The 71,535-nt window shown below is 45.8% G+C and overlaps 1 protein-coding gene and 1 long non-coding RNA gene across 2 annotated transcripts; one reads left to right on the top strand and one right to left on the bottom strand.

Annotated features, from left to right (window-relative positions):
• Nucleotides 1–5,874: 5,874 nt before the first annotated feature.
• ZKSCAN2 (zinc finger with KRAB and SCAN domains 2) lies at nucleotides 5,875–21,319 on the bottom strand. The gene is made up of 7 exons (XM_007084086.3): nucleotides 20,567–21,319; nucleotides 19,243–19,429; nucleotides 16,004–16,095; nucleotides 15,527–15,653; nucleotides 11,985–12,668; nucleotides 9,519–10,010; nucleotides 5,875–6,961 (listed from the first exon to the last, which is right to left on the bottom strand). The coding sequence occupies exons 1-7, from the start codon at nucleotides 20,969–20,971 to the stop codon at nucleotides 6,039–6,041; spliced, it is 2,910 nt and encodes a 969-aa protein (XP_007084148.2). The 5' UTR covers nucleotides 20,972–21,319; the 3' UTR covers nucleotides 5,875–6,038.
• A 7,343-nt stretch (nucleotides 21,320–28,662) lies between these two features.
• Nucleotides 28,663–66,533, top strand: LOC122234642. The gene is made up of 4 exons (XR_006212509.1): nucleotides 28,663–28,932; nucleotides 29,007–29,184; nucleotides 64,363–64,426; nucleotides 66,152–66,533. It is a non-coding gene; the product is annotated as an uncharacterized LOC122234642 (long non-coding RNA).
• Nucleotides 66,534–71,535: the final 5,002 nt, after the last annotated feature.

The raw sequence follows: 71,535 nt of genomic DNA, 5'->3' as shown, positions 1-71,535 counted from the left end.
GATGCCCAGTATAGGCGAAACGGAAGACGTGTCAGCTCGTGGTACGTGGTGTGATGTAATCAAAGGCTCTGACTTTGCAGGTACCAGAGTCATGGTGAGGGGCGGAGGTCTAGAAAGGAGCTTCTAAATGACCTTCGCACATGTCTATTTTTTCACCTACCTTCTTTGGGCCTCTCAAAGGGGGAGAAGTTGGGAACCACTCAGGGCTGCCTGACCCCAAAACCCGGCGCAGCTGAATAATTTGACTGAATCACAGAGCGATCTAACGGCAGAGCTCAATAGAATCCAGGATTTGGGACACACAGTCTAGTTTTCTTTCTTTAAAAAAAATTTTTTTTTAAAATGTTTTATTTATTTTTGAGACAGAGAGAGACAGAGCATGAGCAGGGGAGGGGCAGAGAGAGAGGGAGGAGACACAGAATGTGAAGCAGGCTCCAGGCTCTGAGCTGTCAGCACAGAGCCTGATGCAGGGCTTGAACCCACGAACTGTGAGATCATGACCTGAGCCGAAATCGGATGCTGAACCAAGTGTCCTTTTTTTTTTTTTCTTTTTTTTTAACTTATGTATTTAAATCCAAGTTAGGTAACATATAGTGTAACAACGGTTTCAGGAGCAGAACCCGGTGATTCATCACTTACATGTAACACCCAGCGCTCATCCCAGCAAGTGCCCTCCTTTATGTCCATCCCGCCTCCCCTCCAGCAGCCCTCAGTTTGTTCTACTTAAGAGTCTCTTCTGCAACTCTCCGTCATCAGCCTGTCCAAGAACCCTGGGAGTTGCGGCAGCCCCGAAGAGCAGAATGCCGGTCTCCTACCCTCCTGCCAAGCGTCTGTCTTCGTGCCTGCGGTGCTGCCCGTGTCTCTCTGCCACGTGGTGCTGCTGTTGGGGCTGGTCCTCGGACGTGGCGCGTGCCCAGTCGCGCTTGTCCGGGCCAGGGTAGCTTCTTGGAAGAGGGATCCCTTACTGCCACTTCCACACCTTCCACGTCAAACACGCTAGCATGACCCGCGGGCCCTGTGCTCAGGTATCCAAGCACCTTACGCCTTAAGGCTGTGGGCTTTCGGATCTTGTCCCCCTTCCTCCATTCTCAAGTGCCACCATGTCCAGGTGGGTCTCGGTATCCACCTCTCGTGCAACCCAAAGCCACGGTTTCCCTTCGTGTCCTCGGACTCATTGTGAAGCTTGGGCGGCGTGTGTGTGTGTGTGTGTGTGTGTGTGTGTGTGTGTGACTAGCTGTAGACCTTTTTTTTTTTTTAATTGAAGTATAGTTGACACAGTGTTATATTAGTTTCAAGGGTACGACAGTGATTGGGCAACTCCGTCCTTATGCTGTGCTCACAAGCGTATTCACACTGCCACCTGTCACCATACAACGCTATTACATTGACAACGTTCCCTGGCCCTTCATCCCGTGACGTACTCATTCCATCGTTGGAAGCCCCTTCCTCCCACTCCCCGGCCCCCAGCTATGTTCCTTTTAGTCCTTAAACACAAAAACGTTCATTCACCTCCCTTCAAGTCTAGTTGATTTAACCGTTTCTAGAAATTGCAGATGTGTAGCCCTTACAGAATTGTTTTTCCCCTTAGAGCTCTAAAGTCTCTCGTGTCATTCCCAGACCTGGGTCTGTTCACAGACCTCAATGTCTGTGAGGGAACGGAGGCCAGAGGATGACGCCATCGTCTTCACTTCCTCCCAAAGGGTCGTGCCCATTTACTCAAGGAAAACACGGAAAATTTCCAGGGATGCTTAGACCCTGACTCGGCAGTTGTAACTCGCGAGGACACCGGGCACCAGCAGTCCAGCACAGGGCAGAGGCACACGCGGTCCACCTCACGTTCGGGTGGATGGCTCCCGAACCCTAGGACTCTTCTCGCAGTGCCTGCGACTTTAGTTAGAAACACGTCCTCGCCCAGTGGCAAAGTGTCTACACTGACTCTATGACCGTGGAGTTGAAATTGTTGCCGCAAGAAGGGCAGACGGAGGCCGCTGGAACTCTTCCAGGGACAACGGTAAATCTAAAGCCGCCCTGTGTCTCTGGGGAGATCGTCCATACTTGTTCAGGCCGCCAGGAGAGGCCGTGCGTGGGGGCCTCCAGGGCGAACTCCACCCTGGAACCAGAGCCATTCCTTGGGACTTCTCTGACCGTGACAGCCAACGGCGGTGGCCTCGCAAGCCCCCCGGCCCCTCAGGGCAGGGAGAGCAGGGAGCTGCAGTCACTCCGAAACTCTCTTGACACAGCCACGGGGACCTGCTTTTATCACCCCTGTAAGTTCTCTTTTCCCTTAATAGAACGCCTCCTTCAAATGATGGCAAAAACCAACGGGAGTCATTTATTTTAGACATTTATTTCACAGACAAGTTTTCAAGAAGACAGCTAAGCGAACGCGGATACAGAACAACGAAGAGACGCACGCTGACAGGTGGAACGCCCTCGGCGGCCGAGCGAACAGCTGCACGGGCGGCCGGCACTCCTTGCTCTGGGGACTGCCCCCACTCGTCACAGCCCAGTCCGGCCCGGCCCGGCCGCCAGACCTCCCACACCGCTTCCATCACCGCAGCCACCTGCCACTGGCTACCGAGGCGGGGAGCCGCGGGGGCTGCCTGCTGGTGGACACGAGTGACCTGGCCTTTCTCCGCACCGCGCGGGCTCCCGGCACCCCTCTTCCCAAAGCACACAGCCGTTCCGTGTGGCCTGCACGTCGCACGCCGTGGTGGGCCAGGCTGGGCACCTGGCCTTATGACCTCTTCCTCATCCACACTGTGCCCCGTCATCTCACTAAACATTAGAGCCAGAGCAGTCTTGCAGATGAAGTTCAACGTGTCTCCAGATAAGGAACACGGGCCAGAGAGGCAGAGATGTGTCACACGACACTCAGTGATAGCGACAAGACTAAAACGTGTCCCTTTTGGTTTCTGGTCTAATGCTCAGTCGCCTGGGGCAGGTGGCCCTGAGGGGCTTAAGCGTATGTGTGAAGTTTCCCTCTTCAAAGAAGGTTTATGAATAAATTAGGGCATATGGGTAATAAAATCACCAGTAGGAACTGGAGGTCTTTGTGGGGGTAACAAAGCAAGTGTAGGCAGGGAATACAAGCCAGTTTCCAAAGTGCCTTGGATAAGATGTCAGAGAATAAAATGTCTACTAATTCAAACTACTCTAAAAAAATAGGACTGGGCATAATTTTTAAAGAAACACAGTAGGGTCAAACAAATACGGGTTTTAGGTAGTTGGCTGAGGTGGCCTGTACGTTTTGTTGAGCTTTCCAGCAGCCGGAACAGAGAGAGAAAAGGAAGAAGTTATAAAAATCACAGTGTTTGTAATTTTTTTTTTTTCCTGCTTAGGATCAGAGCTTTCCCTGGTACCGAGACCCAGAAAAAAACCTTTTCCTATGGATCTTCATAAAGGCAATGTAATGTGATATACAAGACACATCACTACTCATTTTGACTTTCATGCTCCAGTTGGAAAAAGACAGAATGCAAGATGTCTTGGCCTAAGATGGTGGGTGGGACCTTCTATTTCCTCAGAACAGAGACAGAGTTCAGGAAGTCAGTTTAACCCATGTCCAAACAGCCCATTTACCATCAGGAATACGGGTAGGGGAACCCCGGTTCCACCTCTGCGTGACCCCAGATGTACGAGACTTCCACAGGACCGGCGTGTTCCGCTCGAGATGGAATGAATGCTGCACCCTTCCCGCCGCCGGGCACGTCTGAGAGGCGCAGGTACAGATGCGATTTGGGGCAATTCGGAAAAACTCTTTTGCAGGTGAAAGTGATTTTCTCACAGCCGAGTCACCGACCTTCGGCAAGTGACACGAAGGTAACCGGCACTAATGACCTTTTGCCGCGACACTTCCTCTGTCCGACTGCAGGTTCCTGGGGCATGGGCACCGTGTCTTCTTCCGCTTTCGCATCCCTCACTGTGCCTGGGAGACGGCCTTACACATAGCAGTACTTAATAAATACGTGTGAATAAATCATCTACTTTCCTGAATCATGCTTCAATATAGTTACCAGTCCTGTGTACACGTCGCTAAGTGGTGATTCCTATCAATGTGCATCTTCTCTAGCACTGGGATTCCAGAGCATCTACGCACTATCAGCACACGCCCACGGGCACGCACGCGTCTTACTGTGCTAGGCACAATACCGACAAGACACTGCACTCACCATTAAAAGTCTTTAACTCGGACCACACGCGGGAAGTCAACCTACTGAGGCGTGAACAATCGTAACATCTCCAACCAATGTAAATCAGAAACATCTGTCGATGCGTACCTGAGTCACCTGCCTTCCGGCAGGCCACACCCTATTCTGGCACCACGAACTCGACGTCTTTCTACACCGCCCACCCTCCTTGGTATTCTGCTGAACAGGCTTGGAAAGATTCAAACGTCCCCGAAGGAAAAACATGATCTCCAGATGTCTCCAAGTAAGAGGACACCTGACACGGGAGAGGAGGTAAGATCAAAAGTATGATCTCTGCACAGCCCTGACTCTGGCTGTCCTTCCACTAAAGTCAGGACTTCCCTTCCCTAAGCCAAAGCCGCCCCAGGCTGCCTGTGTACTAAGAGTATAAATGTCACTGGTCTCGTCCTGGAGGAACCAGCCTAGGATGACCAGGTTCCCTGGTTTCACCTGTAACTTCCAGGAATGAATTAATTACCTCCCTTCCCACCCCCACCTCCCCATTTTGACTTTTCCTTCAATACTCGTTGGGCTAGTGTGAGGGGGTTTTTGAAGAGATTTCTCAGACCTACAGGTAAACGAGGAAAACAACAGTGTTCTGGATTGGAAGTTTCTGCACATCTTTCCACTTTTCACTCAGTAAGCTACAGAGTATATAAATTACTCCGGGCTCTACAGTTAGGTTGACGACCCTAGGAACAGGGACTAGAAGCCTCAGAGACGGAGGGTGTATTTAACAAACAGCCTGGAGGTGGTGCTCTGAATGAGGTGGGGATCTGATCTACAGCAGGCCCAAGGGGTCTGACTGCTGTTAGAGAATGTTTCCGGTTTCTACCTCACTTCCTCCCTAACCTCTTAAAGTTTTAGAAAACGATTATTATGTAATGTCGTACTAAGCCGTGGGGTTGGGAGGCATAGAATGTGCCAACACGCCAGTCACGTTCTAGGTAAGACCCAGAGCAGGTGGAGGGCAGAACGTGTCTGAATGAAGATTCTACTTTCTGTTAATGCCACACACCACAGGCATGCATCCTGTTCAATCTGGAGAGGGCCCGGTAGTTCAGGAGAGTCAGATAAGAGCACCCGGAACAACTAAGAGGTAAGTGTGGGACTTACGAGAAACGGTAAAAGGAACCGGATAATTACGTAGAGGCTGGAGAAACCGCAGCCGGGGGCGGAGGGGTTCAGTCTTCAGGTGCAGAAAAGGTCAGCCTGGTGGGTGGTGGGTTGCCTCTCGTCTCCACGGGGGGTGAGGGGGCAGTAACGTGGTTTCAGTGGCAGAACCTCCACCCTCGCTCTGTGGGTCAACCGGCCACCAAAAGGGCACAATTGCAACAGACTTCTGAAGGGGGCTCAATCTCCTTAACGACTGCCTTCAAAACCAAGATGCATGCGATGTCATCCTGATCAGACTCCTGAAAGTTCTACCCCCAAAAGAAATCTGGGATCAAGTTGCATCCAGGATCCCACGCGGTGGACAACGGGAAACCTTCGGCAGGTTGGGTCCGCTCGAAAACAACTTTCACAGCGCGGAGGGACCTTGAATGTTGCTGGACTCGGCAGTCCCGCAGCAGAGGCCTTGACATGCCGAAGGGGCCGCCGTTCTGAACCCTGACAGATGTCCTCCCCACTTGGCCAAGGGAGACGTTGAGACGCACAGAAGGAGAGGAACGGATAGCTCAAGTCAGAGGCAGAGGTGAGGACGCGGGGCAGGCCCTTGGTTTATTTATATTGTCAAGCTGGCCTCGGGAATCACCCTCCCGAGCTAAGAAAAGATCGCTTCCGAGGATGAGATGGGGTGAAACGACTAAAGGGGCACGTTCACGTTAGGAGGAGGAGACGTCAACGTCAAAACGTTTTCCTGAAGTCATCAGTCTTTCCCTTAGGCGGGCTCTCCAGGGCACAGGCGGGCGGTGGGTGTGGCAGAAGCTTCTCTCTGGAATGAACCTCCCGATGCTTGGCGAGGACAGAGCTCTTACTGAAACGTTTGCCACACTGGGCACAGCCGTAGGGCTTCTCTCCGGTGTGTATCCTCCGGTGCTCGCGAAACCTCGTACAGTTATTGAAGCTTTTTTCACAGTCCGCACATTTGTAGGGGTTCTCGCCAGTGTGCACCCTGCGGTGGGCGCTGAAATGGGAGCTGTTGGTGAAGCTCTTCCCGCACTCCCCGCACTGATAAGGCTTCTCTCCCGTGTGCGTCCTCTGGTGGATGATGAGGCTGGAGCTCTGACTGAAGCACTTTCCACACTCTCCGCACCTGTAGGGTTTCTCCCCCGTGTGGATTCTCTGGTGGGCACCAAAGTTGGAGGAGTCGTTAAAGCTTTTCCCACAGTCAAGACACTTGAACGGCTTTTCTCCCGTGTGGATTCTTTGGTGTCTGATTAGGCTCCTGCTTCTGCCGAAGCACTTCCCGCAGACACCGCACTGGTAAGGGTTTTCCTTCTGGTGGGTGACCCGGCACATCAGACGAGCATTCCTCCCGAAGCCGTCTCCGTATTTGAGAAGCCGGTAGGGTCTCCTCCCCACCAAAGGCCTCGGATGCGCTGCGGCTCTCCCTGAATCTCGAGGCTGAGACATCAGCTTTCCCTGCCTGACCGCTTGAAGGCTTTCCCACTGTCTTCCTGAGATGCATTCCCTTTTCCGGTATTTACCTGGATCAGCGTTCTGGGAAACAACCCTCTTAGACTTTTCTATCAGTGCCCGATGCTGTTCCGTGTCCTTGTAGATTACCTGTGTTGCATCCTCCTTGATACTACGTCCAATTTCAAAATCTGGAAAGGAAGAAAGAAACGAAAGACGAGAAAGATTTCCGAGCGGTCCCATATTAACATAAGCAACACGGCCTACGAGGCTTTGTTAGGATCCCTGTATTGTCCTCGGGCCTCTTAAGCCCTGTTACCCTTCTCTGATTCATTACGCCTTATGTGCACTCTGTTCCACCCATAGCCAGCAACACCTCGTACAAAGGAGGCTTCCAGAAATGTTTTCCAAAGCAAACTGTTATTCCCCGTCCGTGTCCTGAGTCACACGGGACCAGCTCAGCTTTCTCCCCAAGTTCCACTCCCTCCCACCCTGCTTTCAAAATTTCACATCTGCGCTCACACACCCCGTGTGGCACTAGTGTTCAGAGCAGAGTCCAGTGCCCAGGTTCCTCAATGGACCTCCAAGTGCATCAATATCTGATCACGTTTCTTTCTCCTCCCCAAATGGTCTTTGTCACTGCTTTTCTCTGGCTGTCTCGCACACGGGCCACACGGGCTCAAATCTTAATTCTCTCCATCCCCTTCCCCAAAGTGGAATTACCTTCCCTCACGCTTTCACCCACGCCCCATACACACTGTAAGGTGCATCCTGGATGCCAGCTTTCCAGGAAGTCTGCTCGAACAGACAGAGTGAGGTGGTGGAAAGACACAGGCTTTGGAATCACACAGCCCTGGTTCAGATTGCATCCTGGTCACTTATTAACTATGTGGTTCTGTATTAACTTTTTATTATGGAAAATTCAAACATGTAGCAAAGTAGAGACTATGGTATGTAACATGAACCTCCACAAACCACTCACCTGGCTTTGACAATGACCTACTTCTGGTCAATCTAATTTCACCTCTATTCCCACCTGCTTCCTGCTCCCTCTACCCAGGTCATTATTATTATTATTATTTATTTTTTTTTTTTTTTTAAAGAGAGGGAGGGAAAGAGAGGGAGAGCATGTGCATGCATGAGCAGGGAAGAAGGGCAGAGGGAGAGAGAATCCCAAGCAGGCTCTGTGCTGTCAGTGTAGAGCCCAACGCAGGGCTCAGTCCCACAACCCTGGGATCATGACCTGAGCTGAAATCAAGAGCCGGACACTCAGCTGACTGAACCACCCTGGTGCCCCTACCCAGATTATTTTGAATCAAATTCCAGACATCATATTATTCCATCCAGGCTTGTATTACCCCCAAACCCTCGTTCCTCAGCACTTTGCTGTGCTGCCTTGTTTCTACTTGCCAGTTTCAACACGCCTCTCCCTGTACACACCCCTCTCCCTGCACGCACCCCTCTCCTTGCACGCACCCCTCTCCTTTCAAGCACAGAGTTAAAACTGCAGATATCCCTCCCTCCCAAGTTTGGTGGCTGTGGCATGGGTTGGGGAGAGGAGGGCATCCATCAGTTGGTCCATTAAGGGAAAGCCCTAACCATGCCATCATCTTCTTTCATTCTGCAGTTCTTCTGAAGCAACCTCACTGGGTCCAACATCATCCTGGGGTTTGGAGGAAGTCATAGCCTCACGATTGGCTCTGACAGAATCTGACAATTCATGGACAGGTCTGTAGCTCGATTTAAAAAATGAGATTCATGAGGGATGGCACCAAAGGACTCTGTTTCCAGTAATCGAAACCAGGGTCATGTCGCGCTTAATGGTTTCAGCCTTCAAACTACAATTTCCCACGTAAACACTAGCAGAAAACATACGTATGTTCCTTCTCTAGCGTTTGTTTTGAATAAGCATAGAGTGCTGGAAGGAAGATGGTAACAGGTAAGCACAGAAAGAGGAGCTCAGACTGAGGGTGGCTGTGGAACTTAACACAAGACTGATGGGGGAACCTGGTTTGGAGACTTTTACAAAAGTCTAGGCCAGAGACAGAAAAAGGCTGAACCAGAGCAGTGGCTGTGCTGACTAAAGCGGGAACAGAAGTTCCAGAACCGTTCACAAAAAAGTGTTACCTGCTTCGATGTATATGAGGGAGAAAGCATCAGAAACGTCTCTAATGTGTTCAGGCTGGATGTGAGAGGACACAGGAAAGACCCAAGGTGTGGGAAGAAAGACGGTGACTTAGTTTTGAAAATTTTAGGTCTGGGCCGCTGCAGAGGTAGACGCCTGCGAGGGTACCAGCAGTCAGCAGGGAAACACGCAGGTGGGGCTGCGGGGCTGAGAACCAGAACAGAGTCTCTCTCTCGTTTTGTCGCTGCCTAGCCTCTTCCTCACGCACATCACAGAGAACTGAGATGTCTGTGTTTTCAGCCTACTTGCTCTGAGTTTTTGTTCCACATATGTCATGTGTAATTCCAAGTTCTTCTTCCGCACAGGATTTTCAGGAGAGGTGAAACATGGGCCCGTACAGACCAACACTGAGGCTGAGATCCCACAGACTGAATCCCTAGAATGTAAGCTCCTTCCCTGAATAGAAGCGCCATGAGAAAAGAGACTGTGTTTTATTTGCTGCTATATCCCCTGTTCCTCATGTAACACAGGGCACTCAAATGTGGAATGAATACATACTCACAAGCAAAATGCCAGAGCTACCGATTTCTCAGTAAATCCCACTTTCCCCTGATGGTCCTTACCGCTCGGGCTTTGCAGTAGACCCGGGGGCCCCTGGAATTCCGACTCGTGTACGATTTCCTCCTCACTCGTTCTCTCGCTGCCAGAATCTTCTCCCGTTGCCTCCTGTGAGGTCTCCTCAGGTTCCCAGCCTGTGGGTTCCTGGGACTCCATCTCAACCTCCTCTCTCTCCTGCCCTGAGGGTGATGGGACTTCCTCTGGAGTGTCGGCGGAAGGGGCAGCGGCCCGAGAGTTGATCAGCGCGTCCATCTCCTTGTAGAACGCACAGGACTCCAGCACGTGACCGTTTTTCACTTTGCGGTAGCTCTTCTGGAGGCTTTTGAACTTGGTCCGGCACTGCTCCGGCGTCCGGAGGAAGCCGCACTCCCGGAGTTGTTCAGCCACGGCCCCGTACAGCTTGCTCTTCCGATGACAGGCTTGGAGGGCTTCGTAGAATCGAGTCTCCCGCAGGATATCAAGAAAAGTCTTGGTTTCCTCGTAGCCCCAGTGCACACCTGCCAGGGAAGGATAAAGTTCAAAGAGGTAAGAAAAAGAGTCTATAGCCTCTAAATATAAGGAGTAAAAGAAAGCAAATCCCCTTCACTGTGGCAATAGGAACTATGATATGCCTGGGAATAAGATGTGCAAAATAAAGGAGAGGGTCTATATAAAAAAAAAAATCTGTAATTTACTGAAAGACATAAATAAACTATAAAAAAATGGAAAGGGGCGCCTGGGTGGCGCAGTCAGTTAAGCGTCCGACTTCAGCCAGGTCACGATCTCGCGGTCCGTGAGTTCGAGCCCCGCGTCAGGCTCTGGGCTGATGGCTCGGAGCCTGGAGCCTGTTTCCGATTCTGGGTCTCCCTCTCTCTCTGCCCCTCCCCCGTTCATGCTCTGTCTCTCTCTGTCCCCCCCAAAAAAAAAATGTTGAAAAAAAAAATGGAAAGACACTCCGTTTCTGGATAGGAAGACTCAAACTGTACAGACATCAATTCCCAAATGAATCTGTAAGGTCTAAATCCCAATGGGATTTTGAAATTGAAATTGATAAACTGATATCAAAGTTTCCTTGGCAGAGTAAGAACGCAGTCCCCCAAATCTGCCATGGCTATGGCGGTCAACTGAGGATACAGCTATCTTCTCTAAATGATTAAGAATAACAGATCAGGACACGTTTTTAGCCAGCCTTCCTTGAAGACTACAACTGTGTCCAGAGTAGTCTTTGATGTCCCTGAGTCCTCTACTTGGAGAGAGGAAATGATCTGCAAGATAGGCAGACGCTGTGCTGTTACAGCAGAGTAAACCTTTTCAGGACGTGTCTGAATACAGTTTGTTAAACTGTGCTTTCTGTGCGTTTTGTAAGATGAAGTCACTTCTGTCCTCAGTCTCACCAAGTGGCCTCCTCCAGGGCGGGCACTGCTTTCCCGAGTCTGGGCCCGTCCCCGTGTCTATGGATTTCCAGACTGCTGAGCACCTGTACGGGTACGAGGTATCTTCCCGTCTTTTCCTGAGCTGTCTCCCTTGAACAGATGCGGTCATGAGGACACCCACCCCCCCCCCCCGCCCCCGGCGGCTCTCCTTCCTGGATTTATCTTTCCACCCTAAGAATTCACCACCTTTTCGACAGGCGGAGTGGAGAAACTTTCCATGAGGAAAGTGACACCAGGCAATGCCTCCCCGCAGTTAACATTTGCGGAATGCCATCATCGATTTTTTTTATCTATTATCTCATTTCACACTAACAACCCTGGAATCCTCAGTTGCAGTTTACTGATGAGAAAACTGAAGCTCCAAGTTCTTACACGATGTGCTTACTGTCACACAGTCACTAACTGCCACTTTAGTTCTGCATGTTCCCAGTCCCCAGATTTCAACATCAGCCTCCGTTTACATGGTATGTTGTGTATCTTTTTCTATCTTTTAATTTCAAGGCCTCTGGTCTTCACATGTATCTCTTGTAGGCTATATTTAATTGCTTTTTTAGACGACTGGTCATCTTAGTCTTTTACGTTTGTAACGAATGATGTATTTGGATTTACATTTACCATTTTACTGTGTTTTTCATTTGACTCGTCTACTTTGTGTTCTTTTTTCTTTCCTTTCTTGCCTTTTTCTACAATTCCACTTTTCACGTTTTTTTTGTTATACATTCTTATGCTACTTATCCTAGACAGTGCAACACCGTATCTTTGACTTATTATACTGCAATTCTGCTAGCTGCTTTACATAAGGCTCAGATGCTGGATTCCTCACTGTCCTTGGACTCCACCTATCCTCCTTCCACAGGCTCCAAATACGCAAATCCATGCTGCGCTCTAGCCCGAGAACGGACCTTTGCAGCAACAACCCCCCTCCCAGAGTACTTTCAGCGATGGGGGGCAAGAGGCACAGGCCAGCGGTCCCCGGGTTTGGCTGCCTCTGGTCTACTCCTGCTACCACAAACCCGTATCATCCATTTTCACACCCAAAGCAAAGAGCACAGTCCTTACCGCTCAGGTTCTGGAACAAGACAGGGGCGCCACGAATCTCAGACTTCCGGATGAACGCAACACCCCTCTCGTCACCATCGGATGCCTCTGCGGCTTCCTCCTCCTCCAACAAACTGGTCTGTTCTTTAGCATTGACATCAACTCTCTTTAGTCTGGGGAGAGAGATAATCTCCTTTGGCTTATCAGCGGCTGAAGCATGGGCTGCGGGGTTCAACAGGGCGTCCATGTCCTCAAAGAAGGCACAGGGTTCCAGCACGTGGCCGTTTCTCACCTTCCGGTAGCTCTTCTGGAGACTTTTGAACTTGGTCCGGCACTGCTCCGGCGTCCGGAGGAAGCCGCACTCGCGCAGCCACTCGGCCACGGCCCCGTACACCTGGCTGTTCCGGGGACAAGCCTGCAGCGTTTCATAAAAGCGAGACTCCTTGAGAATCGCGAGGAACGTCTTCGTCTCCTCATAGCTCCAGTGCACGCCTGCTATTTTCTCGTCTTCCAAACCCCAGTGCTGCTGCTCGCCCCACATTCGCCCCGCACTGCGCGCGGGGATCTGAGTCGCGTGAACCGGCTTTTCCTTGATGTAGTTGCTTCGGAGAATACTCCTTTTGTTAGAAGAGTGTACACCTAGGGTCCATGGCTCCTTTCTTTGCTCCAACCGGGCAATCTTGTTAGACACGGACACGGTACTTCCTACAGGGAGAGAAATACATTCCATGCTGAACACGGAGGCCATAGCCGCACAGCCTGATCTGCTGCCATAGCGTGATGTCCTGGACACCTGTTCACACCTATCCTTGAAAGGTCTTGTCCAACCCCCTTCTCTTTTAGAAACTTCCTCAACCATGACAGTGTGCAGTACAGTTATTGCTACTACTTACGGTGCAGTATATAGTTATTCTGACCCCTCTCTTCTTTGTCACAATCATCTAGTAACTGACATTATCATTTTATTTCTCACATATGCACCACCTCTTTCTCCAGCTAGTTCTTAAGGGAAAGTCTTTAAGGTTAAGACACATACAGTTTATTACCTTTGATTTCCTCTCAGTGTCTAACGTCGTATTAGTTTCAGTGTCTGCTCCTAACCAGTATTTGTTACTTATAAAACAAAGTGTGTTCGTATCTGCCCACCACATACCCCCACTCCAACCCGCACGTGCACGCATGCGCGCGTGCACGCACACACATACACACACACACACACACACACACACACACACACACACACACACACACTGGGGCTAGGACAGGCGAGAAGGCAAGAATTTGTGGATACATCTGACAAGGTTAATAGGAAGAGACAGGAGGCCAGGGAAGCATACCGACAATCTGTTGCATTACAGCACTATGGAGATCAACGGGTAACGGGTCTTAAACGTGAACCCTGGCTCCATTACCAGGGAAACTTTCTCAATCTCTGAGCTTCAGCTTCCTAGGGAATGATGGCCTCTATTCACAGAAGTGCTGGGAATATTAAGTAAATGATCGCCTGTGAAGTATCCAATGCCCAATAGGTATTGTAATAAAATTCACCTTTCTTCCTCTAGGTAATACACACAGAAACTCCATGGAATTCTCAAGGGAAGGAGCATCACAGCAAATCCTTTCTGAAAGAACCCCGGGGATGGAGTTCTTTATTTTTACTTGATATAGGAAGTGTAGGAATAATGAAAGCTCAAATATCCACAATAAGGACCAGGCAGGCAATGCAACTGAGGGAGAAATGTGGCAGTTCAGCACCAGCTCCTTGATTCAGCTCTGGCGGATTGTTGCTATGTGAGAAGGTGGGCCCGGGGTGCCTGACATTTGATTTTTCAAGATACACAGGAAATCCAGATTTACAAACTAATTTTAAATTAAAACTCTGTGCAAGGCCAGAATGTGTGTATAGGCTAGATTCGGCCTATGAGTCATCCGTTTACAATCTATGATAAAAGATTGGGGCAGCTGTCTCCGGGCCTGGGCCTTTCCACATGTAATCACTACTGACCCTGAACAAAGTGGGGGCTGGGGGAACCAATGCCCCATAGTAAAAAAATTTGTGTATAGCTTCTGACTCCCCCAAAACTTAACTATTAATAGCTTAGTGTTGACTGGAAGCCTTACCGATATCATAAACAGCCTATTAATATGTATTCTGTATGTTATATAGATTACGTACTGTATTCCCATAATGAAGTAAGTCAGAGAAAAGAAAAGGTTATTAAGAAAATCTTAAGGAAGGGAAAATACATTAACTAAGTTAACTGTGAGTACTTTGGATAGATACTGGACGGTATTTATCGAAAAAAAATCCCCATAGAAGTGGACCCATGGAGTTCAAACTATCTTGTTCAAGGATCAGCTGGCTAAATCTGAATTCTCAGAGGATGACCCCCAGCCCGCCAGTGGCACTTTACTCAGGGCTCTCACGGCACCCTCCAAGGCCCGGATGCACGCTCCAAGGTCACACCAAGAAAGGCCTGCGTGAAACCCTGGCAGGACGCTGGGTGCCTGCTGCTACGGGAAGACCGCTTTGCCACCAGGGTGTGGCAACCTATGTTGGTCATTCTCAGAGGACTTAGTTGCCTTCTGATTACAAACAACTGTTGGTGTTATCTTTTTTATTCGGCTTGACATAGTCCACTTTATAGTCTCTATACTTCAGTGTCTACAGGCAGCGTGTCCAACGGAACTTTCTGTGATGACAGCAGTGACCTCTAACTGTGCTTTCCAACACGGCTATCAAATGTCCTAACCACGACTACTGCCCCTGAGGAACTAAAACTGTTAACTTTATTTAATTTTAATTAATTGTACAAATTTAAATAGCCGCTACCCTATTAACACATATCTATAACGTGTCTAGTGTGGATCAGTGCACATTTCGGGCCTGTAATTTTATTAACAAGCAGTCTTCGACTTTCAGCTTACGTATAAATGAACTGTACTTGTCCCCACTACTAATGCAGGTGACATAATCCTTCAGAAGTCTGCTTGTAAAGTGACACTTCAGTGGTTACTTGTGCCTGTAAATTTGTACTATTCAAATAACTCACAGCACACTACCAAGGTATTGAAATTGTATTGTGTTGAATTGTACTGAAATTACTTTTTTCCTTTCATCTGTAAGATTTCCATCCATCCAACAAATATTTGCTGGGCACCCACCCGTGTGTCCCACTATGTGCAAAGTGTTGGGTTGCTACAGTTAAACAAAAACAAATCTTACAAAGACCTTGTGACTTTACGGTACTATTAGTCCAGTGGTATCTGTAAGCTTATATTTAAGTAATACAAATATGACAGTCCTATATAACCCCTTGCCAATGTCTTCACCCCTAAGTTAGAAGAATATGCATATATTCTAAACTGGAAGGGAGGAATGAATGAATGAGTTAAGACAGCATGGACAAGAGAGGACTAGGTCTGGTAAACCAGGCCACAGAAATGATTAGACAGCATGGAGGTCCTTTAAGTGTTGACATTTTAATGATTGTATTATTGGTAGAAATAAAGATATAAAAAAATCCCCAAATCTTTTATGTGCAAAGGGAAAGAATCCTTACCCAGGGAGACCATGTTCCCAGCACTCTCTTTCCTAATATCCCGGTACAGGTCTCTGTGAACGGGAACCTGATGTACGCTCTTTTTGTAGGAAAAGCCTCTCGCCACGCGGACATCTTTCACCGGCCCCTGTAACAACAACAGCAATGACTACCGAGATAACCACGTGGGTCTTTAAAGGGTGAATGGTCATGGAGGAAACACAGAAGGGAGGGCCCTAAGGGAGAATTAAAATCAGGGAACCAAGTGTGTATGATGTGCCAGATGAAGCAGATGTTATAAAGGGTCATAAGACAGATGATCCAGCAAGGAGTCTCATTACTCAGAAGGCTGGGTCCGGTCTTCTCTGCAAAAGGGGTAGGGGGTAGGGGGTTGGGGGGAGTCTCTTAGAGGGGGTGTAGAAGTTTGAGGGCAGTGAAGGCACGGAAGTCCTTGTGACTGGATACTCTAGGAAGGCAGAGAGAAGATCTACAATTTACCTGAGACACAACAGGTAGTGGTGTGGTTGTTCCTTCCTGACCTATGTTGTTCCATTCAGTAGCAGGGACAGGAAGCCAGGGAGAAGGCCGAGCTGTAAGGAGAGAGAGAAACAATTAGGGTTCTGGGCTCCGGCCCTTTAATTCGTGCAGCTTCTCCTTTTAAGAAATGAACGTGTGTGTGTGTGTATACGTACATATATATACGTATATATATACACACACACATATATATATACACACATATACGTATATATATACGTATGTATATACACACACACACACATATATAAAATAAAAAAAAAAAACCCAGTAAATAGAAATTGATCATTTCATCAGTGAGTTCAGAACAAATGCCCGAAACCGGGGTACCCTAAAGCAGGGCTCACAGATGCGAACGCTTTCAGGGAGTTAGCAGGCAAAGCAGATTATGAAAGGGGCCAGGTAAGGAATGGGGGACCTGGAGAGCACGTACACCACTGAAAAGGTGTGGCCAATGCCCAGTCCCAGTTGATGCTTCACTGTGATAGTCAGGACTTCTAATATTTTTCAGGAGAAGCCAGAAATCTGGACTTTTCTATGAAATCTCAAAAACCTTAAACCTGGGAGGCTCAATTGGTTAAGCGTCCAACTTCAGCTCAGGTCATGATCTCATGGTTTGTGAGTCTGAGCCCTGCTTCGGATCCTCTGTCTCCCTCTCCCTCTCTCTCCCTCCCTGGCTTGCACACATGGGTGCATGCGTACTCTCTCTCTCTCTCAAAAGTAAATAAATATTTTTAAAAAATCTTAGGGGAGCCTGGGTGGCTTGGTCGGTTAAGTGTCTGACTTCGGCTCAGGTCATCATCTCACGGTCCGTGAGTTCGAGCCCCGTGTCGGGCTCTGTGCTGACAGCTCAGAGCCTGGAGCCTGTTTCAGATTCTGTGTCTCCCTCTCTCTCTGCCCCTCCCCTATTCATGCTCTGTCTCTCTCTGTCTCAAAAATAAATAAACGTTAAAAAAAATTAAAAAAAAAATCTTAAACCTTAGAACTAAAAGCAAACAAATGCATAAAACCCCCAAACCAAAAACACATTGCAGGTGAAACAAAAGAAGTCTGACTTGGCATGTGAGTTACCAGTTTGCAATCTCTAGTATAAGTCATTCAATGCTTCAATATGCTAAACAAGTTAGCACACATAGATACACAGTCCTGGACAGGCAAACACACAATACACTCCCTCAAAAGTCTGTGGTCTAACTTCTACTCTGCAACTCACTACGTAGGGAAAACTTCTGGAATGGATTTTACTGTGGTCGAGAACTCAAAAGCTTGTTCCACCACTTTCTAAAGAAGCAAACTGAACCACTTCTTTGGAAACACAGTACAGGTATCCCTTGCTTTTCAAAAGTTCATGTCATGCCACTTTACTTTTACAAAAGACACACATCAGTACCTCTTTTTGCTAACCGGAAGAAATCCAAAAAAGGATCTTCACTCTTACCAAAAAAGGGGGAAAAGCAAATATTGTTTGGAGTTTGTTTTGCAGCGAGCTATTAAAAAAATTTTTTTTTAAGTTTACTTATTTATTTAGAGAGAGAGTGAGCAGCGGAGGGGCAGAGAGAGAGGGAGACAGAGACCCCCAAGCAGGCTCTGCACTGTCAACGCAGAGCCTGATGCAGGGCTCAAACTCACGAACCGTGAGATCATGACCTGAGTGGAAATCAAGAGTCTGACTCCTGACTAACTGAGCCACCCAGGCGCCCCTGCAGCGAGCTATTACAGAGGCAGTGTGCACCCGAGCAGGGGGAGTAGCACGACCACAGTGTCACTGTCCCCGTAAGCACCTCGACAGAACGCAGAACACACTTTTCCACTTTGTGAATTATCACCCTGAGCTGTCAAAACCCAGAAACACCATAAATTTACGGTAGCTTATCAGCTACAGTAACTCAGAACATGTAATCCATGTGAACTTTGAAATTCAGAAAATATTAATATTTGCAATGAATTCTACCACAATGTGAATTTCAGGAAAGGTAAGGAGGTTGGGTGCACAGTAGTGAATCTTGCCACTTGGTGAGGGACTGTGTAAGCCAGACAGATGTGAAGTTTAAAGATAATTGCGCTGTTACGGGAGAAAGGAAACTGACATTTACTGAGCACCACTGTGTACTGGTCTGTTTACGTTGCCTCATTTAACCTACACTAACCACCTTATTATTTTCCTTTTACAAATGACAGAATGGAAAGTTTGAGAAGCTTAGTAACCTGACCAAGGCCACACAGATAAAGAATGGCAGAGCTAGGTTTTGAGTCGGGTTGTCTTCCTCTAAGGCCTAATCGCTTCACCTCTATGCATTAATGCGCCCTTCCGTATTACTTGCCCAAGGACAGATGGAGACAGGTGCAGAGACAAGAAGATATAAACCCAAGCCTCCTACTGTAGGTTCAGTGATCTTTCCATTCCTCTCTTTCGGCCTGATACCAGACTACAGGGATGATGAGATTACAGTGGACGGGGAAAGACAGGGTGTTTAGTTTCCTTCTACTTGACTTATTAATGCCCAGGGTGGCTATGAAACCTGTGTTCCCTTGTCTATGAAATCTTACTGTTTACCTCTCTCATATGCCACTTCTGGGATGCCTTACTTGTAATTAAAAAAAAAAATTATGTTTATTTATTTTTGAGAGCAAGAGAGACAGAATGTGAGCAGGGGAGAGGCAGAGAGAGAGGGAGACACAGAATCCGAAGCAGGCTCCAGGCTCCGAGCTGTCAGAGCAGAGCCCAATGCGGGGCTCGAACCCACGGACTGTGAGATCATGACCTGAGCGGAAGTCAGACGCTTGCTTAACCGACTGAGCCACCCAAGTGCCCCTGGAATTTTTAAAAAGTAAATATCTTGTTTCCCTTTCCAAACAGTTTTGAAAGTTGTTTATAGCCAGCCAAGAACATATACACATATACACACAGCAGGACTGAAAAACACAAGCTGATTACAGAAAGGAGATTCTTAAGTTACACTGCAAGACCTCGAGGCCAGTCTGGGAAAGCCAAGTTTTCCCAGAGTCCATCCCCATGATGGCTTTTACTTATGCTGCATGTGTTCCCAACTCTTGAAGCTGATGAAGTCTTGCTCCCCAAATATTTAATTTATTCTCAAATATGTACCGAGGGGATCCTAGTCTGAACCAGTCACAGTATTACGGCTAGAAAATAAATCTGCCATGGTCTCTGCTCTGGGCATGCTCTGAGTCCTTCTCACCATTCTTGGGTAAGGGCCGATGCTCTCTCTTCCAGTTCAGCTGCTCCTCCCGTCCTGAGCGGAGGCTTCCAGCTTCCTCCAGAGACACCAGTCTGGGTTGGGTCTCCACCTGCTCTGGCTGAAAGTCCGTTACCTCCCATGCTGCTCCCAGTGGTACCTGCTTCTCTGAGTGCACAGGACTGCTAACCTGGGAAATAAAACCAATGCCATAATGGAAAGAGGGAGGAAAACAGGGCCCGAAGAGGACCAAATTTCCCCCAGGAAGACATCAAAGAAGGAAAGAAGATGTGAGAAGGAACGAAAATTTCACTCCATTCACAATGGAGCCTCCAAGGGCATTGGGTGAACAGTACTGTCCAGGAGTCTAGGCGAAAGGGAGCAGGAGAGTGCTCTTTATTAGTATACAGAGGGGGGAAATCTAGCAGGAGTAAAATACAGAGCCTCCTTGTTATTAGCATAGATATGGAGTTCTCCCATCTATTAGGTTCACAGAGAAGCGAAAGCTATCAGAACAGAAATAAATTCACTAGTGAACTGAAAACAGAAAATTAATTTCCACATGTAGTGTCTATGCCTGACCAACACAGCAGCCTGATAGGCAGGTCTTTATACAATGCAAATCCCGTGCAAGGTGAAACTGCAAGTCTTGCAAATCTTGCAGGATTTCATGAGGTTAATGAAAAGGCTCTTGAAAATGACTAGAAGACCATGAAATGCCACTGACAAACAAAGATCTGGCAGTTAAGCTAGACAAGAGTGACAAGGATGGTGGCACTGAGGGCACTTTGGAAAACACACATTGAAATATTAAAGGACTAGAGAGAGCCCTGGGATAACTGATGAAGTCCGTCCTTTCTTTTTTCCTTTCATTTCTTTCTTTCTTTCTTTCTTTCTTTCTTTCTTTCTTTCTTTCTTTCTTTCTTTCTTTCTTTCTTTCTTTCTTTCTTTTTTTTTTGGTTGTTGTTGTTGTTGCAAAAATAGCCCTCTTTAGGACCAAACTACAAAAGTCCAACCCTGCAAAGCATAACGTGGTGTTCCCTTATATAATTTTTGGGGGAACGATAATGCCAGAGATCTATACAAACACTTAGATGTATAATGTTTAGCTTCCTTTGCAAAATAATATTTTAACCAAAGTTTTTTTGTTTTTTTTTTTTTTTTTCTGTTTAATATGAAATCCTGGTCCTCTTTCAAATTGATTCGCTTTAGAAGTCTCTCAGTACCATTTATCCCTGCATAGTAAGCCCTATCTGCAGGGCACCCCGGCCCCCCTGCCTTAGCCATCCCCTTCGTTCTAAAAACAATTTGGAAAATCCTCTCTCACCTGCTGTCTTAGTCTTCCAGTCTCTTTCTCCAAATGTATTACCAGGGCCACCGCCTCCTCTCCACTTTCCGGACACTGTTTCTGAGCCCACGCCTGAATCTTCTCGGGCAAAATGGTGAGAAACTGTTCAATCACCAGCAGCTCAAGGATCTGCTCCTTGGAACGCATTTCGGGCTTCAGCCACCGGCAGCAAAGTTCCCAGAGTTTACTGAAAGCTTCATGGGGTCCAGTCACATCCTCGTAACAGAATTGCCTGAAGCATTTGCGAAAGGTCTCAGACTCAGAGCTCTCCGATCCTTCCAGAGTGGGCTCCGATGCCCACTCGGGGTCCTTTTCTACCTTCATTATTAAGCATCCCTCAACCTCCAGGGGTGCGTCCATCTGAGGGTCCAGGGATGCATCCATGCTCTAACCCCGGGGTCAACCTCACGTCTAGCTCAAAGTAGACGCAAATAACCCAATCCTCGGAACGCTCCCTGCTTAATGATTTTGGAAGTGTGGGAGGGTAGGGACGTGAAAAACGGCAGTGTCAGCAGGAACAGGGTACCCCAGGCTCATTAATCAAATCTATCCTAGGCGCTTGAAATGGTGAATGTGTACCCTAAGGTCCCAAACCCGGCCTCTCCTCCAAAGAAGATGGGGTTTTCCGGGGTGCATCTCTTTAGTGCAGTGTCCAAGACCCAGGGCAGGGGATTGGGAGAAAATCTGGGGAACTGAAGCAAGGGTGGGCGGGGGCGGCCGCCCGGGCCGGGAGGGGGCTGGGCTCTGCGGAGGCGAGACCCCGGGTGGGTGGGGCCGGATGTGCAGGCCCCGCCCGGCCCGGGGATCGGGGTTCGAGGCTCAGCCCCGCGGCGCTCCCAGGCCGCTGCGGGAGCCGGTGAGGCCGGCGGCGTTCGACGCCAGCGCCGGGCTCTTCCGGGCCCGAATCGGTCCCGGCCGTCCTCAGGAAACCTCCGCACGCCGAGGAAAGGCCGCGAGGTGGTTCCGCCCCTGAGGGGAGAGAAGCCGCGGGGACCCAGCGAAGCTTCGCGGGGGGCGGCTGTCGGCCCGGCGCGCACGGCCTGCTCCGCTCCGCCCGCGGACTGCGCGGGGGGCGCTGGGAGCCGCGGCCACGCATGCGCCGCCCGCGACCGCGCGCCGCGGGGTCCGGGGAGGCTACCTCGCGGGCGAGGGGCTGGGGGAGAGGGCTGCGTGGTGGACTCTCGCGAGAGCGCGCAGCGTAGCGACTCGCCGCTGAGGGACTTCAGGAATGAGGGGGGCGCGGAGGAACTGCCCGGGGGCGGAGGGACACAGTCGGGGGCCGAGCAGGCCTTTTGCGGGAGACGGCGGAACTGCCTGGAAAAGGGGGGTGTCCCTCAGCGGTGGATCTGGGAGGCGGGGAGACGTCTCTGAGGTGAAGGAACACTATTGGGGAGGGGGTGCAAAGGTCTTTCTGCGGCGGAAAAGGGAGAGAGACGGGGGACTCCTTTGCCTGGCGGAGGGGTCTGTGGCAGTGGGAACGGACGCGTTTGGGGTTGCTCCTCAGGTACCTTCGCCGGGGGGCTTGGGCGCCAACCGCTCCTGCAGGAGCGTCCGGGCGAACCTGTCCAGGCCCCCAAGAGTGTCGTGGGGGCGCCCTTTCTGTCCACCGCTGCGGGAGCAGCTGGGCAGCCCCCTTCAGGCCCCCAAGCGTGTCGCGGGGGCGCCCCTTTTGTCCCTCGCTATGGGAGCACCCTCTCAAGTCCCCCAAGGGTGTTGCGGGGGCGCCCCGTCTGTCCCCCGCTGCGGGACCATCTAAACAGCTCCAATCAGGGCCCCAGGGGTGGCGGGGGAACACCTTGTCGTCTGGGGGTCCTACTGTCGCACGCTCTGGGAAAATCTGGTGTGGCTGACCGTGAAGGGGGGGGGGGAGGGGGGGCGGTCCTGGCCCAGAGTCCCCGCTCCTCCTCCCCACCCGCCACTGTGGTGCTAGAAGGAGCTGTTGACGCCTCCCAACTTCTGTGAAACTCGGAGCGTTGCCTGCCTGCCCATCCATCTGTTCCTTTATTGATGAGGTGCCGGGCAGTGTTTTAGGCACTTGGCATACATCAGCGGGCAAAACAAAAATCCCTGTTTAGGGGTCGGTAGCCTATTAGAAAAGAAAGCTTAGTGACTTTTCTTTTTCAGCGGAAATCTAGTTAAAATTCAACCTACATATCCTAGCAGCCCAGAAGCTACGAGTAGCGTCCACGTCACAGGGAAGGTCCGAGAGAATCTGTCGGGCAACCAATGTGTGCAAAGGAGTTGTCTTTGCACAGTTTACTTTTCTTTCTTTCTTTCTCGTTAGTACTTTTTGAGCATCTATTTTGGGCCACACGTGATGACAGGTGGCGAGTGAAAACAGCCCTCGTCACTGTTGCACTTTCAGCCTGCTGGGAGGGGCAGGCGTTAATTCCGTAATCCACGAGCTAGAGTAGGATTGTGACTGCAACAGGACCAAGAAGAGGAATGTGCTGTGTAGATTAGAGGGATTTGACCTCGCTAGTCAGGCGTCTGGGAAGGTTTTTTGAAGACATAGTGATAAGAAGGAGATCCAAAGACGGAGTGAGAGCTGATGGGGCAATGGCTAGTCCTCACAGCAATCCCATAAAGCAGATACCATTGCCTCCACTTGACAGTTGAGAACATTGAGATCTCCATGAGGTGATCTAACCACCCAAGGTTACTTGAGACTAGTGGCAACCCAGGATATGGATTCAGCTAAGAATACGGTCTTTAATATGCTTGTTGGGCCATTTGGTGCTTTCAGGAGAGACAAGCGTCACAAGCAGCCCAGGGGCGTCGGAGAGCATGGCTCACAAACTCACAGGCCTGCAGAGCTCAGGCAGATGACATAAAAGAGTGAAGTCGGCAGAGTGCAAGACAATAGGGAATGGTGGGGACTGCAGCAAACTGGAAGCCACATTTTCTGCCTAAATGAAACAGCCAGTTGGAATTCACACGCCCGGCAAATACATTTATTTGTCTCCCTTACCAGAAGGTTAGCTCAGTAAAGCTGGATTTTTTTTTTTTCAATCATGTTCTCTGGGGACTTAGAGCAGTGCCTCACACATAGTAGGCCCTCAACGTTATCTGCCATCCGTAGTCTCTGAATGGTTCTTACCATGAGTGTGCTTACATTCATTCTCTTATTTGATCCACCAGCCTCTCTATTGGCTTCTTATTTTCTTCTGACATGGCTGCTGCATGAAAAGTCCCTAGTGGCCCCCCCCCCCCAAATAATTTAGGTGAGTCTTCCTTTTGTACCTCTCCACCCTCTTCATATTTTAGCTCCTTTCCATCCTAATATGCTTGGCGTTATATCTTGGTTCCCTCTACTTATCTAGCCCATTTAACACTTAAACAGTGTTTTTGTTTTTGTTTTGACTTAGAACTTTAGTGTATTGACCTTGGGCCCACCCAGAATTTCAGTGTGTGGACCTTGGGCTCAATCTCACAACCACCTCCTACACTCAGCCTCATTCCCTGCAACCCTAGGCTGCGGCCCCCAGCTGCTTCTTATCAGGGACAGTGCATGAGAGGTTTCATTTCTTAGAAACTGCTCTCCTGAAACCTCTTGCTCCTCAAGAAACGGATCGTCTATAGACGTCTGAACTTCCTATTCCGTCACACCGACTTCTGCAAGACGAATCTCATGTGCATGGGAAAGTTACAGCCTAGCCTTCTCAAAACTCCACTTGGAACAGAGGGTACTGGGGCTTATTGTTCATTATCTCTTACACGTAGGATCCTAAGGTCTTTAGGAGTAATTTTTTCTTTCTTTTTTTTGGTGGCCTCTCAGTAACACACGTGGATATTTTTAATGGAAATTTTCAAACATAAAAAAGTGGAATTAATTCTCATGTTCTCCCCTCCAGTTTTAACAATAAGCCGCTGTCTTTGAATGATCCCCAGAGAAACATTCACACCAGTCTTTCTGATATCACAGCTGTCCTACAAGCTGCCTTTGAGCGACCTTTCACATGCTGTTCCTCTGTCCGTGGTGCTGATCCACCAGCCCTTTGGCCAGCAGCCACACTAGCTGCCATACCTTGCTTTTGGTCAATGGGATTAATGTAGTGTTACCACAAAAGTAAACATTAACTATACATGAAATAGTTCCAAGAAGTGCTATCTATGGCCTATGCTAAGTTAAAAAAAATCCAAGCTAAAGAATATCCTAATAATGCTAGTTACTTCTCATTTCTTTTATGCCCTGAAAATTTAATTCATTTCTTTAAAAATCAAAAAGTGTTCGTGAAGAGGTTGAATATGTCTATTGGTGTGCCTATTTTGGACACAGAATTTTCAACTGTGGTTTATTAACCAAGCCATAACTAGTGGAAATAGTTTTCCTTTTTACAAATTAAAAATCACCTCTCCCACTGGTTCATTAATGATGGGCAGATAGCTGACAGAATAACAACTGTTAAAATGTTCCAGTGCCTTTCACTCCACTGAGAAATACCATAATGAAAAATTCTTAACTATATATTCATATATAGTAGTAGTCAACAATTTTTTTTTCTGTATATATCTCTGTGAGGCACCATGCTAGGCACTAGTGGGATAAGTATAAGGCATAATCCTTTTACTCAAGGTATTAAGAGTAAAATGGGGAAAATTAGTCCTAGGATTGTCACCTGTTAGAATAAATATGGTAGGGGTATGTATAAAGGCCTGTGACACTACAGGCTAATAGCCTCTCTGGCTACCAGGAAAAGCTTCATAGAGGGAATCTGGAAGGATGTTTGGCAGGAGGAGAAAGAAAGGCATTCCAAAGAGAGGTAACATAGACATGAGTGGTATTTTCATGTAATGGTATGAAGCTAAGTGTACCATGAACTTACTATAGGGGAAGGAAGTGGTGGAAGATAAAGTCGTACAGACAGGTTGGAAGGAATTTGGACTTTACGATGAAGGCAATGTAAAGTGTGCCCATTGTTGCAAGAAAGTGAGGGCATCTCTCTGTCTCTAGGAAAAAGAATTCTCTCTCATCTAGACTCCTGGAAATAGTGTGCTAAGAGAATACTCAGCATACAGGGATTTGAGTAAGAGGGTTTCTAAGGCCTATTTTTCTATTCATCTCCCCATCCATTAAACACATATATAGAAGTTAATTCTGTTTCAGGTAAAGTATTGAACACTGAAGACATAGTGGCGAAGGACACACTTGGTTCCTTACATTCTAGCGGAGCTTGGAGAAGGAGACAAAGAATATGCAAGTACCTATATAAATAAACAGGATAATTTCCGGTTATTGTAAATACTAGAAGGAAGATAAATAGGGTGATAGAACAGACAGTAACTGGGGCAAGGGTTACTTTAGAAAGTCTGATCAGGGAAAAGATTCTCTGAGGATTGATATTTGAGCTGGAGTGTCAAGGATGAGAAGGAAGCACATAGGTGCAGAATCTATGGAAGAGCTTTCCTGAAAAGGGGACTAGCGAGTGTATAGAAAGGCCCTGAAGTGAGAAATTGTGTGAGGTGTTCTACAAACCAAGGAGACAGCATGTCTGGAGCATAAAGAGCAAGAGGAGAGATGGGTCCAGAGTAAAGATGAAGGCAGGGAGGGGCAAGACCATGTTGAAAGAGCATTGTGGGCCATAGTAAGCAGTATGTCCTTGATTCTAAAAGTTGGCATTTAAGGATTTAAAGCTACTGAGTGTCGTGATCAGATGTATACTTTCTCAAAATCACACTGATGTTGAAGAGTGGACCGGAGGCAGGTAAAGTAAAGAATGGTAAGATACGGGCCTACAGATTTAGTTCTGGCAAAAGATTGGTAATGGCTTGGGCTTTGGTGTGACAATAGAGGTGGAGAGAAATGGATGTGTTCTATATATTTTGCATACAGAGCTGTTAGGACTTGTCTTGCTTGGTTGTGGAGCATAAGAGAAAGGGAGGGATCCTCAGTTTTTTATTTCAGCAACTTTGATGGTACTATAGTTTTTGACGTGGGGAGACCTCATGGAGTCCAGTTTGTTGGAGTGGAGTAATGGTGAATATTATTAATACTGTTTTGGATGCCATAATCTTAAGATCTTTATTAGATATGTAAGGTTCAAATGGACAGTGGGTATGCCTCAAGGGAGAGGTCAGAGGTGGAGATAGAAATCTGGAAGTCATCAGCATTTACTTAAAGCCGTCAGATTTGATGAAAACATATAGGGAGAGAACACAAATGTAAAGGGAAGAGAAGGAAGGTCCGTGCTCATTGTTAAGTAGATAGCAAAGGAGGGGAATTGTAAATTGAATTCTGTGCCCCCCGATTCATATATTGAAATCTTAACCCCCAGTACCTCAAAATGTGACCTTATTTGGAATTCTGGTCATTGCAGATAAGTTAAGATGAGGCTATGCTGGAATAGGATACCTAATTCAATATGACTGGTGTCCTTATAAAAAGAGGAAAGTCCACGTGAAGACTGTACTTCACTACCACAAGCCAAAGAATTACTGGAAGCTAGGAGAGAGCCTTCTCTAGACTCTTCAGAGGGAGCACAGCCCTGCTGGCAGCTGGATTTCAGGCTTCTGGCCTCCAGAGCTCTGAAATGAGAAGGTTCTGTTAAGCCACTCGGTTTGTGGTGTTTTGTGATGGCAGCCCTAGAAAACACATAGAAGACTAGTTAAAAATGACAAGAAATAAAAGGAAGACCACCACAGTGTGGGGTCATGATGGCCAAGGAAAGCATGTGTTGCAGGAAGAAAGGAGTGGCCATTTTTATTGAGAGATGTTATTGTTTTATTGTTTTTTTTTGTTTTATTGTTTTTATTGTTGAGAGATTAAATGAGAGAAGGAGAGAGAAAGGGCCATTGGATTAGATTTTGCAGTATATTTGGGGATTCTTGCTCCTCCCATTTCTTGTGCTTGAGATATTCCATATCTATCTCTTGATGATGATTTTGGTTATATTCAGCTGCTAGAAGGCAGTGGGTATGCCACCAGAAAGAGTGAGCTGGTAGCTTTTCCTCTGGTTAGAATGTTTCCTGTCTCTCCTAGGAGTTGGAAGATGCCGTGGCAGGATCCTGTGCCTTCCTTTTTTGCGTCCATAGCCACTGCTTTATTCTGCAGAAAAAGGTGCTGGCTGCCTACTCCCGCATGGCATAAGAGTGTCAGTAGCTGAGTTGACCATCCAGTTGCTCTGAACTCAGTTCTCCATTTACTCTACCATTCACTACCCACTGCTTGCTCTTCTGAGTTTGGACTTCCCCCAGAACCACTCCCCTTCATAGCCGATCCCCTCCTGCACATGTAGGAGTAAGCTCTTCTCCTTCTGTTCAGAAGATCCATTGTGTACCTTTTCTTGATTTTCATCAATATTGAATATTTATTATTTAACAACATCTTTTCTTGGGTCATTTCCAAGAATTTGGACTAGGAGCAGAAATAGGCACTGGCATATGGTCTGACATCATGTCAGTCCTCTGATATATTCCTTTTGTTGTGGATTAATATTGATTCCATCATCATGCCATGTTTGTGCTCATGAAGCACATACATCTTTTGGCTGCCGGGGTCTAATCAGAGCTCACTGGCAAAGCTCCTTAGACATTTCTTCTGAGCTATGCTCTTTGAATCAATACCACGAGTGGTAGTTCCCAATAAATGTAGCCTTTATTGACTTAACAAATAATTTGTTAATTATTTACTGCGCACATATCACAGTTGGTGATATAGAGAAATATAATGTGTGGTCTCCATTCTCAATGAGTGTACTTGGGAAAAAGAGGCATTCACATGAAGGATGCTAAATAACAATTCATGAATTAAGCAACATGAAGACATCATTGACCAGGGCTAGAAATCTAGCTTACATTGTATTAAGTAAAAAAAAAAAAAGTGTATCCCTTGTATTCTAGTGTTTAGAGCAGTGCCAGGTACATAATAGGCCTTCTGTAAATATTTGTTGAATGAATGAATGAAGGGAATTTATTGTCTCACGTAATTGAAATGTCCAGGTGATGTTGAGGTTTAGGTATAGCTGTATCCTATCGTGTCACACGATCCAGATTGTGTCCTTAGGCGTCTGATTCTCTCTCTCTCTCTCTCTTTTTTTTTTTGGCTCTTCTTTTTTCTGAATTGGCCTAAGTTTTAGGAAGTTTGTCTCCATCCTATGGTGGTTGCTGGTCTTTTGAAAGAGAGATTCCTCCCTCCCCCTTTCTCAGTAGTTTCAGCAAAAATCCTGGAGCTGAAACTCATAGCATTGATTTGGGTCATGTGCCCAGCCCTGAACCAATCATTGTGACCAGGGGATGGAATACTCGATGCATCAGGCCTAGTCACATGTGCACTCCCGGAGCTGAGCCTTTTGAGCCACATGGACCAAGAATTTGGAAGGGCTTTTTTTCCTCCAAAGAAAAATTGGGTAAGTGTTACTACCAGCAGAAGGAATGAAGGATGCTATCCAGGCAAAACTAATGGATGTTTGTTGTTCTACAGGCCCCAGTATAAGAGATGTCATAAGGCAATAGGTAATTCCACATGATGGTATCAGGAAATGAGTATCAGCTCAGAGACTTTGGAAGGGGTCAAAGCAAACCTCAAGGAGGAGACTGAAATTCATTTATGCTTGAGAAGTGAGCAGGAATTGACTTGATAAGGAAAAGGAATTCTAGAGGTGAGTGGGAATAGAGTGTACATAGTGGCCCAGAGTGACTTGAGTGGGTAACAGGTGAAAGAGAGGGAGGTTGGGAATGCCAGAATGTGAGGGTGACCTGGACAAGATGACCGTGGGCACCATAGCTGCAGCCACGCTTTAGGCAGACCATGCTTGAGCCAGCCTATAGTGCAATCTCTACCCTCATCTCTCATATCTGGGTTCTAACTTGCCTTTGCCTTTGGAGTTCTGGGAACATCTGTTATTGACCCCAGTGCCTGCTTGTGATGCTGCTTCCCAGTTGTTAGCAAAGGCTGATGTCCACTTAAGCCCTCCTGTGATCAACCCAGCTCACCCTTGTAAGTGACTGTGCCAAGTCTTTTCAGCCTAGGGCAAGAAAAGTACACTGCAGACCTTTCCTTATTTTCAGAGTAAGCCAATGCAGGCTCATTCCAACACTGCCAAACAGAAGAAAAAACCCTTTGCATCGGAATCAAGTGAACAAATCAAAGCTCCTTGGGTGCAAGCTGCACCCCTCTTGGGTACCCCCACTTTGCATCTGTGAATCTGTAGAGAGACTCAACAACGCTTGTCCTGGGGTAGTCACCCAATCAACCATGTACATGTAAACAAAGGGATTCCCTGAAGGAAGGGAGTCCAGCTTGCTGTTTATATAAAGCCAATATATATGCAGTGTTTATTATGAGCCAGGTTCAGTTTTAAATAGTTTATGGATATTAACTAATTGCCTTCTCAGGCCAATCCTGGGAGGTAGATGCCATTATTTTATCCTTATTTACCAATAAGGAAACTGAGGCTCAGAGAAGTTAAGTAACATGCCCAAGGTGTCCTACCTACAGAGTGTAGGATCCTAGGTTCAAATCCAGGTGATCTGAATCCAGAGTCTGTGCTCTTCACCATCACTCTGTGCTGCCTCGAACTCTGTTCCTTTAGCCCACAGGGACTGGAAAGGCAACTAAGCTCTGTTCGTTATAGAAAGGACTTTGATGCTCCTCATAGCCAGTCAGGAAGAGATTTACAGTCCAGAAGCTGCTACCAACATTTCCTTTCTGTTTTATGTGTCCTTTCATGGACATCAGCAAGCCCGCTTGATCTTGATCTCCATCCCCCCATCCTCTTCCAACAAGAGCCACCAGCCTTCTTGTGCACTTGATTCTCTCATCTGTCCTGATAAGACCCATTTGCCCTGAATTCTCACAGGTTTCAGAGCAAAGTACCTAAAAACATCAAACCCTTATGGCTAATATTGATCAACTCTGCTAGGGTAACGGATGCATTATCACACTAAAGGATTCTCTTCAGAGCAGGGGAGAAATTGAGGAGGAGGGCCAGTGGAAATGAAGGGCAGAGGATCCCATCTTGCCCCAGTAGTGGATAGAGCAGGATAAAAACGCTAAGTGATTAGGTAGACTGATGGGCCCTATACTTTCAAGACCAGCAGTACTGGTGGGGATATTAAGAATTTCTGGTAGGAAATGCCGTAAGCCTGCAGAGAGGCTTGGAAACAGAAAATGGCGAATGGTTACCTCGGCCAGATGTATCTGGGTTTGGGTCTATGAACCGCCCAGTTTTCCCTGTTGGCCAAGTCCTGAAATGGAGCCAACAGATGTGAGCATGTGTAGGAAGGGCTGACCAACTGCTCTCTCTGAGTTGAGCAAACTTCTCTCTCTCTCATTTCTCAGTACATCTGCTTATATGGAAGATTGAGTACCAATCCTGGAACTCCGATCCTGACATCAGAACCCCAGTGTTTCCTCTTACAAGCACTGTCAAGTGGGGCTGGCTGTCCTTCAGACTGTCTTGTTTGGGTTTTGAGATGAGATGTCCAGCTGTGTCTTCATATATGTGGCTGGTGCTGTGCATGTCTTTGCAGTTTGAGCAGGGTCTATGTGAGTCTGCACTTGACCGCGCCCAAACTGTGATCTGGGAATGGACTAGCGGGCCGTTTTTCAAGTCAGATGCTATCCATGCCAGTTCTCTGCAGTCGCTGGGAAGAGAAGATCTGTGTGTGGAGCTCTTGATTGGTCTACCAGCTTGCCATAAATAGAGTCTGCTCGACAAAGAGGTCTGCACAGAGGAAAGAAGAGGGGAGGGTGTCATAGAGTTCCGAAGTCATTATTTGAGCGTCCAGACCCACTAGCACCTGAATTCAGAGCCCCTAGTCTTAATTTTTTTTAGCCAATACATTTCTTGCTTTGCTTAAGCCACTCGGAATTAAATTTCTGTCACTAACACCCCAAACGATTCTAATATGCAAAATAAGTAATTTACGCGCTCTCTCGGGTGACTTAGCCATTATCTCCATTTGACAGATGAGGAAATGGCAGTTTGGAGGTTCAGGTAATTTGTACAGATCTTGTGGGTAGTCGGTGGAAGACCTAGGAACTGGTACGAGGCTGATCTTGAAACTAACTTACGAGGATGTTCTTTACCAAAAACCTTGGAAAATGTTTTCGGTTTTGGTTTCTCCGAGGAGCACAAACACCTGTGATTCAAAGTCTCCTTTGGAGATGCCCTGTCGCTGCTTGCTCCGTTCCAGCGTTGACTCAGTGAGTTGTCGGGCTGACTCGAATTGTTGTTTATACGGTCTGTGAACTTGCAGTTTATGGTATTTTGTAATTTTGTTTTCCCTGCCGTTCCGCCAATGCGGCTTTGTGAGCAAACATTGCCTGTGATTTAAATTCACCACAGTAATGAAACGTGCGTGCGTGCACACACACACAGGCACACACGCTTCTTCAGAACAGCCCACAGCTTTCTGATTAATCACATGTGTAAAGTACAGTGTTTACAGGAAATCAGCAGGTGGCAATTAGCATCTTGGAAATTACCGGGGAAACAACTGGAGCTGCCACTTCGGGAGGGAAGCATGGCGGAAATCAGCAACGTGACAAACCCCCTCGGAGCTGGGCGTGGGGGGCTGCCGTGCCCACAACAGCTGGTGGGGGCAGCCTGGTGTGGGTCACAGGCTGCTTGCCAGCCTCTTTCTTTTCCTCCCAACACCGACGAAGCAGTCTTCGGGTTGAGTTAGGTGGAGTGAAGCAGTTGCCTGACAGGCAGACCGTCTTAGAACAACCTTTAGAAAACACGCAGTAACAACAACCACAGCAACAAAACTACTCAGACCTCGGTCTGGCACAAGCAGACGCTGGCATTACTGGTCTGGTTGTTAAAATACGAACTGTGGGGGGTGCCCGGGTGGCTCAGTCAGTGAAGCGCCCGACCCCTGGTTTCAGCTCAGGTCATGAGGCTGAGCCCCACGTCGGGGTCTGTGCTGACCGCTCAGAGCCTGGAGCCTGGTTTGGATTCTGTGTCTCTGTCTCTGTCTGCCCCTCCTCTGCTCATGCTCTGTTTCTCTCTCTCTCTCTGTCTCTCTCTGTCTCTCAAAAATAAATAAACATAAAAAATATGATGTAAATAGCCATTTGCATTGTTTGGTGAGTTCCTTTTTTACTTAGAAATAGGTCTGTCTATTTGGACGATCTCTCCATGTCTGTAGATACAAGTCTACTTTGTTATTTTAATGATTCCATCTATCATATGAAGAGTTGGGTGCACCATAAGTTACTTAACCGCGCCCCCATACTCATGGGCATTTTAGAGAGTTTCCACATTTTCACTCTTCCAAATAAATCTTCCGTAGACACTTTTGCACATGCGTCTTTGTGCATGGGGGGCAGGAGGTGGGAGGGGGAGAGGTGGGGGGGGTGTGGGGTGGGGGGGTAGTAAGTTTTCTTTAGGTTATACCTACAATTGAAAGCGCTCTGTCACAGGTCATTGCATGTAAAATGATGTTAAATTTTGCCTAATTGCTCTCCATAAAACTGTGCCAATTAGCATTCTTAATGATGAAGGAGACCGCCTGCTTTACATCTCTTTTATTTCCCACAGATTTTTAAAGGAGGCATGTATTTTTGTTTTAGGAGCCTGTGGCCCAGGGCTGGGTAACAGGACTTAAAAACAAAGAGTCTCTGTCTTTTAGATTTGCCTAACGACAGGGAGCACCTTTTCATGTGCGTATTGGCCCTTGAAGTTTCTGTTCAAGTATTTCATCCATTAAAAAAGTAGGGCTTTGTGTCTTTTGCATTTCAGTGCATGGTCCATTTCAAGCACATTTTTGTGTATGCAGTGAGGTAGAGGTGGAGGTTCTTTTGTACTTTTTTCCTATATGGATATTCAGTTCTTCCAGCATCATTTGTTTAAAAAAACTTCTGCCCTCTCTTTTGCATTGACTTGGCACCTTTGTTGAAATGAGTGGATTGAATACATGTAAGTCTTCCCGGATTCTATTGGACTCTATTCTGTTCCATTGATTAGCCTATCCACTACTTTGAGTCTTTGTCTTTTAATTGGAGATTACTGATGTAGTTTGTTGACTCCCTTCTATTGTCCTAATTTTTAAGTCAGGCCCAGATTTTCTCGGTAAAAGCAAGGGATAAGAAAAGCAAACAAGAGAACTGTCAGAGTGCTAGGAAGCCAATTCACAAACCCATCAGGAGACGGAGCCCTGAGTTTTACGTGTGCTCGTGTCGCCTGCCACTGATCAGTGGCTTTCAGGTGGCAGAATTAGGCAACCTGGCTTTCCCAACATTCTCTGCCTAAGTCATGCCCATGTCAGTGTAGGTAAATAGGGCTGCGGCGGTCAAGAATTTCCCGAGCGTCCAGTCCCTTAAATGTACACCCCGAGTCCATTTGCCACTCCTATCCTTTGCTAACGGCCGAAGAACCTTCCAAACTATGCCCCAGACCTCCTGCCAAAGTGGAACCTGCTAGACCCGTGTGCAATTCTGCCTACAACCCCTGTTTATTCTGTCCACTTCATGTGCATGTGACGTCTCTAATTGTACTATCATTATCAAGAAGAGGAGACCCTCTGTGCCAGTTTGCTCGGGCTGTCCTAACAAACTACCATAGGTTGGGGGGCTTAAACCACAGAAACTTCAAGGTGCTGGCACAGTTGGTTTCTTCTGGGGCCCGTCTCCTTGTCTTGTGGAGGGCCATCTTCTCCCTGTGTCTTCACACGGTCTGTCTTCCCTTTTCTTAGAAGGACACACCAGTCAGCATTGGGTTAATGACCTCATTTTAACTTCTTCACCCCTTTAAAGACTCCATCTCCAAATACAGCCACATTCTGAGGTCCTAGGGGTTAGAACTTGAACATTTGGTTTGGGAGGACACACTATTCAGCCCGCGACACTCTCTCTCGGAATGGTCAGATGTGGGCTGGCCCATTCAGTCACTGCTCGACTCAGCTATGATTTTGGCTCACCTCACTCCTGTAGCCCCAAGAATATACAACCTTCTGTTCCCTCTTTTCCCGAGGGCCTTCCTGAATTCCCAACTCAATTTGATTACTATTAACATGACATACATAATATATCCCAACCCTTTGTAGATGTATTTCTTACATTAATATATTTCTCTTCTTTAACGCAGTCGATTTTAGCCTTTGATCAATTTGCCTTTTTAAGAGTTTTGCTTCCTTTTCCTCCCATGATATTTTATATTTTCTGTTTATTGTAATTCCTTGTTCTTTGCCCCCCACCCCTGATCCCCATTCTCCTGCATAGTGTTGCATTGATTGAGTTTCTTTGACTCATTTTTTCCATATTGGGTTTTGGAAATTATAGATCTTATTCTATTTTTCAGTGGTTGCTCTAATATTTTAACACATTAAAAATCATTACAAAATTAGAGCACAAATACGAAAAAAGAAAAAGCAAAAAGCAAAAAGCAGAGCTATATGGAAAGGCATACCATGAAAAACGGAAGTCTTTCAATTCCAATCTTCGGCCTCTCATGCTACTCCCCGCAAATAATCTATTTTTTAACCACTTCCCTTTTTAAGTATTCTGGTTGTTGCTTCCTTAACTTGAATAATATTTTTATACTTTTACTTTTTTAATTTATCTTACATAGGCAGTATTTACTGGTGCTCAACTTTGAAAGGTAAGAAGTGATCTTTTTTAAAATCCCACCACCGGATTTAGCTAGCTGTCTTTTTTATTTGTAGTTCTTCTAGCGATCATTCCTATAAAGTCAATATGATCTTTAAAATTTAATTTCTTGTTCTGTTATCTTTAGACAGTATCTCTTGGTACTATCAAAACTGTGGATATTAGTATTCTTACACTTTTTTACTTCCATCTGCCCCCCCAACCTTCTGTACGTCGCAAGGTTGATAACATTTACATTTTGCTAATAGGTCTAGCACAGAAATTGAAAATGAATAAACACCACTTAACAGTGTTATGATGATACAAATGTTTTTCATTGCAGAGCCAAGTGATATGATAGGACTTGTAGAAAAGTCTGTTCTTAGAATCCATGAATCAATTGTGCAGAATCACTTCCTGTTGTAGGTGGCTTCATATTTGATCCTAACTTTCTTATATGGCTTTTTTTTTTTTTTTGGTTCTAGAATTTCTAATTTCCTCCCCCAGCACCCCTCTGCCCCCCAAACCAAGAAGCACGTCCTTGTGATTTCCCTAAGATTGCCAGTATTTCTTTCTTTTAACTTTTAAAATTTATTTTAATTTTTAATTGTTTTTAGAGACAGAGAGTATGAATGGGGGAGGAACAGAGGGAGAGAGAAAGAGAGAATTCCAAGCAGGCTCCACACTCAGTGCGGAGCCCAAAGTGGGGCTCGATTCCACAACCCTGGGATCTTGACCTGAGCTGAAATTGAGAGTCGGATGCTCAACCGACTGACCCACCCCGGCGACCCTGATCATATTTCTAACTGAGATTTCTAACTCCACCTTCTCTCTGTTTAAAGACATCTACCCTCGGACCCCCAGCTCAGATATAAACGATGTGCTACCCAAGTGGCCGGTGGGGGGGGGGGGTGTCTCCCGTTCTTGTACTCTTAGGTTAGTTCCATTCTATCTTGGAGCCTGTTTTTGTTTTTTAGGAATGAAGACTTGAGAGGTCAATTTTCTGAATTCTTAAATGTCTGGAAAGATAACTTTATTACATTTTATGCATAGTTCGGCTGTTCATAGATGTATATTTTTTCACCTGGGGGAACATTTGCTCACATTATCTCTTTTCTTATTTTACCCCCTCTGTTCTCTATGTTCCTTTCTTCTTGAGCTACTGATAAACCAGTGGTGGAAGGTCTGTATTTATTCTCTATGGCTCTGAACTGTGTTTACCTCAGACCCTTTTGTGATCCATTCCGGAAGTCTCTCAGCTCGATCTCTGAGATCATAAATTCAGTCTTCACCCCATGATGCTATGCTGTCCTGATGCTGAATGTCTTAAACAATAGCATATATGGTTTTTAAAATTTCTTTGTTTTTTGTTTTTTTTTTTTTTTAATTTATTTTTGGGACAGAGAGAGACAGAGCATGAACGGGGGAGGGGCAGAGAGAGAGGGAGACACAGAATCGGAAACAGGCTCCAGGCTCCGAGCCATCAGCCCAGAGCCTGACGCGGGGCTCGAACTCACGGACCGCGAGATCGTGACCTGGCTGAAGTCGGACGCTTAACCGACTGCGCCATCCAGGCGCCCCAAAATTTCTTTGTTTTTAAGAAAAGATTATTTATTTACTTATTTTTAAGTAATGCCTACACCCAACGTGGGGCTCAAACTCACAACCCTGGGATCGAGAGTTGCATGCTCTTCTGATTGAGATAGCCAGGTGCCCTAGTTTTTAAAATTTCTAAGTCATTAAATTACTTATTTTTTATTAACATGATTTTTTTAATGGATGTGATTTCTTACTGAATATTTCTGAAATTATCAAGTATATAATTTTGACTTTTGCTTCTTCAACTAATTTTTTTTTTAGGGTTTTTCCCCTCTTACATGAAGATTGTGCTTTTCTTTCATGGCACTGGTTTTCTTCAGAGGTTAGACTAGAGCTTGAAGTCTAGATTCCACATAATTTTCCCTCATAACTTCATGGACATTTCTTTTCCACCTTTTGATATTCAGTGCTTAACAAGTCTGATGTTGTAATTATTTTTTCCCTCTGTGGGAACTGGTTTTACGTTTTTTTATTTCTCGGAATTTCTTAGTGCTTCTAAGTTATTCTTTTTTGTCAACTGAAAGATAAGCACACCTTCAGGAATCACCAGCTATTTGGGAAATAACATTACTAAAAGGTTGATAACGATTTGAGTGAACTGAAAAACCAGCACACAAGGAAACGGGAAATAAGAAATAGGGAAAAGAAAGCCTTTAAATAAGCAAAGCTCATGTTTTAATAGTCGTTAGACAAATCACATTCAGAAAATGTTTTGCAGGGGCACCTGAGTGGCTCAGTCGGTTGAGCGTCTGACTTCGGCTCAGGTCGGGATCTCACGGTTTGTGGGTTTGAGCCCCCCCCACCCCACCCAGTAGGGCTCTGTGCTGACAGCTCAGAGCCTGGAGCCTGCCTCAGATTCTGTCTCCCTCTTTCTCTGCCCTTCCCCCGTTCACACTCTGTCTCTATCTCTCAAATGTAAATAAACATTAAAAAATTAGGGGCCCCTGGGTGGCTCAGTCGGTTGAGCGTCCAACTTCGGCTCAGGTCATGATCTCGCAGTTTGTGAGTTTGAGCCCCACGTCGGGCTCTGTGCTGACAGCTCAGAGCCTGGAGCCTGCTTCGGATTCTGTGTCTCCCTCTCTCTCTACCCGTTCCCCGCTCATGCTATGTCTCTCTCTGTCTCTCAAAAATGAATAAATGTTAAAAAATTTTTTTTTAAAAAAATTTTAAAAAATCTTAAAAAGAGCACACTGCTATAAAAAATTCAAGATGCATTAAGTCATTGAAAAGACACCATTGCAAATATAATCTGTGATGGTTTGTCCCAGCATGCAGCATAAAAAGACAAGAAAAAGGAAAGAAAAGAAATTGAGAGAAAAGTTAGGAAGAAGGATAAATCCAGAACTCCCTGGAAGACAATACAATCAGCACTTTCAAATTTGTGAGGCAAAATGATTTTGAACTGAGAATTTTATGTTCCCCTAAACCAGCATTCAAATGTCAAGTTCTCTTCCTGCTTGAACAAGAATGAGAATTCTCTTCTGTGAACTTGGGGTTTCTTGCCAGTTTGCTGGAAAGATCTGTTTTTATGCCTGTGGGACCCTTCTTCAGGCTCTCGTTTTCTCTCCTTTTTTTCCTCTCTTTCTTAAATCAAAAAGACCAATCCATAGTCTTTTTATGTCTCAGAAACAGAACTCCTCAAAATGTCTGGTTTTTAAAAGATGAACAATTCTGAAACTATTTTATGTGTATCTTACTAAAGAAATGTGTTGTGGATAATGAGAGAGAAATTTCTCACTGCTAGAAAAGGGGAGAATGTGGAAAAAGGAAAGGCTAGAATAAACCTGGTGGTGTTGAATTGGAACTGGATCCAGCAGTGTGAATTCATGGTTTTAACTATTGGTAGATAAATTCCAGAAATAGACATATTGTGTATCTGTCCATCTGTCTCTCTGTCTCTCGATGTATCTCTGAGGTGGGCTGGAAGCAATGACACCCCAGTAACTAACAATGAACATGCCTAGTACCCATGTCGTGGTGTGTAAATACCATTCTCCAATGGAAGGAGTCAAAGTGGCTGAGAGAAATGGCTGATTCCAGGGCAAGGGCAAGGGCAAGGAAAGTACAATACCTTTTTTTTTTTTTTTAAGTTGGTTTATTTTGAGAGAGAGAGAGAGACAGCGCAAGTGGGGGATGGGGAGATAGAAAGAGAGAGGGAGAGAGAATTCCAAGCAGGCTCCTCACTGCCAGCGCACAGCCTGATGCGGGGCTCAAACTCACAAAGCCGTGAGATCATGACCTGAGCTGAAACCAAGAGTCAGACGCTTGACGGACTGAGCCACCCATGCACCCCTGAAAGTACAAGGAAGTAACTCAAATGATGGGGACATGTCAAAAAGACTCAGGAGCCCGTGTTAAGGGGCCCCCACTGGCCAAACCTGGGATAGTTTGAACGCCAAAGTAAATAATAAATAAATAGTGATGGATGATGATCTATGGAATTACATAAGAATCTATGTGTCCATATAGATTTAAGTACATACATGGATGAGTAAATAAGTGGAGAGGCGGGAAACCTTTTGCTCACAGTTGAATTCCAAGTAGTAAGTGTAGAAACACTGAGAAAATTTAAATAATCGCCAATTGGTAATCGCGACAGTCCTGTTTCTGGCAGAAATCACCAGTGGATGCTAAAACTAGGAAGCAAATGTATGATGAGAAACTGAACACTTCACATCATCTCAGAGTACCTCCCCAAAAGAAATGTATTATTTACAAAAGGAAAAATAGTAACTTTAGAGTGGAGAAACCCAGCAGAATCACCTTAACTCAATGATCGTATCTTTCTGCACTGACTGTAAATCTCCAAGCATGGGGATTTATTTCCGTTGTATTAACTCTTATGCCTGAGCCCCCAGAACAACGTTGGGCACATAGTAGGTGTTCAGTAAACAGCTTTTGACTGAATATCCATATTCATGTTTATGCCTATATTTATAAGCTCAAATTCATTAGCTACATTTTTTGTGAACTCTGTATCCTTACTTATATTTTATCTACTTGATCTGTCATGGGCCAAGAAAATGGAATGAATGCTTATTGCCTTTGCATTTTTGTCTTAATTCTCCTTATGAGTTCTGCTGTTCCTGTTGTAAGCATCTGAGGGCATGTTATTTGGTATGTAAACATTTATGATGGTTCGATCTGCATGTGGGTTGTACCTTTGTCATCATCAACATTGACTTCTTTGTTTAGTTTAATACTTTCTTCTTGTTAATCTAATCTCACAGTTATGATGAGACTCATGATTTCATTTTTTTCTCTGCATTTTCTTTTTTAGTGTTCTAATTTATTGCCTGTTCATTCATTTCAGCCAATACATTTTCCTAAGATTCTGCCCTCTTTTCCTGTGTGATCCCCAGCAGTCTAGAGAGACATGACTATTTTGAGGCAGATTCTATTAGCTCTAGCAGAATGATTTCCTCTTTACGTCTCCGTCTGTCCGACTGTCGTTTTACCTTGCGAAATGTGCCTCAATGTCTCAGGTAGAGCCAGTTACTTGCGCCATTGTGTGATATAATGCTCTGTGTATATCTGTAGAATGGCCTTTAGCATATTTATTGGATTAAATTTTAATGATTTTTGCAATAAAGACGTTCCATTCTCTGTAGTTTTGAATGTCCTCAGGCCAAGGATGCCCCCATAGTCTGTATACTGGCTTCTCCTCATGGATCACTGCAGTTTTCACCTTGTGATGCAGTTAAAGCAGGACTTGGTGTTTCTTTACATCCCCTGAAAAAGAAATCACACTTCCCTAAGCATTAGTAAGCAGTGCAGATCTCACTGAAGATCTCATAGGGAAGCAACAGAGAGTTTTCAACGGCACTTCCTACGGCACACAGCTTCAAAAAATGCCTTCCGTGGGGCGCCTAGGTGGCTCAGTCGGTTAAGCGTCCGGTCTCTTGGTTTCAGCTCAGGTCATGATCTTGCAGCTCTGTGGATTCGAGCCCCGAATCAGGGATCTGGACTGGCAGTGCGGAACCTGCTTGGGATCCTTTGTCTCTCCTCTTTCTCTGCCTCTCCCCCACTCATGCTGTCTCTGTCTCTAAATAAATAAATAAATGAACTCAAAATAAAATGCTTTCCTCAAGGTGTCTCCTAGCCTGTTTCTCTTGGGCTGAAGCTTCCAGAGCATCAGGCTCCAGCCACCCTTCCCCCCCTTCTTTCACCTTCCTTGAGAATTGTCTTTCCCTATCTCAGTCAGATAAGTTAGATCCCTCCTAGCTTTTGTACCCAAACTTGCAAACCATTGCCATTTATCAGTACTGCCTTCCCCTTTGCCAGAGACCGGTATAGAACGATGAGAATCGTTGGCTATTAGCAAACAAAAAAGTTATTTGGTTAACACCTACTTTAGAGTGGGGTCATATGATTATTTTTTAAGTTTATTTCTTTTTGAGAGAGAGACAGCATGAGTAGGAGAGAGACAGACAGAGAGAGAGAGAATCCCAAGCAGGTTCCACACCGCCAGCTGCACAGCCGGATGTGGGGCTCGAACTCATGAACCATGAGATCGTGACCTGAGCTGAAACCAAGAGTCCACCACTTAACCGACTGAGCCACCCAGGCGCCCTGATCGTTTCTTGAGAGGGGTCGCACTTGTCCCTCTGGTGGCTGGCCGAAGTGGACAGTGTTTCCAAGCAGGGTCACATTCCCTGCTTCATGGGTCCTCAGCTGAACCCCTTGAGGTATCGTGAATGTCAAAGAAGCCAAAACCACAAGGTTGAGGGATTTGTCTCAAACCACTTCCATATGTGTGTGGGGGGGTGTGGGCAGGACTAGAAGGCAGGTCTTTTGAGCTGAACTTCAGCACTGTTTCTCTTCTTTTTAGCGGGTACACTTTTCTCGGGCTGCAACCCTCACAGTGTGCAAACACGTCACCTCCTTTGATCTTTATACCCCAGCTTGGTTTCTATTCTGAGTCCCGCTGTGCGGAAGCTGGGAATGTAATCTTAGTCAGTTTAAACTAAGTTCTTTTAATTCCAGCTTTTCTCAGTCCGTTCCCATCACTCTCAGTCAACTCCCTCATGTTCTCTCTCCCCCTTGTGTCGGTGTCCCGGGAGGGGTGCTCACGAGGTTCCTTGGCATCGGTGACCCCACCCACCCACTCTCGTCTGTCCCCTCTGGCATCCAGTAATATGGCTCATGTTCATCTGTCCCCAGGTTGCCTCTGTGTCATCCTCTGCCAAACTGCGAGGGCTCCTTGGGGGCCCGCCATCCATCCCTCAGCTATCCATGGATCCTTCCTGAGCGGAGGTAGAGGCAGGGAAAGAATCAGATGGGGACTCAGAGCAGGGGCAGGAGGGGAGTCCTGGTTGGGGTGGTGACGACTCACAGCTGTTTATCCTGGATTTGCTGCTTCACATTTGTGACTTTGAGCAAAAGGCACCTACCCTTTTGTTGGGCTTCAGTAGGTCTGGAGCAGCTGGGAGGCCCGACTTTTGTCCTGATTTAACCATGCACTGGCTAGTGAGATGGAGTGCACTGTTCACAGCCTCCCAGCATCCATTCTCTCACCTGCAGAATGGGCCAACAGTGTCCACACGGTTTGCGAGCGCGCGGGTAAATTTTGAGTCCTTTAAGAAGTGGCATATATGGGCGGACGATGAATGGGTGAAGATGGGGAGGGGTCTCCTCTCCCCTCTGTTAAGGGCTTCCTGACATAGTCGGGCTTACCGGCAAGGAAAACAGGCGGCTTCTGTCAACTGGTTATCTTTTTCCCCACTGGGGCAGCGACCTTGCTCCTTCAGGCGACGCTTGTGAAGGTGCCAATCCAGAAGCCGACAGCAGAGGGCAGCCTGCGCCCAAAAATGACGGTACTCTCGTGCAGGCTCCCTGGAGTTCTGAGCCTGCATGGCCACGGATTACGATAACGCGTGTAGAGTCCAGTAATACTGGAATCTGGGAGCTATTTGGTTTTGCTCTCTATACTTCTTTAAAATTACTGTTTGAGGGGCGCCTGGGTAGCTTAGTCGGTTAAGTGTCCGACTCTTGATCTCAGCTCAGGTCATGATCCCACCCTCAAAGGTTGAGCCCGGCATGGGGCTCTGTGCTGACAGGGAGGAGAAGCCTGCTTGGGATTCTCTCTGTCTCCCTCTCTCTCTGCCCCTCCCCTGCTCTTGCTCTCTGTCTCTCAAAATAAATTAGTAAATAAATATATAAAAAAATATTGTTTGAAAGGAACACACACACTTGGTTAAAAAAATTAGACGTGTACGGGAGTTTACAGCAGACTCCTGATAAGACCCGCAAGGCCTACACAGCATCCCACCCCACCTCATTTCACATTTCTGACCTCGAATCCTGCCCTCTCCTCTGGCTCCAGACTGCTTGTTGTTCCCTCTCCCTGGAAGATTCTTCCTGTAGATATCCGTGAGACTCATTCCTCACCTCCTTCAAATCTTTGTTCAAATGTCACCTTCTCACAGAGGTCTGGTCTGGTGGCTTTCTCATGTAATGCACGCCGTCCCCCCCCCCCCCCCCCCCCCCCCCCCCGCCCCGGACCCTTCCCCATCCTTATTTATTTAATTTATTTATTTATTAAAAAAAAAATTTTTTTTTTTCAGTGTTTATTTCTGAGAGAGAGAGAGAGAGGGAGATAATCCGAAGCAGGCTCCAGGCTCCGAGCTGTCAGCACAGACCCCCACCTGGGGCTCAAACCCACAAACCGTGCGATCACGAACTGAGCCCAAGCCCGACGTTTAACGGCCTGTGCCACCCAGGCGCCCCGCCCCGTCCTCATTTAAATGGTGCCCGGAACATGATGTCATACGTTATTATTTTCGGTCTCCAGAGTGCTCGTTACTCTTGGTCAAACAACATATTGTACTTGGTCATTATTAAAATTTGGCTTACTCCTAGAATATGCGCTTCATGAGGACAGGAACACATTTCATCTTTTTTCTTTTCTTTTTTTTTTTTTTTTTATTTTTATTAAAAAAAAATTTTTTTTAACGTTTATTTATTTTTGAGACCGAGAGAGACAGAGCATGAACGGGGGAGGGGCAGAGAGAGAGGGAGACACAGAATCGGAAGCAGGCTCCAGGCTCTGAGCCATCAGCCCAGAGCCCGACGCGGGGCTCGAACTCACGAACCGCGAGATCGTGACCTGAGCTGAAGTCGGACGCTCAACCGACTGAACCACCCAGGCGCCCTCATCTTTTTCCTTTTCATGGGTATGTTGTCAGTGCTTAGAACAACCCCGGCAGGTCATAGTAGGGGTATAGGAGATATTTGTGGAGTGAAACTCCATGGTAGCTTTGCTTCTGAAAGACACCCTTAGGAGAATATGATAAAATGAATTGGCATCTTTTAGCCGCTCGTTCTGGAATTCTGGGATTTGGCAATGTGGGCCGGGCTCTGCTGGGTGGCTTTTCTGTTGTAGGCCAGGCGTGGCTGATCGCAGCCGGCCTCGCGTCTGTCTACACAGGGCCACTGACGCACCTTGACTTCTTCCACCTCGACTTTCCTCTCCTCCGATAGCAAGCTGGCTGGCTCGGGCTCATCCCGTAGTGGCTTCCAAGCATGTTGGCAGAGGCAATTCCCAAGCGTACAAGTGCTGTTAAACCTGCCGTGTGTCACATTTGCTGTGGCCTAAGCAGGTCGCGTGACCAACCCACACTCATGGCGGGAGGAGTTGCGAAGTCACATTGACACGGGGAGGAGAAAGGGCGCCCGGGTGGCTCAGTCGGTTCAGCGTCCGACTCTTGGTTTCAGCCCAGGTCATGACCTCAGGGTCCGTGGGATCGAGCCCCGTGTTGGGCTCTGCGCTGCTTGTGCAGAACCTGCACGGGATTCTCTGTCTGTCTTTCTCTCTGCTCCTCCCCAGTTCGTACGCACGCTTTCTCTCTCTAAATAAATAAATACACATTAAAAAAAGGGGAAAGAGAAGAATTTTGGGCCGTTTTGGCCATCTTCCATAGTAAACGTGATTCAGTTATCCTCTAAAAAGATAATATTCCATCAGTAGTGTGTTAAGGTACCTGTTTCTCCAACCCATTACGGGACTGTATTACCACAGGAAAATTAAAAGAATTCGCTAACCAGATAGGTGAGAAGTAATGTGTTATTTGCTCAGAGACTTTAAGAGACACTCCTGGTAGGAGGCAGAGCCTGACCTCTAAATACAGGCTCTCACCTGGCTTGTGGTACCTGCCCACTGTGGGGAGGGGCACCAGGGCTGCCCTTGCCTCTGGGCTCAGCCCCAAGTCCTCTGGACTTGCTTTGGCCAGAGGAGTATTTGCAGATGTGATGTGAGCAGAGGCTGCAAACCGGCTTAGTGCTCGCTGTCCCTTGTAGCTTTCTCATTGCCACGAGACCACGCTCAGGGTAGCGCAGCTGGAGAGTGAGAGACACTTGGCACAGAGCTGACTTAGCCCAGTCACCCGGCAGAGGCCGTCCGGGTCAGCTGACGGCCGGCCGACACACCAACACGTGGGCAGGCCCAGCCAAGATCAGCAGAGCTGCCCGGCTGCTCCTCTGCTGACTCTCCCTCCAGGTGTGTGTGTGTTCGTCGTTCCCATCTCCCTGGTTTTCCCTGGCGATCGAGTTTAACGCATAGAACTATGGGACTCCACAGTGCCGGGTGACAGAGGAGCCCGCTTAGACCCCAGGGTCTTCAGGCCTCCGGTAGCCCCTGTAGCTACGGCTGGACCTATGGGCTCAGGCATTCCGTGGGAGCGTCCTCTACAGCCCTGGTCGTCCCTTCCTGGGCTCCGGTAGTTTCTTCAGCTCTGGAGAGCTCTGATGGTGAGGAGGCTGTTTGGCTGGCCTAGGAAAATCTCCAGTCGTCAACAAGCTGGCCAGAGCCAGACCCGACATTCTGATGGAGAGGGTCATGAATGGCGGGAGAGGAGGCCGGCCGCGGCTGCCCAGAGCCTGACTGGAATGATGGATGGGAGGCCTAGCACGCCGGGAAGGATAGAGATGTTTATGTTTCCAAAGGCAGGGCACTTTCTCCCAGGGCACAGGGCTGGTGGAAACAGGGTCGGAACAAATCACTTTACATTTTCTCTCTTTGATTTTTTTCTTCTGATGAGAAATAACTCTTGCTCCCAGGGCACGATAGACCAAGGGAACTGTGTTGGAGCTATTACATGTATCCCATGAAAATATTTGTTTCTTGAATTTTCATCTTATGGGACTCTGACCTCTCTGAGAATATGATGAAAGCTATGGACCCATTCCCCAGGAAAAATACTCATAGGTGCAAATTTTTACTTATAATGCCAGGGGATTTATAGTTTCTCTGAAACCCACTCATGGAACCTAGATTAGGGGATTCTAGGAGAGAGGGAGGGAGAGAGAGAGGGAGAGAAAGGGAGAGGGAGAGAGAGGGGGAGGGGGGAGGGAGGGGGGAGTGGGAGAGAGGGAGGAGGAGAGGGAGAGGGAGAGAGGGAGAGAGGGAATATACTGGAAGAGAAAGGAGGAAGGCCATCGTGGGGGTGGTGCAAAGAAGTAGGGGGAGTTGAAACAAAATGTTGAGGAGTTTGAACCAAAGATTGAAGATTCCTCTGGTCCCAAATATATCCCTTTCCTTTCTTCATTCTTTCTTTCCTTCTTTCTTTCCTTCCTTCTTTCCTTCCTCCTTCCTTCCTTCCTTCCTTCCTTCCTTCCTTCCTTCCTTCCTTCTCTTTTTCTTTCTTTCTTTCTTTCTTTCTTTCTTTCTTTCTTTCTTTCTTTCTTTCTTTCTTTCTTTTTCTTTCTCTTTTTTTCTTATTTATTTGTAAATTTACATCCAAGTTAGTTAGCATATAGTGCTCTAATGATTTCAGGAGTAGATCCCAGTGACTCATCCCCTATGTATAACACCCAGGGCTCATCCCAACAAGTGTCCTCCCTGATGCCCCTTCCCCATTTAGCCCATCCCCCCTCCCACACCCCCTCCAGCAACCCTCAGTTTGTTCTCTGTATTTAAGAGTCTCTTGTGTTTTGTCCCCCTCCTTGTTTTAATATTATTTTTGCTTCCCTTCCCTTATTGTTCATCTGTTTTGTATCCTAAATTCCTCCTGTGAGTGAAGTCATATGATATTTGTCTTTCTCTGACTAGCTAATTTCACTTAGCATAATATCCTTTAGTGCCATTCCACATAGTTGCAAATGGCAAGATCTCATTCAAAGTTTCTCTTTGAACTGTACCTGGAAATTCCTGGGTTATGAGACATGAACATTTTTTAAAGATTTCTGGATGCCATTGCCTTGCTCTCTGGATTCATGGAATCAGATTTCAACTCCCACCAGTGATGTCTGAGGGCTGTGTCCCCCACATCTTTTCAGTGCTTGTGATTTTCTGACTTTTGCATATGAAACTAATCTGATGGGTGTAAAGTGTTATGCATATATATTTGGTGGTAGGGTGTGGGCAACAGCACATTTAAAAAGCCCTTCAGGCAAATTATTGAGTAGCCAGGGTCAAGAGCCACTGATCTATATACTGAAGATACCCATTTTCACTTAGTTGTCCGTCAGCAATTTCAGACTTAGTATGTCCAACACTGAAAGCTTGATTTCCCACCTCCTCCCCTCTGCTTACCCATTTCTCCTGGGATCTTACCATCTTGGCAAACAGCATGCATCATTGTTCTTCCAACTGGTCAAGCCACTGATTGCCCCACTTGCTCTGTCCGTTGTTTTTTTTTTCCCCCCAGTCCATCAGTCGGTCCTGCCAACTCTCCTTCTAAAATCCATCCATACCTTTCCCTGTATTGCCACCACCCTAGCCAAAGTCACCACCACGTTCTCTTCCCGGTATATTTACCACAGTGGTCTCCAACCCAGTTTTTTGTCTGTTTGTGTTTCTTTTTTGCCTTTGTTTTTACTCCTCTCCAGAGCATTCTCTACAGAATGAGCTTTCAAAAATGTGAACCAGATCATTTTATCCCCCTTCAATTGTTTCCCGAGTGTGAAATACTTTATTGTGTCTCTTCGGGGTCCTGTGGGGTTTGGCTTCTACTTACCTCTCCAAACTTCTTCCTTTGGTCATTCTTCTGTCTTGCTCGCTTTGCTCCAGCTGCATTGCCCTTCTGGTAATTCTTGGAACACTCCAAACTCAGCCCCTACGTCTGAGACCCTGCCACGTCTTTTCCTTTGATCATCCTTACTTGAGTCTTTTTAGACTCCATACTTATCACGTCTCAGCATGTCACCTTGCCTGAGAGCCACTCTCTGACTATCCTGGCCTGGAATCAGTCTCCTATATTCTTTAGTATAGAACTGTTGTTCCTTTATTTATTATTTTGTTGCTTGAAGACTTTTTGTATTCTCCTTCAACTAGATTATAAACTCCATGAGGCCAGGGACCATGGTTGCATTGCCAGATTTAGCAAAACAGACAACACAAAAGACCAGACAGGAATTATGTCAAACTTTATCACTTTGGGGAGAACTGACATCTTTATTATCTCAAGTCTTCGAATTCATGTACATGGCATGTCTCTCTGTGTATTTAGATCTTTGGTTTTCTTTCTTTCTTTTTTTTTTTTTTAATTTTTTTTTTTTTTTAGCGTTTATTTATTTTTGAGGTAGAGAGAGACAGAGCATGAACGGGGGAGGGTCAGAGAAAGGGAGACACAGAATCCAAAACAGGCTCCAGGCTCTGAGCTGTCAGCACAGAGCCCGACGCAGGGCTCGAACTCACGGACCGTGAGATCATGACCTGAGCCGAAGTTGGCCGCTTAACCCACTGAGCCACCCAGGCGCCCCTTTCTTTCTTTTTTTTAATGTTTGCTTATTTATTTTGAGAGAGAGAGAGAAAGAGAGTACCAGCGGTGGGAGGGGCAGATAAAGAGGAGAGAGAGAATCCCAAGCAGGCCCCGCTTGAGCATGGGAGCCTAGGTTCCCTGGGCTCCCATCTGTGAGATCGTGACCTGAGCCAAAATCAAGAGTCGGACGCTTACGCAGCTGAGCCACCCAGGCACCCCTTAGATCTTTGGTTTTGTAAGTTTTCAGCTTTATGGAATTTCTGAACATGTTTTTTTATACTTGGATTTATACCTATATCATTTTTTGAGCAATTATAAATGGTGTTATATTTTAAATTTTGGCTTCCATGTGCTCATTGATAGTACATAGAAATACAATTGAATTTTGTATATTTGTCTTGTATTCTGTCAACTGGCTGAATTCATTTATTAGTTCTAGTTGTTTTTTTGTGGATTCCTTGGGATTTTCTGTGTAGAACATCATGTCATCTGCAAATATAGACCATTTTATTTCTTTGTTTTTAATAGTGTTATTTATTTGAGAGAGACAGACACAGAGTGGGGGGAGGGACAGAGAGGGGCGGGGGAGAGAGAGAATCCCAAGCAAGCTCCATGCTGCCAGCACAGAGCCCGATGTGGGGCTCAAACTCACGAAACCACGAGATCATGACTTGAGCTGAAACCGAGAGTCGGTCACTTAACTGACTGAATCGCCAGGTGCCCTGTTTCTTTTTTGATTAGTATATTCCTAATTTTATTTTCTTACCTTATTGCACTGGCTAGAACTTCCAGCACTATGTTGAACAGCAGTGGTGAACAATAGCCTTGTTCTCGACTAGCTCATTTGTTTAAACGCAAACCTGCAATCTTCCATGGAGAGACCAAGCATAGGTGTTAATGTTAATCTCACAGTCAAACCAGGCCTCACAAGATACCACCTGTGTGATCTTAGAAGAGTAGCTTTTGCCTTCCCCATATTCCCTCATCCCCAAAGTTGAGATACTTGTGCCTTGGCTTTGTTAGAGGGCACACAGGATGCAGAGGTTGGGAGCTAGGTTCCCTGGGCTCGGATCCCAGCACCACCACCACTCCCAGCTGTGTGATCTCAGGCACGTTTCTTACTCTCTGTGCATCTGTTTCCTCCTCTGTGAAGGGAGGAAAATAAGATTAGCCACGTCATAAAGTTGTTGCAAAGATGGACTAAGTTGATAAGTGTAAAGCGCTTAATACCCCGCACCCAGGAAGAGCCAGGGAAGTGTTTGTTCTTGTTGTGAGGTTTGAATGAGGCTTGAACGTGTGTCAAATGCTTGGCGCAGGGCAGATGCTCAGTAAAGCTTTTTCTGACACTAAGTCTCATGCTAACTAAAAATAACTAAACAGCACTGAAGGGCTTGTAATGAGAAGCAACAACCTCCTTCCTCTTCTCTGGAGGCAACCATTTTTACCTTTTTGAGCTATTTTCTAAATAATGAGCTCCTTTACCTGTTCCTTGATGTATCAACTTTATTTTTTTTATTTTTATTTTTTTTTTTTTTAACGTTTATTTATTTTTGAGACAGAGAGAGACAGAGCATGAATGGGGGAGGGTCAGAGAGAGGGAGACACAGAATCCGAAACAGGCTCCAGGCTCTGAGCTGTCAGCACAGAGCCCGACGCGGGGCTCGAACCCACGGACGGTGAGATCATGACCTGAGCCGAAGTCGGCCGCTTAACCCACTGAGCCACCCAGGCGCCCCTCAACTTTAGATATTATCTGTTTACATCCTGAAATAATGGTGGAGGGTTTAGCTCTCTTATACTCCCTATCTCCCATCCTTTTAATATAACGATATCGCTGTTTGTAATTCGATCACTAGCCAATACTGTTCACCGAAGAGCCAAAAGGTGTGTTGTGATTATATTTCTTTTCCTGAAAAATTTTCCTATTGCCCTTCTTTTTTTTTTCTTTCATTTGTACTACTTGCCTTTCTCATACACATCATTTTTTCAAGTGCTCAATCCTATCAGTTACTCTATCAGATTCACTTTTTTTCTCCCCCAGTGACTTCCATGTCTTATATTATTTTCTGTTACTGTCATGACGGTCACAAAAAAATGAGTCTTTTTCCCTTTCACCTCCAGCCTAATATCACCCCCCAGTCCCCGCTGGCCGTCGTTACCTGCCTGCGTCTCTCTTTGTTCCTTTCCTTTTCTGTCCATTCTTCTGGTCATCTCACTTCTCTTTCCCGGCCATGTTCCTTCTTGGTCCATCCATGTGGCCTTCTCAACAGTCCACTCATAGAAGTAGTATTATTACTCTGTCAGTCAACTTTTGGCTCATTATAAATCAGCATTTTGAAGTGTTCTCATTTACATAGGGCACCCCAAAGATAACTTGATCCACAGCAAAAAGGGCAATTGTGCTAATGCATATGTGATTGAGGCAGAGCCCTTGCAGGGAGTAGCTAGCTAAGGGCAGCTGATTATAATGAAAGGCTTAAGTAAGGCAGAAATGCTTCAGACATGACAGGAACACAGGCTGAAAGACCTGATGATCTATTTCAGCAGAAAAATATCCATCAAAAGAGAAACCTCTCCTAAAGGAGTGCCCAGCCAAGGTGTGGGTCTTAGAAGAGCTGGATCCATATTTTAGGAGCAACAACCCACTTTGTTGACAGGTCGTAAGTCAAGAAACAAGTTTAATAAAGAATTCATTGAAAAACACTATTTCAACACCAAGCTATAAAGGTGGCCCCAGAAGAGTAGGACTTAGGGTTTTTGAACATATTACTGGTTGATATCAGGTGTTGAACTTAGAAAGGGTACTTCCCTAAGATTTATAGAGCAGTGTCCAAGCATCATGACCTTGGACCTACCCCAGAGGCCCATGCATTATCTAAAGGAATCCATTCGGACCAACTCGGTACCTATCTGGCTTTCGCTGGGCGTTCTCTGCTCGTTGATTCCTGTTGTGTACGAACTCGAGTTACCTCTAGACAATGGCTCTCACACTTTCCCCACCTAACTTCCGTATGACTGTTCAAACAACCGGATGGTGTGGAAACCAATTTGACATACATTTCATATATTAAAATAAAAAATAAAAAAAATAAAACAACCGGATGGTGGTCCCTGAAGGCCACGTTGCTTCATGGATTTAGGCTTCCACTTCACCTCCTCTTGGTGTCCTAGTCATTAGTTAGGATTTTACCTCCCTCGTTCATCTTCGACCCGTCCCGTGGCCTATGCAGCTTGAACGGGCACTGCTTCTCCAGCTCCTGTTTTATTAAACCAACTGCTGATGCCAGTTCCTTGTCTGGTGTCTGAGTTGGGTCCACCCCAGGCCTTCTTTCCCCGACCGATCCCCGCTTTCCCTGATACCTAGAAGAGGGCGTCTGGCAAGTCCTCTCATTCAACCTCCCTGCGTGGCATAATAATTTCTCTTTTCTCAGAGGTGTGACCTAAGGGTCATACTCCGAGGCCACGCCCATTATGAAACTACAGTGCGGGGCAAGGGAGGGGGAGACTCTATGTAGAAGCACACCCACCAGCTTCGGAAGTGCTCTTTGTTTCCACCCCACCTCAATCTCATGAACTGTTGAACTTAGTTGCCTTTTTTCTCCTTCTCAATCATCCTGCCAAATAGTAGCGGAGATGAGGTGACCCTGGACAGTGGGGAGGGCTGGGTATTGAAATCAGCTTGTTGGGTGCTGAAGCAGAAGCGGGGGGAGTGGAACAGAGAGGTCACAGCCGATGCATTCACCGGGGTGAGTTATGTCCTCAGTCAGCATTCATCCTCTCTATGCTTTATGCAGTCTTTTTTGACTCCCCCAGCTCACTGGGGCCGCACACATACCTGCGTCAGCCCTGAAAGGAGCCTTCTGAGGAAAAACAATCCCCTGAGGAAGGTTTTCCCCGGCCAGGTTCCCCTGAGACATCTGCCATCATTGCTGCCACCATCTATTTTCCTTCTGGTGACAGAATGCGTTATTCTCCTTGGGGAAACACTCCTTTCCCTGCGCTAAGCCTGTGTTCCAGGTAGCCTATGACCCAGGTGTGCTTAATCCGGGTTCCAGTCCCTCTGGCTGTCGTGTTCACTTAGGGATGGCACGTGACCCAAACTCATCCAATCACTTGTGATCACTCCTCCTGTCGGAAGAGTATCCTCTTTCCGTTAAGGTTGTTGGGAGGATAAAACCTAAACCCAAAACTGACGTCAGCCGTCATGCTTTGATGAAGAGTCAACTTGCTTGGTAAAGCAGCCAACATACAGGAAAGCAGAGCCAGGCAGAGATGGGAAGAAATGAAACTGAACTGGGTAGCCGTCATTTGAGCCCCTGGATCCAGTTGTGCCTGAAGCTGTATTTGCCACCCTTTGACTTTACAGCCATTTGAGCCAACAGTAGTCCCTCCTTAATTTTTTAAAAATTGATTGAATACTTTTATTATTGTTATTGTTATTGTTATTATTATTATTATTTTTTTTTTTTTACGTAAGTCAGTTTGAGTTTCTGTTCATTGCAACGCAAAGAATCCTGACTAGTACAACCAGTTATTTTATTGAAACTCCTGTACTCGGAGGAACATGTTTGCCAAGTTTTATGGTGCATTTTCAGATATTTGTCTCCCCAAAGTTCTGTTATGATGTTTTGGGATTTCTCCTCTTTTCTCTATACTCTTCCCCTCAAGGATTCTTTCTATCTCAGAGTTGGAACTATGATAGGTCACCCATGCTCCTCAGCGTCAGCAACCTATTTGGGAGTCAGAAACATACTTCACTCACATTTTCCAAAAGCAGTTGTCTTTTAGGTGGAAGAATTCACGACGTACGACTGGAAAGATACGGAGGTTTCCCATCTTATAATATCGCCGTCCTCAGCTTGTGAACAGGTGTACATTTTAGCAGGGAAACAACAGAAGGTGCTTAGGCTCCCAGGCCAGCCCACAAGACCAAATTCACCCCGTAGCGTAGGTGAACAATAGTGCTATCCCTGATTATCCCATAGGATCAGTCACCACTGATGGGGTTATATGGGGATAGTTCATTCAACATTCTACCCGGAGAGAGAGTAAAATCTGTTTCCCACCCGTATTCCTACCGTCTCTCACCCCCGACTGCCGGATACCGCGGCAAGGCTTCTACTAAAATTCTGGGACCTACCATTTCAGCGGGGTCCCCTGCAACTACCATTTGTATGAAGAGACTCTTTGGTCTAACCCAGATCATCTTCACTGGCTTGCAAAATTCAATATATACAGAATTGAACTCACTCCTTCCTCCCCAAACTGTCACTCATATTCCCTAACGTGGTGGGACAGCTACGGGCCCAGTTGCTGAGGACAGAACCCAAGGAGTCATTTAAGACACACATCCCCTCTTAGTTACTTGCTATCGTCAACCAGTCGCCGCGTCCTACACGTTCTCACCTCAGATGCTCATTACTCCGTTCCTTTTTCTCCACCCCTCTAGTCACCTTCGTCATTAGGCCTTCGTAAGTTCTCACTGGGGGCTTTCGCCTCGGAAATGGTCTTGCTGCTTTTTCCGGGCTCCCTTAGTCTCAGTTGCACACTTCGGCCCGGGAGACTGTTCTTCAATAGGAGTCTGGTCAGATTGTGGCCTGCTGACATCCTCCGTGGCCCCTCACAGGATTTAGGCTTAGGTTCACTGGCCTTATCTTAGCACACAGGACTCCATGTGATCTGGTTCTTGACAACTTCCCTTTTGCTTTAGCCATTTGGGGAGTGGCCACATTCATTCTTTCCATAAACATTTTTCCAGTGCCAGGGACTGTCCTTTCTTGGCACTGGGAATACAGCGGTGAACAGAAACAAAATCCCTGACCTCATGGAGCTCATTTTTTAAAAAATATTTTATTTATTTTTGAGAGAAAGAGAGCAGGCGTGAGCGGGGTACGGGGAGGGGCAGAGAGAGAGGGAGACCCAGAATCCGAGCTGTCAGCACAGAGCCCGATGCAGGGCTCGAACCCACAGTCTGTGAAATCATGACCTGAGCTTAACCGAGTGAGCTACCCAGGCGCCCGGCATGGGGCTTCTTTTTAATTGGGGATGGTGTGTATCAGAGGCAGTAAGTACGATGGAGAGAAAGCAAGAAAGGAGTAGAGAGTGACAGGTGAGGGCGGCATAATTTTAAAGAGGGCCCTCAAGGAATAGCTCAGTGAGGAGGCAGTGCTTGAACCTTGACTTGAAGGAGGTGAGGGAGCAAGCCATGTGGATATCTAGTGGAAGATGCTGTAAGTGCAAGGGCCCTGGGGTGATTTCAAGGATCGGTAAGAAGGCTAGCATGGCTGGAACAGAACGGGAGAGTGAGAGGGAGTGGGTTCAGGCGGATCACATTGGGTCTCGTAGACCCTTCGTTGTAGCTACTTTGTTATCCTGAGTGAGATGGAAAACCACTGGATTGCCCTGATCCTAAGAGCAATGTGCTCTGAACTTATGTCTTAAAAATGAATGATTTGTTCCCTAGAATGTGTCACAACTCCTCCTCCATCCTGACTGTGATTGACATTGTTCTCCCTGCTGGCAACAGCCCTCCTCACATCTTCATTTCTCTGAGTCACCTCTTCATCGGGACCTTCCCTTACCCTGAAGGTCGACGTAGGCGCATCTCTCGGTCCTCAGAGCCCCGTCATTATACGTGTTTACGGATTGAGGAAGTGAATGAGTAAAGGTGCAAATCTGGTGGAAAGTGAAGAGTGCCACGGATGCCAGGGGGAGGCAGAGAGGCAGACGCTCCTCTTAATAACTAACATTTCCCGAGCTCGCTATCTGCCGAGCATTACGCTAAGTGCGTCCCACGGATCGTGTCGTTTAGTGCTCTTCTGCTATTGAGGCTGTTTCGAAACCCATTTCACAAGGAGGAGACTGATCACGGAGAGGTGAAGTGACTTATCTCAGGTCCTATACCCGGCAAGGGATGGAGATGGGACTTGAACCAGGCAGTCAGGGTCCAGTGGGACTTCATACCCAGATAAGCGCCCCCCCTCCCCAGTTGTCACCTGTGGGACTTGGGGAAGTAGCTAAGATACCCTGGACACAGCTCCCTCATCTGTAGAATGGGAATGTGGTTATTTGTACGGATTACATTTGATGAGTCTGATAAAGATCCTCCAGTCCCCAGCTCATGGCTCTTCATGTGTTTTCTGAGACAGTTGTCCTGTCTCACAGCAAGACGGCCAGCAGACCCAGCCCTAGCAGCCAGCCTGCCCCATCTTTTAAAAAAATTTTTTTTAATGTTTATTTATTTTTGAAGGAGAGAGAGACAGAGTGTGAGTGGGGGAGGGGCAGAGAGTGAGGGAGGCAGAGAATCTGAAGCAGGTTCCAGGCTCCGAGCTGTCAGCACAGAGCCCGATGCAGGGTTCGATCCTACAACCCTGGGATCGTGACCCGAGCGGAAATCAAGAGCCAGACGCTCAACCGACTGAGCCACCCAGGTGCCTCTTCTAAACTATCATTTTAATGGAAAGAAATGAGTATCTACTGGGGGTTCACGCAGAACGTCACAAAAACGTAGAGAGGTGGCCTTGGGATAACCGAGGCACGGTGACGCTATGTGATGTGCTCCTACTCACATACGGGATTGAGGCAGAGCTAAACCGGGGTCCTGGAGTTGTCTGACCCTGGGACCAAATCGTTTCCTGCCTGCCCAGTGGCATCAGATAGAGGAGGCTCCTGCTGGACCGATGAGCGAGACTGCCCCAGGGGCTAACGCTGTCAGACAAGTACTTTGATTAGCTTCTCCAGTGGCCAGTGATACAAACCCACTATCAACTGGCTTACGTTAAGAAAAAAATGTCCTAGAAGGGACACTGGGATGTTTGACATAAGAAAAAACGAACAGTTAGAACCTGGGCAGGCTGCAAGCAGGATCTGTTGAGTCATTGAGATGCCACCGAGCTGTCTCTTGTCTCGTTCCCAGGTCACATATTCCCACCTCTATTTGCTGGTCGGTATGTATGCTTCGTACTTTTTCAAGAGACTGGCTCTGTCTGCTTTTACAATCCCGGCGGACCCTGAACTCCCAAGTTACAGGTCTAGCATCCAAACAGCTTCCCATATTCCCTAGCATCTATCCCTAATATCCTCAGTTCCAAAGAGAGAAGAGATCTGTCCCAAGCTGAACCTGTGTCCGCACTGACCCACTGAACTATGCTGTGAACCAGGGCCAAGTAGGCAAGTCAATTTGACTGAAGTCCAAAAGGGAAAAGGTAGTTCTCAGAGAAGAGGGTGGGTCAGGGGCTCTTGGGTCAGTTATGCTAAAAAAAAAGTTCTAAGTAAAATAAATGACAGTGAACTGATCATGAATATGAACACCTAAAATATTTTTTTAAAAGCAAAATTTTAAAGAATATGAACACCTTTATATGATTTAGCATTTTTCTTTATACAGGTAAGCTGCTCATAATGAAATTGAATCTAACCCTAATTGTACTACTAGGACTCAAAAGAAGGATAAGTTTCTAAACCTGAAATTCTAAAAGATTGCAATCAGCTCCTGTGGTTTGAACTTCAGAGAGTCTACAAAGTCAATAGTCTTTACAGGAGACTGTCATCCTAGTTCCCGAAAAGCCTCTGATGCCTCCTTTCATTTCTTTCACTTCTAAATTTTCTATTTTTTTTTTTTTTTACTGTTTATTTATTTTTGAGACAGAGAGAGAGAGAGGGAGACACAGAGCGCAAGTTGGGGAGGGCAGAGAGAGAGGGAGACACGGAATCTGAAGCAGGCTCCAGGTTCTGAGCTGTCAGCACAGAGCCCGTCCCAGGGGCTCGAACTCACGAACTGCAAGATCAGAACTGCTTCCTAATTTTCTAATTACCATTAGTACCCATAGCGTCCTGTCTTCTCTGAGACTTCTTTCCAAGAAGAAGTGATTCCTCGCTAATCAAGTTTTCTTTTTCAGCAGATCGGCATAAGCTGGAAAAGGAAGAGGCATGTTTCCGTAATCTTGATGCCTTTCTTCCTATAACTCCACTGCCTCTACTCAACACCAAGTATTTATTTATTATTTATTATTTTATTTATTTTTATTTATTATTGAGCACCTGTTAGGTGCCATGACTTGCAATGGAGGCAGGTTCTAGTGGCTGCTGTTTCATTATCTTGCTGCCCTGATAACAGATCTTCTTAAAGGACAGAGTCGCATTTTCTCAGGCTTTCTTTTATTTTTTTTTTTATTTTTTTTTTTTAACATTTATTTATTTTTGAGACAGAGAGAGATAGAGCATGAACGGGGGAGGGTCAGAGAGAGAGAGGGAGACACAGAATCCGAAACAGGCTCCAGGCTCTGAGCGGTCAGCACAGAGCCCGATGCGGGGCTTGAACCCATGAACTGTGAGATCGTGACCTGAGCTGAAGTCGGACACTTAGCCGACTGAGCCACCCAGGCGCCCCATTTCAGGCTTTCTAAAGAACATATTAAAAATTAGCTGGGGCGCCTGGGTGGTTCAGTCGATTAAGCGTCTGACTCTTGGTTTTCAGCTCAGGTCATGATCTTGTGGTTTCATGAGTTTGAGCCCTGAGTGGGGCTCTGCAGCACAGAACCTGCTTGGGATTCTTTCTATCTCTCTCTCTCTCTCTCTCTCTCTCTCTGTTCCCCGTTGCCCCCCTCACCTGCACTGTTTCTGTCTCTCTCAAAATAAATAAATACATTTAAAAAATATTTAAGCTAGGTTATACATGGATATCTCCAAATATGGATCTGGAAAATTCAAAATGAGTTGAAGATTTAACACAGGTTGCTTCCCCTCCTCCCCCCTTTTAAAGCATATACCAGAATTTCTTCAGCTTACATGTTTTCAGTACTCTTGGACTGACGACATGGTTTATACAGCAGGTTATGAGTCAGAAAGTATGTTGTTCCCTCTCAGAAGCTAACTTGTAATTGAACCTTAGCTGAAGTGTGTACCAAACTAACACTTCCTGTTAAGGATGTTGAAAAGTAGTAACGCATTCTTTGATTGAGCCAGCTGAGATGGTTTTGGGGGGAGAGACGGCTGGGGTCTGAGATGCGCCCGCTTCCTGTTTGTGTGTTTGATCCTGGGGCAACGGCCAGCCTTCAGGACAGCTGCTGGAGCAGCCCAATCCACGTTTGTTCACTAGTTTCTTTTGGTCAGGAGACGAACGCCATGAACTCTCCCAGTCTCCTTGCTGAGAGGGGAAGGATGCTGCAAAACCTGGCTTGTTGCCAAACCTCCTGGAAATGTCTATTTACCGTGCTTTGCAGAGAGATGTCGATGATTGAATAATGACGCTTGAGTTCTTGACTGCAGCCTGTGGGGGATGCCTCTCTCGTTTGCCACCTGAAAAGCTGCAATTACCAAAATTGCTTATAATGCCTCTCTTTTAGGAGTTCCTATTAGGAACCCCTTCAGGAAAATTCGTGCATGCATTCATCCATTTCTGCCTCCTCATGGCCCGTTTGAGCAAACCTGTTCTACCGAAGCGCAACGACCCTGCCTACCAGAAGAGACAACTCATAAATTTGGATGGCTAAGACGAGCTGATCACCTGGGATGAACCCAGTGGCATGCTGGGAGATGTTTGACAGACAGCTTGCTAAAAAAAATTAAAAGCTCTGATTTGTGGTGTCTGCCGATTTCCCTGGTGTAAATACGGTCTCCGCGGCTGAGTTCGAGCCACCAATGTGATGTCACTTGAAGGTGGATCTGGTGGGGAGTTGTGTGCCATGGCCCCCGTGGGTCCTGTGAGCTGGCTGTGTGTGTGCTACGCCCAGATGTTCACACCCCTGCTGCTGATCTTCTTTTCCCCCTCCCCCTCCCGCCCCCCTCCTTCTTTTCTGATCTCTTAACCCCAGCATTTGCTTTCTTCTCCCTTCCTTGTTCCTGCTTTGAACCCTTAACCTGTTCTGCAGCCCTGACTCAGTTCTCACCTCTGGCTCCTTTGGATTTCTTGTGTGCGATGTTCTCTTTCCAGCCCACGGGGCTCTCCCTCCTCCTGCCCGGCTGCTGCTTTGGCACTTGCCACTTCAGGACTCGTGGACAGAAACTCCTTCCCAAAGGCTCCACTCTGGGAAGCCAAGTCCCTGCTCTCATTCACAAGGCAGACAGGCTGCGGCTCCCACAACGCAAGCTGGGGGCGGTGGCGAGGGCAACATTCACAACGGACAGCACGGCCGTGATCGAGCGAGGGGACGGTGTCAAGGGCACGCCCAAATTCGGATCTCCACCCTGCCGCTTCTTCTTGTATTATCCTGGGCATGGTACTTATCTTGCTGTTTCTGGCTTCTCATCTTTAGCACAGAGGGCCTCATTGGGCTAGTCCTTGATGGAACAGATTTATATTTATAAAGTGCTTAGAATAGCGCCAGTCACCCAGTATGTGTCGTGCAAATGGTTGTTAAATAAATAAGACCCATTCCACAAATATTTACTGGGTACCTAGTTTGGGCCAAGTGCATGTAGGAGGCATTGTGGGCACTTTGGAGACCGAAACGGTTTCTTCTCTTCGCTGTTCCCAGTGTAGCTCAGGGAGGGGACGTAACATGTATACACAAACTGCCTTGATGGAAAGAAGGGAGGAAAATAACAATTATTGAGAATTATGTGGTAGATACTGTGATAGGGACTTAATATCCATTATTTTATTTAATATCATTTGGTTATTATGTAAGAGATATCATCTTTATAACATTTACATTAAAAAATTATTAGGAAGACCATGGGGTCCCTGGGTGGCTCAGTCGGTTAAGTGCCCACTTCAGCTCAGGTCACGATCTCACAGTTCGTGGGTTTGAGCCCCCCCCCATCAGGCTCTGTGCTGACAGCTCAGAGCCTGAAGCCTGCTTCAGATTCTGGGTCTCCCTCTCTCTCTACTCCTCCCCTGCTCACGCTCTGTCTCTCTCTGTCTCTCAGAAATGAGTAAATGTTAAAATATTTTAAAAAATTATTAGAAAGACCAAACATTTAAAATCATTTGCCTGCATCTTTTTCATGGATTATCAATAGTTCCTTTTGATTATACAGTTTTTTTTTTCCTGATGGGGCATTCATGTTTTTAAATGAATTTTTCCTTTTATTATGGATATTTCAAACATACACAAGATAGACGCAATGATATAACGAACTCCTAGGTACTTGTCATCCAGCCTCAATCATTATCAACCGATGGATGATAATTATTTTGATTTGTTCATATCCCTGCTCACTTCCCCCATCTAAGTTATGAAAAAGGAAAATTCCAGACATCCTATCATTCCACCGGCACCGTTCTCATTTTACAGGTGAGCAAAGGGAAGCTTAGAGACTTCAGATGATTTGGTGAAGGTCACACAGCTAATAAGTGGCAAAGCCGGGACCCAAACCTTGGTCTGTTTTACTCCAAAGCTTTTAACTGGAACGCTAAAATTTAAGAGAGGCTACAAGAGCTCAAGGGAGGGAAGAAAATGGGAGTTTAGAAGGGAATCCGAGACGGCTTTGCAAAGAAATGGCACTTTAGGCCATAAAGTGGAGGTAGAGACTTTTAAGAGAAATGAAGAGCTTGCATTAAGGCACAGAGGAAAGCGATTGTGCGTTGAGCAGTGGGTTTGAAGAGTATTATTATTTAATGCGTGGCAAGCAGGTTAACTTGATCAGAATCCTCCAAGGGGAGGGCCTTGTTTAAAATGCTGATTGCTGGGACCCCACCTTGAGGGAGGGACTGACTGTGGTTTGGGGCGTCCAGATCTATTTTTAACAGGCTTCCCTGGAGTGTCTGATGTGCTCTGCAGTTTGAGGACCGCATGGCCGCATTAGGCGCATTAGGCAGGACCAGCAGGACTCTGGAGATAATCACTCAGCAATTGGGCTTTTGTTTTCCACTGTCTGTTCAAATCCATTCCATAGCCCTGAGGGAAATCCCAGAGGAGCCCCACGAAGTTCCAGGTCATTGTCAATCAGGTCTCCGCTCATCTCAAGCCGAAGAAAAGTTTTATTGCAGCAGATACATCCCATGCAATACTTCAAATTCAGCTGAAAGATTTTTGCAAGGAAAGTGAAAGCCTAGGTCATGCTTGGGCTGGCAGTCTACACTGGGGAAGCAGAAAGCAGGGATCTTTTTCTCCTGGTTCAGACTCTCCTCTTGTCCCACTCATCAGATTGCTTCCAGATTTTCCAGAGCAGCAGTGGAAGGAGGGAGAGTGTCAGGTATAGAAAAAAAATCCTTTCTTTTACTTTAGCACTGCTCTCTGGAGAGTCAACTATTTTGGTTTTGCAGATTCCTAAATTGGTCTTCGTATGTGTTTGTCCTGTTATTCAGCTTTTATGCCGAGTTTTTAATCTTAGCAAGCCGTTATTTAAATTTCCAAGAGTGCTGCTTATTTTTATGGTTGGCAGCCTAATTTTGATTTAAGAATGTGACATCGACTTAAATAGCTCTTAGTACATTCATTAACTATACTTCCGTCCGAGTTCTCTTTGGATTCCCGTGTTAACTTTACTTCATTTGGTGTTAGTTCCTCTTTTACTCAGCCTCCTACCTCTCTTTCATGCTGTTTGCCTCAACTGTTTGGTTGTCTGGATTGATCGGTGTGGGTCTTCCAGTGCAACTGAAAATCACTGGCTCAGGCAGTGAAAGTGGATTATGATCACAGGGGATTTGTCGTGGGAATACATAAGGACAACTGAGTTTTCCTTAAAGAATGCAGAAGATGCTTGCATTCTGGGCAAGGGGACTCCTTATCTATTGGGCCATCTGGAAGCGCCTGGAGGCACTGATTTGCTTCTCGCTCAAGCCCTAATCCTTCCTCATGGGATCCACCTGTGGCAGACCCCCTACTGCATAAAGAGGAATGTTCTTTTACCCGGAGAATCAATAATGCAAGGATGATTCAATATTAGGTTATCTAAATTACTATGCTAATAAATCAAGGGAGAAAAACCATCCAATTTAGACAAACGCAAAAACACATTTAATAAATTTCAAAGTCCAATGCTGATATTAAACATTTGGTTACATTACAAAAATGGACATGTACCCAACACGACAAAATATGTAAAATTCACACACCTTTATACACATAGCAAAAAAAGTCGTTTTTCTTCACAGTAAAACATGGAAGGGAAAAAAAATGACACCTACAGTCACCACTATTAATATCTTTTTAGTATATAGATAATAAATGTTATATATAAAATTTAAAAATAACAGAAACATACAGTGGAAATTGAAAGTCCCTCCTCCCATAATATCATGCTCAGGAAATAACCGATATGAGTGTTTTGATGACTTTTCCCCAAATTTTACTTTCTTTAGCAAATACTAAGACTCATAATGTTTTTCAGACGGATTACAAAATAGGATCAAAGAACCAGCCAACGCACTTAGACAGGAGTGTAGAGTAGCATAATGGTTTCAATTCAGGACACGAAGCTGTTGTTGTTTTTAAATTCAAATCTATTTTTTTGAAGTTTTTATTTTAATTCCAGTTAGTTAACATACAGTATGGCCTTCGTCTCAGGTGTACAGTTTAGAGATTCAACACTGTCATACATTGGGTATTCATCACAGCAGGTGCACTCCTTAATCCCTAGCATCGGTTTCACCCATCTCCCCACCCACCTCCCTTCTCGGAACCGTCAGTTTGTTCTCTATAGTTAACATTCTGTTTCTCTCTCTCTCTCACTCTCTCTCTTACCACCCCCCCCCCCCGCCAAAGTTGTTATTTACAGATGTTTCAATTATTTATTGATGTGTAACAAACCACACCAAGACTCTGTGGCTTAAGATAACAACCCTTTTATTTGCTCAAGATTCTGCCAGTTGGAGTGGTTCTTTCTCCTGTCTCTTTCCATGTGGTCCCTCCAGCAGGGGAACCAGACTTCTTACAGGGTAGATCCAGACTCACAAAAGCACAACAGTAGAACCTTCTAGGCCTCCTTAATTCTTGGCACAGTGGAGTGCCATCTCCACTGCAGTCCATTGATTAAAAGGAAGTCACAGGCCCAGTGCAGAATCAATGGTAAGGGACTACACAAGGATGTGAATTCCAAGAGGCATGGTTTGTCGGGACCACAGTTTAACAGACTGCCACCACAGATGATACGCTTTTGGTTATAGACAACCCAAAAGAATCAACTGGAAGGTAATTAGTAAGAATAGGAGAGCTCAGTGAAATGACCGGCAACAGAGCAGTTGACAACAATTATACACCTGGGGGGGCCTGAGTGACTCAGTCAGTTGGGCGTCCGATTTCAGCTCAGGTCATGATCTCACAGTCAATGAGTTTGAGCATGGGGCTCTGTGCTGACAGCTCAGAGCCTGGAGCCTGCTTCCGATTCTGTGTCTCCCTCTCTCTCTGCCCCTCCTCCACTCACACTCTGTCTCACTCTCTCAAAAATAAATACACATTTAAAAAAACTTTTTTTAAGCAATTATATACCTAAGCAATGTTGCAAAGTTTAATAAAATCAGAGATAGTATTTACCATGAAAAGTTTACCATAGTTATTTTTCATGAACATTTATTTAGCCACTCCCACATAATGAGTATTATGCCAGGCTCTGGCGATATAGAGGGACACAGAATAGACACAGATTTAACCCTCATGAAACTTACAGTCTAGAGAAGTGGACATACATTAAACAAAGTCGCGGAGGTAGGAGAGAACTGGTGCATTAGTTAGCTATTGGCTGTGATGAACGCTGTGTAACAAATAGCTCCCAGGTCTTAGTGGCCTAAAAAAATAAATACCTATTGTCTGCTCCAGAGTGTCTATCGCTGGTGAATGCTAGTTTTGCATACAGGGTGGGCTCAGGTCTGTTCCACTCATGTCTCCATGTGAGACCAGCAGCTAATTAGAGTGCTCTCCTGCCAGATGACAGAAATCCAAGCCAAACCGTGCCTGCCCATTTAAAGCCTCTGTTTGCACTGTTTACTTACATTGTGTTGGCTAAAGCAAATCACATGGCCGATTCCAATAGCAATGAGACTAAGACGTCTAATTCTATTACAGGGAGGAAGTGAAGAAATAGACATGATGACCTAATCAACCACCATCAGTAATTTCAAAAACCGAGGTAAGTCCACTGGGGCTTGGGTGTCATGAATGAGGACAGTGGTGGGATATTTAAGGTTGAAGTGATTGATAGGTATGGGCCAGATCGTTTACAGCCTTGTTGGCCTTGCTAAGGACGTTGAATTGCATCTAAGGGCAATGCAAGGCCACTGGGGCTTTCAAGCATGAGAGTGATTTGGTCAATTTACCTTTAAAAAAAAATGCTGCTGTGTAAAGAACGGAAGAAGAAGAGAGAACATAAAATAGTTATCGCGTTGTTATAATAAGTTAAGTTGGTGGCTTGGCGTGGACAAGGAGACTGATGGTGTAGATGAGGAGAGGTCAAGGCGTTGAGATATGGCGTCCTTAGATTTGGTCAGGAGTTGGACGTGAGGTCGAAGGAGAGCTCAGGAATGACTCAGGTGCTGGACAACGGCACCAGGTGAATACAGGTGCCCTAATTGCACCGGGGAGGATCTGGCAAAGGAACAGAATGTGACGAGGTAGATTAAAAGTTCAGTTTTGGAAATACTGAATTCCATATTCTTGTGAGACAATAGCCATAAATATCTAGGGATAAACTTAACAAGCATTGTGAAGGATCTATATGAATAAAACTATAAACCTCTATTGAGGGCCATAAAAGAAGATTTGAATCAATGGAGTGTCAAACCTTGCACTTGAATAGGAAGACTCAAAATTGTAGAGATGTCAATTTTCACTAGATAAATCTATAAATTCAATGCAATTTCAATCAAAATTTCAATAGCATTTTTTTTTTTTTTCAGAACTGGTAGTGATTACCAGGGACATTCTCTAGAAGAAGAGTAATGAGAAGTAACCTTCTCCATTATATATTAAAATACATTATCAAACAACAAAATTTATAACAGCAGAACATAGACCGAGGGGGTGCACTGATAGCTCAATGGCATGGAATAAAGTGTGGAAATACGGATCCAGGAACGGATGAGGATTTAGTATGTTACCAGGATAGCATATCCATGTGGTGAGAGAAGAGACTCTTCAGTAAGTGGCTTAAAGACAACTGGATAGCTGTTTGGATAGAAAAAGAGACAAGGCAGCATTCATGAAGCTCTACTTTTCTCTTTTTCTCTGCTGTGTACTATTCTATTTCAGTATAGCATGGGTTAGTAAGTTATATTCCTATTGATGTGCTTTTAGGCTCTTCCTTTTTGTTATAAACAATAACGTGAAGAGATAATTCTTATATAGCATCTTGGGACAAATGTGTGAATTGTTCTCTAGTGCAGATGCAGAGATGTGAAATTGCTGGTTCAGAGTGCACGTACTTTTTTTTTTTTTTTAATGTATGTTCTCGGGTTGGAGCCCCCAACCCGGGGCTTGAACTCAAGACCCTGAGATCAAGACCTGAGCTGAGATCAAGAGTTGGACACTTAACCGACTGAGTCACCCAGGCACGCCTACTCCCCCCCAACTCCTTACTATTATTATTATTTAAGCTTAATTTTTTTAATGTTTATTTATTTTTGAGAGAGAGAAAGAGTGCAAGCGGGGAGGGGGGCAGAGAGAGAGGGAGACACAGAATCCAAAGCAGGCTCCAGGCTCTGAGCTGTCAGCGCAGAGCTCGACGCGGGGCTCCAACTCACAGCCGTGAGATCGTGACCTGAGCCGAAGTTGGACACTTAACCGACTGAGCCACCCAGGTGCTCTGTTATTATTATTTTTTATTAAGGACTGCTTCATTTCCATTTTGAAATCCCAGACGAACTCCAGCAACAGGGGACAAGAAAACAGGCATGAAATAAGCTCAAATAAAATGGATGGATCAAGTTAATAAAAATAAAAGCAGAAATAAATGAAACAAACAAACCAAGAACAATAGTTGAGATGATCACTAAAACCCAAAGCTGGAGTTTCTGAAAGAATGATACGCACATACCAACTTCCTGCACGTAGGATGAAGGCAAAGAGAGAAGACACACGTGATATGATGCAGGACGAGAGGGCACGGACACAGAGGAGATTCTTAAAATTAGGAGACTTCTTCGTGCAGCATCCTAGCTGAAGTCAGAGGGTGAGGTAAGAACTACAAATAAGGAAAGTTGCCGGAGAAATTCTTTTGTAAGCTGGGCTGATGTTGGAGGTAGATATGCTCTTGCAAAAATCTAACGATTTTTCTTCTTTGAATCCCATCGTTATTTTTTTGGTTCATGGCCGACTTATGTGAAAAATGTCTTTAAACTATTGAATTACCCTCAGAGCGAGATGCTCAAAGGTAGAAACGGACTGACCGTGTGGATAGCAGTCACGTCTTGCTCGTGTGAGGCATAACTTCTTTAACTGGAATGACAAGAGGAATTATCCACGTGGTTTAAATTGTTAGGCTCCCTTTTCCCTTCTTTTCTTTAAAAAGATTTTTTTAAAAATGTAATAGAGCATACATAGCAAATTCACATAATCAATGTGTGAATGATATGATCCAGCTATATAACTTTATACCAATCCATTTGAAAACCTAGATAAAATGGACAAAAATGTCAAGGAGATTATAAGTTACCAAAAATTGGTCCAAGAAAGCCAATAGAAAACACTTACAAAAAACAGAAATGGTGGTTAAAGGCCCATCTACCAATATGCCCCTCCCTCCCTATCACCCAATACTCAAGCCTTTTGTAGTTATAAGTCAAGTTCTACCAAATCTCAGAGGGGAGCTCGCTCACATCTTACATTTCAGAGCTTAGAAAAACACAGGGACCCACCAATCTTATTTTGTCAGGCTAGTGTATTTCTGATTTCAAGACAAGAAACTACAATTACAGGCTAATCTCACTTATGAATGTAGAGGCCAGAACTCTAAATAATACCAGATAATTGAATCTAGTCGTGTATTAAAAGAATAATAGATCTTGATCAAGTAGGATTTATCTGAGAAATTCAAGTTGGGGAATCAATGGAGATATCAATGTACCTGACTGTATTTAGGGATTAAAGGGGGGAAACCATTCCATGGGTACTGGGGAGACGGTTGCTAAAATGCAACATCCTTTCTAGATAGAAATAGAAATAGTCATAAAGGGTATCTACCATAAATATACAGCAAATTTTTTTTTAACGTTTTTATTTTATTTTTTTTGAGACAGAGAGAGACAGAGCATGAATGGGGGAGGGTCAGAGAGAGGGAGACACAGAATTGAAACAGGCTCCGGGCTCTGAGCTGTCAGCACAGGGGCCCGATGCGGGGCTCGAACTCACGGACCGTGAGATCGTGACCTGAGCGAAGTCGGCGCTCAACCGACTGAGCCACCCAGGCGCCCCAGCAAATATTTTTTTTATTGAAGTGTAAATGACACGCAATGTTACATTAGTACAACATTGTGACTTGACAACTGTATACATGATGCTATGCGGCTACTATCTGTTCCCACGCGATGCTGTTACAATACCATCCACTATATTCCCTGAGCTAATAGACAGCAAATGTTACCCTTAATGGTGAATCTTTAGAAACATTGTCGTTAAGGTAAGAAGCAACACACAGATGCCTGCCTTAACTACCAATGATTACAATGCTACTGAGGGCCTACCCAAGGCAACAGGACGAAATAAATGTGAGGAGATAAATACTGGACAGGAATATAGAATTTACGGAATGGCATTGACGGAAACGTGAGCACAAAGTTCTCTCTGCTCTCTTTGCTGTCAGTGACACTTAAAAAAACAAACACACAAACCCAAACCACGTAAGGAGCATAATATATTTCCTCTTCTGTAACTCGATTATATACATGGAATATCTCTGTATGGGCACACATACATTAGGTGAATTAATGCAGTTTGTTTAAGTAGGTCCCTACTGATGAATGTTGATTTCTTCCAATTTGCAAGGTGGGGGGTGGGGGTGGAGGAATATTGTAAACACTTCTTTTCCTTTGAGTCATTGTATCTGAGGGTTAGATGTCTAGATCTTGAATTGCTAGATTAAAAACAGCCCAGATGTCTTTCAGCAAGTGAATGGGTAAGCAGATTCTGGTTTGCTTTGCATTCCAAGCCATGGAATACACCCCAGCGATAAAAAGGAACAGGATACAGGGGCGCCTGGGTGGCTCAGTTGGTTAAGTGTCCGCCTCGGCTCTGGTCATGATCCTTGCAGTTCATGAGTTTGAGCCCCGCGCTGACAGCGCGGAGCCTGGAGCCTGCTTCAGATTCTGCGTTTCCCTATCTCTCTGCCCTTCCCCTGCTCACACTCCGTCTCTCTCTCTCCCTCAGAATAAATAAACATTAAACAGTTTTTTAATTAGAATAATTTAAAAATTTAAAAAAAAATGAATGGACTACACAACTGGGAAGAAACTAAGGAATTATGTTGGGTGAAAAAAGCCAATCCCAAAAGGTTACATGCTATGTAATTCCTTTTATATATAACATTTGTAAGTGACACAATTTAGAAATGGAAGACAACTCAGTGATTGCCAGGGGTTAGGGATGGGGTGGGATAGGATGTGGAGAGTCATGGGGGGAGGTAGGGCTGGTCAAAAAAGGCAACAGAGATGATCCTTGTGGTGATGGAACTGTGCAGTGTATCTTCATTGTCGTGGTGAATCCTAATGGGGATAGGTGAGTCCAAATGTGAAATTGTATAGCACTAAACACACACACACACACACACACACACACACACACACACAGACACACACACACACAGACACACACACACACGTACAAGTAAGAAGGGAAATCTCAACCTTAATGCCAATATCCCGACTGTGATACTGGACTCTAGTTTTGCAAAATATTATCACTGGGGATACTGGGGTAAAGAGTACACGGGATCTCTTTGTATTCTTTTGTGTGAATCTACAATTACCTTTAAATCTATATTAAAAAATTTTAAAAACACCTCGAATTAAAAAAGGGTCTACATAATGTTCAATTTTTATTTTTGGCAAGTTGCCCTCCTGAAATGTGCTTCGGTCGGTGTGTACTCTTAATGCCGATAGGGCATATGGGAGAGTCTATATTCCTCCAAATTTAAGCAACAAAGAGATACTACTTTCGGCATGTCAAACTGGAAGGAATTAAGAGTGATATGTATCCCACTGTTGGCCAGAGTGTGGAAATAGTCACTCTTCAATGTCATTAGTGTGTGCTGTATGTCGGGGTCCCCAGGAAGCAGATTCTGAGGCAGAGTCATGGGTAAGGGCTTTTTTAGAGCACGTTAATGGGACCCACCAGAAGGACAGGTGGAAAGCAGAATTGGGCACAGGGAGAAATTGAGCTAAGACGCAGTCTCAGCTGGGGCGCCTGGGTGGCTCAATCGGTTAAGCATCCGATGTCGGCTCAGGTATTGATCTCACGGTCCATGAGTTCGAGCCCCGCGTCTGGCTCCGTGCTGACAGCTCAGAGCCTGGAGCTTGCTTTGGATTCTGTCTCCCTCTCTCTCTGCCCCTCCTCCACTTTTATTCTTTCTCTCTTTCAAAAAACAAATTAACATTAAAAAAAAATTTTAAAAAGAGACCTCCGCTGACCCTGCAGATAGTCTTGATGCGTGGATGACCCTTCCGAGGTGTGTGGGTCAGTTATTGGATGCACCCATTGCGCCAGGACTAGGGTGGCTTATGACAGATACTGACTGATGTCAAGCGGCTGAGCATTTTGTCCCCTAAAGTGTATAGTGCTTTGTCCCTGGTGGATGCTCTGTAATGGATAGGAATACACCAGCCTCTGTGTACTTCCAATATGCACCTACCTTTTCTCTGATATATCCATCACTCTCCATTTAGGCCAGGCCATTCTCTTTTCTCTTTGCTCATTGGGTTTACATCTATTTACACCTCAGTTCCCTTCTCTTTCCTCCCCAAACAGATGACCAGCTGCACCGGTTTGTATTTTTTTGCTGTGCAGACATTGAAATTTTTTTATGAGGTCAATTTATTTATCTGTATTTAATCTTTTCTTTTATGGCCTCTGGATTTTGTGCCACAGTTGGAAAGATTTCCCATTCTGAATTTATTTTAAAATCCATCTTTGTTTCAAGTAATTTTTTTTTACTTAAAATTTTTTTGTCCTTCTGAGATTTGTTATGATATAAAAGATGAACAGAGGATCTAGAAGTATTCACTCAAAAGGCTAGCCAGCGGTCTCGACACCATTTACTTAATAATTTATAACTTAACCACCAAACTGAAATGTTACCTTATCATATACTGAATTCTCTGATGAAGCTGATGAATAATTTCTTAAATCTTCTTAATACTAAGCTGTCTTTGCATTTCTGAAATGAATCCTACTTGCTCCTGATTTATTATTCTTTTATGTTTTGTTGAATCCTATTCACTAATATTTTATCTAGGAATTTTGCATCTATTTTCAACCATGAAAATGGCCACTCCTTTTTATTTGACTGTGCTGTAGTCTGACTGTTTTGTATAGCAAAAAAGGATTTGGAACTCTTGATTCCAGGCTTAGCCCCCAGGATAAGCTGAGAGTATACCTGTTTACAGTGTGTGTGTGTGTGTGTGTGTGTGTGTGTGTGTATGTGTGTGTGTCCTAGAAGGAAACTCTCCAAGTGGTCACTGAGGATTGAGAAGTGGGCTAACACACCCAGTTAACCAATGTCCCCAAGAAGAGAAGGGAGTCCTTACATCGGGAGGGCAAACACTATGTTAGGCATCTCCTGCTGTATCACAAACTAGTACAAACTTAGCAGCTTAACACACATACACGTTTCTCACCGGTTCTGTGGGTCAAGAGTCTGGGCATAGCTCAGCTGGTCTTCTGTCTGGGGTCTCACAAGGCTGCAATCAAGTCATCAGCCACAGCTTGCTTCTTATTAGAGGCTGGACTGTGGAAGGTTCTGTTCCCAGGTCCCTGAGGTTGTTGCCAGAATTCATTTCCTCGTGGCGGTGGGATTTATGACAGCTTGTTTCTTCAAACCCAGTAATGGAGAGAGAGAAGAAAGACCCCGAGTCTGCTAGCATGAAAGAGTCTTAACATTATGTGACATCATCAGGGGAGCCATCACCTTGTCATATCCTATTGGGTGGAAGTCAGTCACCACACCCAGTGGGATACGGTAATGACCTGAATGCCAAGAGGCAGGGACCATGGGAACCACCTTGAAGTTTGCCATGCCACCACGTGTAACTG

This window comes from Panthera tigris, chromosome E3, assembly GCF_018350195.1.
Source record: "Panthera tigris isolate Pti1 chromosome E3, P.tigris_Pti1_mat1.1, whole genome shotgun sequence".
NCBI lineage: Eukaryota > Metazoa > Chordata > Mammalia > Carnivora > Felidae > Panthera > Panthera tigris.
The sequence above is the reverse complement of the archived record's forward strand: the minus strand, read 5'-3'. Positions and strand labels throughout refer to the sequence as shown.

Excerpts from the sequence above, each read along its gene's own strand:
- ZKSCAN2 (XM_007084086.3), bottom strand. The coding sequence starts at position 20,971 with ATGGATGCATCCCTGGACCCTCAGATGGACGCACCCCTGGAGGTTGAG. Across the intron at positions 15,654-16,003 it reads CACTACCTGTTGTGTCTCAG|GGGCCGGTGAAAGATGTCCG; the intron begins GTAAATTGTAGA and ends TTGTTGTTACAG. Across the intron at positions 12,669-15,526 it reads TGGGAACATGGTCTCCCTGG|GAAGTACCGTGTCCGTGTCT; the intron begins GTAAGGATTCTT and ends CTCTCCCTGTAG.